This window comes from Chelmon rostratus, chromosome 21 (assembly GCF_017976325.1).
Source record: "Chelmon rostratus isolate fCheRos1 chromosome 21, fCheRos1.pri, whole genome shotgun sequence".
NCBI classification, from domain to species: Eukaryota; Metazoa; Chordata; class Actinopteri; order Chaetodontiformes; family Chaetodontidae; genus Chelmon; species Chelmon rostratus.
Window position 1 is genome coordinate 21,971,083 of NC_055678.1, and position 71,549 is coordinate 22,042,631.

The window sequence follows — 71,549 nt, forward strand, 5'->3', positions numbered from 1 at the left end:
GTTGGTCCTAGAAATATAAGAAAAATGTAAGATTCATTCAAGCGTCACCCTGTTTGGATGCTGTAGCAGTGTAGTGTTAGTGAGCACTAACCAATGTGTTTGACAAATGTAAGCAAACTGAGCAAGCTTCCATGCTAACATTAGCCATTAGCTTAAACCCTGACAGCATCCAGGAACAGCTTCTACACCGTGAGGACATTTTACACGGTGGCTGTACGCGTCGCATACTGAGCTGGACTGTTGTTGTATTTACGTAGCCTGTAACCATACTAACTAATATAGAGAGGTAGTAAATGATGTGCTCTTTGGTCTCGGAAGTGTCACTTGGTTAGCATTGTTGGTAGTAAGCTAGTTGGCTGATCATGCTAACAATTACAGCTTATTTTAGAGCAGATAAACACTGTTTAACACACCATTTGTCGCATTTTTTTTTTTCTTGTGTTTTTGGCTTTAGAAAAGCTAAAAGAAAACCCTCCAGACGCTTTATTATCTCTGTTAGAGCTCCATATAATGGCTTCAACATGTGGGGGAACACAAACTGATGGACAGGTTTGTTGTGCTGGTGTTAGATTTGCTAATCTCTGATTGGACAATTGCTGTTCAGGGGAGGGGTTTAGCAGCTGGTCAAGACCTGAGGTTTTATAGATTCCCAAACTGATTATTCCAGGATCTACCACAATATTTTCTTACCCACTGAAGGAGACTAATCAAGGACACAGGAAGTTGAAGCAGTGGACCGGGAGGATAGAAGGCAAAGGGCCAGACAGGAAGGCCAGGTACACACACACACACACACACACACTGAGTATTTGGCTGAGAGGAGTGTGTCTCCAGGGTCTGCGGGCCGGAGGTAAAGAGAGAGCTTGTTTTCTTCTCTTCCATCCTAACTTCCAACACAGCAGTGCTCCCTGCAGGTTGCAGCAACACCTCCGTGTGAAGGCAAAGCCCATAAAAAACACACACCAGCCTCACAGAGGCCTTGAAGGCACTGAATACCAAACAAAGCAGGAAGTCGAGCGCACTTTTGGTTTTTTTCCCCCTGAACCATAACTGCCTCAGAGCCAGGCGTTATGAAGGGCATCCGTTGTGGGTCGCTGCGCTGCCTCTGACCAGTCTCTGCGGTGTGTAGTGTTGACAGCGTGCAGCGCTGTAGGACGAGGGTGGGGGTGATGGCATCCAGGGTTCAAATGAGTGGATACATTAGTGACTCTGTGTCTCTCTCCAGTCAGCCTGAGGACCTGCGCTGATCAGTAGATCTATCGCGATCTATCCTCGACAGCATCCCCGTGAGGACATACAGCACCGCACGTGATGTGATGCTGCTGTCTGTGATAGAGTTGCCCCCCGGTGTGTGTTACGTAACTTACAGCCAAAAATCTGCCAGAGGATTAGACTCAATAGAATGATATTCACAGTTTAATGTGGCTGAAAAGAGGCTCATGTTTGCTAATCACAGGGACTTGGCCAGATGTAATATTTTGAGCTTCGTGGTCATGCGGTGCATCATCATTACACTTGGTCACAGTCACACTGTGATTGACAGCGCAGGGCAAAGCATGACAATAGCACTTTGTACAGCTGGCAGGTTGAGTGCAGCTCTTGTGCTTTCAAGCGTGTGCACCCCAGCATGGACGACGGTTTGAGTGCAGAGCGGAGCAAGAGAGTAAGGGTGGCGTGTGGGAGAGGCTAAACTGGTGTGTGTATGTGTGTTTAAAGGGTGAAAACTTTGGGCTAGGGTTAGAATAAGTTTAAGGTTAGGTTAAGGGGCAAGGATGCATTATGTCAATAGAGTGCCCCCACAAGGGTAGCGATAGAAACGTGTGTGTGTGTGTCTGCAGACCCCATTGAGCCCAGTGTGTTTGGGAGGACAGGGTGACTCATCTCACCCTCTGGCCCTGCTTCTCAAAATACATCTCTGTCTCTTTTCCCTTTCTCACCTTTTTTTCCTGTCTGTTCGTCTCATCTCATCAGGGCACTTCACGTTTTGTTAACGCAGAACCAACGTCAACTTTTCACCTCACAGCGCTCAGGATGGATCTCCACTTTCTGAAGGAAGAAAGACGAGGGCTGAGGATGACGGAGAGCGAGGGAGACGGGCAGACGGGCTGACAGACGAGCAGCAGCGAGGGCAAAGAATGGAGCGAGTGCTCAGGCTCATCCATCCTGACAGTGTTCATGGCACCAGACAGGGGATCCACAAGACAGAGGGAGGACAGGCTGCACTCGCTGTCCGGCGTCGGCTCTTCTGTGAAGGCAGCAGGGGAGGCGTAGGAGGCCCCTTAGCAGTCCATCCCCAAATAGTGGCCCCTGAAAAAGGATGACTAGTTTTCACAGACTTTGGTGTGTTGGTAATTTAACCAATCTGAAGTGAGGAGTGGTATTGAAATCCTCTCTGTCTCCAGCGAACAGTAGTGTGACAGTTATTCACTCTTTCCTGTCTATCAAAATAACTTGCAAATCGACAGCATGCTCATTATGGCATTATACAGGATAATTCATTCAGTTCTAACACATTTACTGTATTAAAACACCATCAGGTATTGTAGGCACCCATCAGACAGGTCTCACCTGTTTTACTCATGGCAGATTTTCCAGATATGTGGCAAACATTTCCAAAATCACATACGAGATAATCAACGTTTTGTTCGGTGCAATTAACTATGTTCCACTGTTCTGCATTACATCATACAAAGCTGCTCTGCACACACAATGACTTTTTGTCATAAATAATAAATTTGATAACACATTGTTGAAGTTTGCTTTTATTTAATGTCTCAGGCTGATTGTTTTACAACATCACAGTGAAAATAAATCTCTAAATTGATTGAAATTGAGTAGAAACATAAATAAATTATAGCATTTTTTTAATCCAATACTGAACTAATCTTTTATTACTTCACATAGTGCACATATGATCACAACTGTAGATCTTTTTTATAAACACTACGTTCTGTTATCATCTTTGATAATGTAATTGCTTAGACCTCATTTTCCATAATGAAAGGCTGAAAATGGTGCATCTTCACTCTGTGCACTCCTATGGCCTTGACATAGCATGATCCTATTGAAGTGCTTCCTATTAATTCACATAGAAAATATCCATACTCTGATCTATGTTACAATCATACATTAAAGCACTAAACATCTGAAATTTTGCCCTCCCTGCCAGAGTTAAATCAGAGAGTTCTGAGTTGCCATGTTGTGTAAAAATCCCTTTTGCTGCTAAGAATCTTCCTCTAGCGTTCCCTTCCTTTGTCTTTTTATGTAGCTCTTTAATTAAATTCAGGAAGATTTCTCAGAAGTTGCAGCTAACAGTAAGTTGGCTAAGTTTAGCAGACTGGAAACTGAGAGACAGCTAGCCTGGCTCTGAGTAGGGTACAAAAAAAATCAATCCTGTCAAGCTAAGCTAACCAGGTGCTGGAAGTAGCTTCATATTTAAAAGGCAGACATGAAAATGTTATCAAAAAGGGCATATTTTCCTTTAACAAATCTGGTTTAACATGGCATATATGACCATGAAGATATCCTACACCAAAAGAGGGCTGCTGGCTGGTAAAATAGAAACAAGTATGTATGATCCGTGTCTCTGCAACGTGCAGCGTGTGTTTGTGTGTGCGTGTGTTTAGTTATGTGTCATATGATGTGTGTTGCCCTGACACAGCAGGTCAAAGCATCAGGGTGACTGGAAATGGAGAGCAGGCCATATGCACTCAGACAGAACTTTTTATGTTGGAGGTTAATGAAGACAAAACAAAGATGCGTGCTGGAGCTGGAGTTTTATCAGCCTTGATAGCTTCACATACACTGTCAGCTCAGCTCTAAGTGATCTGAGAGTTTCCCCCTCACGCATTCACAGAGAGAGAGAGAAACCCTTTGATGACAGAGATGATTGTCAAGGGAAGGGGGTCCTCACATCATATTAGGACAAAAAACAGAAGGGAAGACATGGGCTGACAAAGAGGAACAAGAGCAGAGAGTGAGAGGAGCGGTGAGGGGACAGAAATAGACGATGTGTGTGAATCGGAGGGACTCCAGCTGTGTGTTCATCCTGCACCAGGGAGGACTGTGCCGGGCCAGCTGAGATGACAGCGCAGACGAGGCCTGTGACACGCGACGCAGACAGCGGGCTGTGTAAACACAGCTCAAAGGTGTGTGTTGTTTCTCCCTGAGGGTGTGTGTGCATTCGTGAGTTTGCAGTGATTCATGCTGAATAGATGCACCACAGCAAATCTGCCTCTGGGAGGGGGTGAATGTCCTGTGAGCAGCGATTTCTACCTTTCTGCCTTGTCATGGTAAAAATGTGGCATTTGGCAAAGTCAGCATCCACCTTATTTCGGCCATGTGACCTGTTAAATATACAAGATCAAACATACAAACACACACACACGCCTCATTTTACAGCATGTTCTTTCCAGGACTTTACCTCAGAGGAACACGGTGTTACTGTAAACAGACATTTGGTATTAGTGGTATTAGTAGGTCAGTTAAGCGGGAGCATCCTGGGCAGCAGTTTCCTCAGCAAGACCAAGAAGTCGTGTTTGTGGTGGGACCTGGATAACCCCCACCCCCACCCCTACAACCCTGGAGTCACCATCTGGCTATCTTACATAACGGCACAGCAGACTGTAAAGTGGTACAGTTAGGTTATGCAAACTGGCAGAATAGATTTTTCTCATGCTAGCCGGGCTGGTACTAATGTTTCTGCCCTTTATTCAGACTACACACAATGGTATGGAGTGTTAAAAAGGATGCAAGTTGTTAGCTATATGAAAAGAAAATCCAGACAGCATGACCTTGATGTTCTCAGCAGGAGCTACAGCCCTGAATTTTCTAACGTGAGCCGCTGAGTCCCAAATGTTTGGATGCTTTTATTCTGGAGGGTTTAGTGAATAGCACAGTTAAGAACCTGTTTACTGCAAAATAATCTTAAAGTGAGACTGTGCAACTTTTTAGAAGTGAAATAACTTCTTCCTCTTTCAAGTGAAGCGTTGAGTAGCTAAGCTATAAAGCCCACCTTTGCTCATTTCAGCCCACAAAGGTTCTGCAGCTACAGTCTTGGTCAGGCATGACCGGCAGCTTATGGCTAGCGTTAGCTAAATATAGTTATGTAACCGATATTATAACCTTTCTATACTTGTGCTACTGCTACGTTTCAGTGGTTTATCATGAGAGGAGAACAAGAAGTAAACAAAGCGTTGTTTTTGGAATCTTTTTATTGGTTTTTATTTTGGAGCAGTGGGTGTGTAACAATCTTATTTTTGCTCCCACTGTAGGTAGCCGCAATTTGCCGTTATATGTGTATAGTTGGTTGTCTTGTTGTCTGATGTTTGTATTTGGCTATATATATATATATATATATATATATATATATATATATATATATATATATATATATATATATATATTTAGGACACTAAAAGAAAACACCCACCCCAGCCACAGCCTGTTCACCCTGCTGTCGTAAGCCAAGCATTACAGAAGTATCTGCTGCTGCACCACCAGACGACTGCACGTAGCCCACTGTACTGTACATGCTTTCTGGGTGTATATGGTATATGCGTACAGATATGTATACATACATAAATAATTATATATATGTTTATTCTAATTTAAATATCTCTATGTTCCATATACATGTACCATGGCAGGACTACAACCCTCATTTCATTGTGAACCTTGATACTTTGATTTCCCAATATGTCAAACTATTCCTTTAGATTATTTCGTGAAATTAATGCTTTTTACATTCAAGAATAGTCTTTCATGCTCAGTGGTTTGCAGTTGCTTGTCTTGGGGTTTTATGATGATCTCTGACAGCAGTTAAAGGATATGTAATCGTAAGGGTAAAAAATATATATTCTCTGACCTTTGAGTACCCCAGGCATACAGTAGTGTTCCATGTATCCATTACTTAACCTTCTACTCCACTATCATGACTGTGATCCATCACAGCCAGGTTTTCTCCTAAGAGCTCGGGAAGAGATTAAAGCCTCTCTATCTGTCTCTCATCCTGCTAAGCACCAGTTCAGGCTCATTCAACGGGCCTCAAACCCGCCTTGAATAGAACAGTGGTGGACCAATCACAGGCAGGGGAGGGGTGCTTCTGTCCTTCCAGTAAAGTCACTGAGAAAACGATATCACAGGGTAGTTCAAGCACGCCACCTAGTGTTAAATGATGCAGTTATATTACAACATCAGGTGGTATTGTGGGGGTGATACTGACTGTACCTGCCCAAGAGACTGAAATTCATGAAATTCAACATGAGATGACATCTGCCAATCAAAAGCAAAATACATTTTGTAGTTATAGTGTGCTGCAATTTCCCTTAATTAATCAATGCAGTACACTATCTATATAGAGCTGAGACAAGTACGGCTTTATGTAGAAGGCACCGTAAACGAAGGGACAGAGAACTTTTAGCAGCAATTCTTTTTTTGTATGGTACGTGTTGAAAATGAATGTATAAAATGTGTAAAATGTTACACTCAACCCCTTTCAAGCATCAAGTAAGATCCTGCACCCTAAATGCCTCCAGATTGGATGTGTGATCCTCTTGTATTTTAATAGACATACAATACTGTGGGTTAGTTTTTCATTTTATTTACAGACATTTAAAGAGAAAACGGTGAAAATACTGCTTATTATGCCATGCCATGGGTTGAAGTTATTTTATTAGCTTTACTAGAACTGCATTGCTTTTAAAAGCACCTACATTGACTGGAATCTGCTGTGCAGGTACTTGTATGGTTAAGAAAACAGCTGGTCAGATATAAAGCAGTAAGGGCAGCGCATGTCAGAATTAGACACAGTTTGACTGGAGCAACATGAGGAGAAATTTGGTGAAAACTGTTTCAGTCCATCAGATTGATTGTAACTCTGGTTAAGCCTGAAGTGAAACTGAACCTGACCAACAGCAGGCTGGTCTGCAGGGATAAGTATCCTACGTTAGACTGCAGTTTAGTGATGTAAGCCTGATTTAACTGGTAATGTTGCTTTCTGAAACATGTCTTTGGTGGGTCAGATTGTTTACTGGTGAGTTTACTGAGGCGCTGCAAGGTTGGAGTCAAAGACGCCAAAAAAAGCTTCAGCTCTTAAGTGCACCCCAAAATCTTAGACGAGCTGTGGATCATTTCTGATGAGGAAAAATTACAGGCAGACAAAACTCGCCCACAAAAGTTGCTTTAATTGACTGTTAAAAATAAGTAAGGCTAGAGATGCTGTAGAAGTACAAGATGGTGTGTGTACTGCCACCCGGGAAGAAAGCAAGTCCCTGCCAAGTTAATGACACGCGTATGCAGATGAGAGGGGTGATGCAGACCTGTGGAGGAGGGCGAGACTCTCCATCACGCTGTGGTGGGACGAAGCTGCCCAGTTGTTGACTTCAGTTTGACTTTTTCCTGCATTAGAGCTGAACTGCATCAGGGTCTGTGGACAGGCTGCAGGGTTTCTACTTAAAAAAAACAAAACAAAAAAAAAAAACAGCCCCCCCAACTCCTTCCCCCTCACAGACATAGTGCATAGCTGAGTAAGGTTAACCCCTACAGAACAAATTCATATCATTTCAACAGCAACAACTGTTGTCAAAACATTAAACCCAAGCCATTGTCATGTTTCATACACATGTAGTCATATATATATATATATATATATTCATATTCAATGTACAAAGATACATTCTGAATTGCAAAGGCTCAATCATTGTAAATAAATACTGCAATGGCTAACACACACACACACACACACACACACACACACACACACACACACACACACACACACACACACACACACACACACACACACACACACACACACACACACACACACACACACACACACACACCTTCTGATACTGTTCAATACAAAGAGGAGGAAAAAAAAAAAAAAAAAAAAAACATACCAGAGCAGTGTGCTGGTGCACAGAGGGCAGACATACACTCAAATGAACATCTTCTACACTGTACTGCAAGAGTTCAGTGTCAAAGACACTAAATAAAAAAAAAAAAAAAAAGTTGAGAAAAATAGATTTAAACATTTTCTAAAATAATCAGTTTTCCATCAGGTGGGGATGTCACTGACAACTTCAAATAAACATCATCATCATCTTGTACAAAGGGGGCAGAACAGTGCACCAAAACCAAAAATGTCAGTGTTAGAATTTTGACCTCTACATGTCAAGATAAGGATTAAATGGGGGTGGGGGGTTAGATAATCCTCAGCGTGGCCGCTTGTTATATCCTCTCACAGAACAGGTCCAGCACATTCTCCTCTCTCACACCCTGAAAATATTTCAATTTCCTAATATGAAAGTCAAAAAATATATCTTATCTATACACCAGGATTTCTGTTACAAAAACTTGCATGTTATCTACATGGAGGCAGACGCAAGTATGCTGCTCAAAGGTGCCCTGTTAGATGAGACACTAGTACTGTTTCAGCATGTGGTCAACCATCCATCTTTAATTCTTTGTCCTTTGGTAACAAACAACATTCTTTCGAGCAAAAATAAGTACTTTGTCACACTTGAAAAGCCTACAAGTCAGTCCTTTCAACCCTTGATACCTAAGGCATATTTTTAAGTGTCAACAAGCTGGAGCTGGTGGGCAGACTGAGCAGAGGGCTGACAGACACCTCGTGGAGTATTGGATTAAATACAGGTCTGTCAAACTTTCAGCATAGCAATCAAAACTAACGTGAGGAAGGTGGGATTTACAGTATGTAGCAGCTGCTGCTGCCACTTTTCATTTCATAATTGCAGGTTTTATGAATGGAATTTGGCCAGTGGGTAAGTTAAGCTTCAGTTTGTGCTGATTATGTATTATCATTATGTTCAAATTACAGAGCTAAACATCAGATTTTCTGAAAAATAATGACCCAGCCATCTTTTATCGGGACGAACAGTCTCTATCCAAAGCTAGCAACTCTGCGATGCTAGCACAGTATAATGTTTACCATGTTCATGATCTTAGTTTAGCATGTTAGCGTGCTAACGCTACCACTGAGTACAGCTGAGGCAGATGTCCCTGTGTTCGGTCATAAGACAGTGACATGAGTGAAAGTGTAAGAAAAGATCAAATTTAGACCTGATGATGGCACTAGATGATCAACAAGTTATAAATTCATTCTGAGGGGGACATGAATGCCTTAACAAATTTTCATCAATTAGCTGTTGAGACAACCGCACCAAATGTGGTGCGCACGTCGACAGACACCTCCATCCATACAGCCATGCTGCTAGCATGGCTAAAAACCCAGGAGCTAATATAACAACACTTAGCGCTGCTCCGAAGGTATTGCCAAAATCGGAAACAGGTTACAATCTTTTATAATATGTAGTAGATGGAATATTTTTCATTCAGGTGGTCAGAAGGGTCTTTGAGGATTATGGGAATACATTGAGAACAGCGCAACTGTGTTATCAAACAAATCCGTTTTTTCCAAAATATTGGTATTTATTTTTCAGAAAAATAAGATTTGTGCCTGTAGCTGCTCTGTGACTGGAAAATCAGACACGCATGAGAAGCATCACAGGGCTTCCATCATTACATCTTGATGATAAGATAAATACGGGGCCATTCTCTGCTCAAACAAATACTAAGCAGATGAATCTGATGTATTGCATTCGAGTTAAACACATCCTGATCTAAGGACAACTAGCGATTAGTTAAATTCATCTTGCATACAATCAAAAGCTGAGTTCTCAAAGGATGAAAAACATGACATAGGATATCAGGAATCATATGACTGGCTCCCACACGCCTGTCCCAAGCTTACATTATTGAAGGGCAACAGGGGAGCTCACAGGTGATTATTTTGTCTTTCAACCAACAGATTTAGCATCAAGGGTAGTCCAGCATGGGCACACAATAACTGAACTGAGTGAAAGAAACCTGGAAACGTCAGGGGGAAAATTCATTGTATTTGCTGTGCAAATATAATAAAAAAAGTTCAAAGTTCTGTATTCAATAAGAGCTTTAGCTCAAATAATATTAAAAGAGAGAGGCATTATAACAGATTGAAATTCAAATCTGGAAAATAAAAAAAACTTTAAAAATAGAACAAATAAGAGAAAATGACTAATAATAAAACGACATGCAGTTTGTGTGAATCTGTTTTCACTGCTCCAGTCCACTTTACCACTGAGTCAGATCTCAGAGCAGTTGTTGCTTGTTTCTGTTTGATCAGGTTTGAGGAAGAAAAAAGTGCTGATTAAACTCATGCCTGTGGAGGGGAGTCGTCCACCTGAACTCCTCCTCCATGGCAACAGAGTTGAGAGAAAAGGCAAATCAGGCCTCAGGCATGCTGAGGTCAGAGTTCAGTCCTCGCTGCTCAGGACCTGCCAGACGATGAGGTGGCTGCGCTCGGCTTTAGCCAGGAAGGGTTGCAGTTTCATGGGAGGGTCTTCGCCTTCCTCCGTGTCGCCATCCTCATCACCTGTACACAGAGACATCGCACTTGTCTGTAGACCTGCCGCAGGGATTACAATGATGTTTTTATCTGTTACGTGTAGCAAACTCACCCATCCTAAAGTCGATGTAGCCTTCTCCTCCGCTCATCACCAGCATGGACTTGGTTCCTTCCTGAGCTGTGGCATCTGTTGCCTTGTCACCTGCTGCTTCTCCTCCACAGGACGCAGATGGAGCTGTGTGACCTGAGAGCACAGAGCCACAAACTGTAAATAACACCAAACTAGTACAGATTGTGTTTTTCTGGTCCAGACCCTCTTCAGCACACTCTGTTTAAATGAGATCTCAACTCTCTGGCTCACCACTTTTTAATCTACATCCCATAATATGAGGAGCAAACAGGTTTTTTACAGTTTATACGCATAAAGTATAGATGGTCTGCTGATAGTGTCATTTGCTATTGCACAAAATTAATTTTGCATATGTATGGCAGCAGCAACTAAAAGGACAATGTTTTATAACTTAACCCAACTTTTTTAATTAAAAACTAATATCCCCCAAAGGAGAGATTTGATATGTCCAAAATATGTGATAAAATCCAAAGTGTTTGATAGCAGAGTTCAGACATAACAGAAATAAAACGCTCAAACACAGGAGCATGCAGCCTGGGCTGTTACCTGGGACAGCTGTGAAGAACTTGACAGCATCTCTGTGGCCATGGAAACAGAGCTGAGCGTGAGCCATGGAGCAGTACGGAACAAATGTCCCGGCCGTCACTTTGTCACTGCTGTCATCACCGTAGACACGGACTGCACTTCCTGGCTGGTTACCTGCTGCCTTGGTTACCTTGTTGGCTGCTGATGGAACGGCTGCAGTGACAGAGAGACAGGAATGTAGGAGCAAATCCAAACTCTCCACACTCCAATCCACCGCATTTAGAATGCACTTTGTTTCATTCCTCAGATTATGTGTAACTCATGTGGTACTCTTGTTGAATTCATCCGCTATAATAGCAGAATCAAATATTCAGTCTTAATATTGGGCATTAGTGGCTTGTAGTGAGTGGATGGATGTACATGGAGATGCATGGCTGAAAAAATGTAACTCACTCTCTGTCAGAGGGATGGAGATGATGACTCCATTTCCAGTGCCGATCCACAGACGATTACTTGACACCATGAGAGCTGTGATCCTAACAAATGAGAAGCCGAGTTTCCCCGTACCTGAGAAAAGGGTATAAAAACCAAATCTAAGTCAGGAACAAAAGTCTGTCAGCTCCTGACAAGTTTCTTCCCTGTTTGGATACTGAGGATGGATCCTTGCAGAAATCTTGTTGGAAAAAAGAGTGAACTAACCCAGCATCTTGCTGACGTAGGGCTCGATGTCGACATCCTGAAGGTGCTGGAAGGTGTGAGCGTGGAACAGCCTGAGGGTGGAGTCCAGTCTAATGGACACCCAGATACCGTCGCCATCCCAGGCCAGCTGACGTACCTGGCTATCCTTACGAGGGTGGGCGTCGAACGACTTCTGCAAAGGAGAGGAGAACATGGACATATGGACAAGTGTAAGAGGAGTGCAGGAAAGACATCTCGTGGCTCAAGAGCAAAACTACTATCACACAACAAAATCCTTTTCTGCCTCAAACAAAACGACCTTTTCTGACTGAGCCGGAGTTCAGCAACCTGACGTACTGAATGAGAGTATTCTCTGTCTAACTCTGACTGCCAATCGCAGGCGTCGCTGAATGTCGAGTGTCGCATGTAGATGCGCAATGCCAGCTGTGAAGCTGGAAGAGAGATGGAACATAGCTTGTGAGTTGTATTAGCCTGAAAAGCTAGCAGTCAAACTGAATCCCCAGTGATCCGGGGGAGGACACTGAAATTCAGTAGTGCCAGGCAGCTTCAGTTGGGTCCGGTTTGAAAGGTGTGGGTACAGGTCAGGTTGAGGTCTTGGTTTCCTGCCTGTGCAGAATTCTAAACTGAATCATTTGCATTAAAGGAAATGAGTGTGGGCGAAGTCTTATTATACCTCTATCTTCATGGCTTTGGGCTGCACCACAAAGATCTTGTTCCTGTAGCCACACCAGACCTTATCGTGCACTACAGTCATACAGCGGATGGAGTGATGTGGTCTCCCCAAGTCTAACAGATGGTAGTTGGTCAGGTCCCACTGTCCATCTGACACAAACACAGGAAGTCAGGAGTTATACAGTCGTATTTACAGAGAAAGCCCCCATCAGGCAGATATGGCTTGTTCATGTGAAAAAGTGTGCCTCCCCTCACCTACTCCTCTGTGGAAAATGGCTAAAGTGCCATCAGAAAGACCCACCAGTACACGGCCTTTCACATGCCTGTGGGAGAGAAACAAATGTTTTCTACAACCATCCGTTACTTTTTCAAAAAATGTAGCAACATGAGAGTGAAAACGCAGGCTGGCAATGAATGAATGGCCCAACGTACATCCGTCTTTTATCTTTACGTATGGTACTCACACTATGCCGAGCACAGAGTCCTTCAGCTTTATAGAATGGAGACACTTCTTCCACTGAGCCACAGAGGAGTGGACGTACACACTAGGATCAGAAACACGGTCATCAGATTTCTTGAATTCTGACCATACACGTGCAGAAGTGTGCTGGGCAATGAGGAACAAACATTTACAGCTCACCATCCGTTCTGTGCCCCCAGCCACATGGTGGGCAGAACGCTGCTCATTTTCTGAGCCTCTTCTCTCATCAGGTCCTGCTCCTCTGCGCTGGGGTTTGAACTCACTCCATCCTTCAACAGGTCACTCTCCCTGCTCATCAGACACAGCAAGCGTTATTACAGTCGCTGCATTTGTACAATTCTACCAACCACCAAACTCAGTGAACGATTCCTTGCCTGATGTCACAATGCACAGTCAATAAACAAGCAAACAAAAAAGGAAGTCAGTTCTAGCTGTAAGCCTGAAACACTGTTCCAACCCATTTTGTAGAGAGCAAGTGATAACTAATGGCAAAACACACACAGCCAACCAGCGATGCAGCGAGGGAGCTTGGCTGGAGGGATAATGCAGTGCAATAATAATTTACCATCACACAAATATGTACATAGGTTTCATGACCAAACAGTAAATGGCTTTACAGCGACTGGATGTTGTTGCTCAGTGGGTTTGTTTATGGCTGTCCTGCTAAAATTGGCAGTTTTATTGGAGGGACTGGATTGTAATGACGCTGTGTTGGGTAATGGGCCTCCTGATGTTACCTCTGAGAGTAGTTGGCTAGAGCCTCTGCTGTCTGCTGAGCCCCCAGCGGGTCGGTGAACACGTGTTCGGTGTAGGCTCCCCTCAGGCTCTCTCTTTGGTCAGCAGGCCCTGCACTGGCCTCTGTCGCCTCTGTGGCTTCCTCTGCTGGTCTGGATTCTGTACAGAGGACCGTCTCTTAACAAACTGGGCTCATATGTGCAACTTCAACGTGAAGGTAATATTTATAGTGTCATTTTAGCTTTGGAATATATAGTATACTGACGCAGTGATTACAGATTTTGCCGGCCCCTCATTAAAATGCAGATTGTCCTGCATGTCTCTTTCTTTTTATGTTGCTAATGTGACAATTATCACATCATCCCACTTTTCCTTTCATTTGAATACATTATTACATGTGGCTGAATGCATTTTGGCTTCAACAAAACACAATCTGGGGAAATTTTTATCAAGCACCTCAGAGGAAATCGGTCTCTTTTGTTTTTTGGCTCCACTTTTAGGCAAAGATGTAGAAGCATTGTTGCTACATTCTTCACTTAGGACTCATTCACCTCCCACGATTCAGCATAATATCAAGGTAAAAATTCTTCTGTATGGCATTCTCACAAATTGTGGGTTTAATATTTAATAATTTATAAATGAATTTGTTCATGATGCCATGATATTGATGGTGGAAATGTCTTATTTAGGAGACATGTTATTTCTTTATGAGCCGTGTATTCCTAAAAGTCAGATAGCTTAGTCACCTATGATATTTGCCTGTAGCACACACATGCAGCCTACACATACAAAAAGGTGTGCTATTTACTGCATTTTGATTTTGGGATTGTTTAATATTTCAACCTGCAACTGTCAGAAAACTACAACAGCACTGAGCATTCTAAAGTAGCAAGACATTCTGACCTCAAAGCATGCAGCAGTGTTTTTCAGCCTGACCCTGCAGAGCGAGTCTGAGATGCTTGATAAATTCCCTGATCACCAAGAATGCATGCTAATGTCAGGTGGAGAAGGGATCAAACAGTAAAGATCTCTGACCGGTTTCTCCGTCTGTTGCCGGACTGACTGCTGTCTGAGGGACAGCTGCTGCTCCCTCAGCTTCACAGCCGACAACAGTGATGCCTCCCAGCACGCCGTCTTCACCAGCCGAGCTGCTGTTGGTTGATTGTGAGCCGCCATCTCCGGCTGGCCCTGTCTCAGAGTTTGGAGCTACTTCCTCACCAGCTGGGTAGTCCGTCTCTCTTGCACCTAAATAAAAACATGCATATGTAAACACAAAGCGGAACACATGCCATTCCTTGTAATTGATGCAATCCCTCTATGAATGCCAAACGAGTTCTTACATACAGATGTCAGTGATAAAATCCTCTCTTTCTCAATGTGGACATGTGTTGATCTGCTGACCTGGTACGCTGGCGATGCAGAGGACGTGGGCGTTGCACACAAAGAAGCTCTCCAGGATGTTTCCAGGCTGGTTGGCATCAATGACGACAGCTTTAGTGGTGGACTCGGTGCTGGTACAGATCCAAACCAGCGACGACAGCTCTTCCTGCTGCCGCAACTCCTTCTGCTGCTCCTGCAATAACAGACAAAAGCAGAGACTGAGCATGAAACATTGTGTGTGTGTGTGAGTGTGTGTAAGAGAGAGAGAATATGTGCTTTGTAGCTAAAGGTAACATGACATTTTTATCACCATGTGTTCTTGTGGGATAGGACATGTGGTGATAAAACAAGTGGAATCTGTGTGTGTGTGTATGTGTGCGCGTGTGTGTGTGTACCTTGAGTTCTTGATCCAGTTTATCCAGGCTGCTCTGAGATCCTATTTTCTTTTTCGGGCTCTCTGGTCCAGGCACGTCACTGTAGAACACACTGGCTCCTACGATCGAGCCGCCATCTCTGGTTTTCCCTCCAGAGAGGTTCACACCAGCAGCACACCACAGCTGAAGACACAGTTACAGCAGTCACATGCAACAAGATATGTATGAGATATCATCAGTGCATTCCTATCAGGATGATTGTTTCCATTCTCAGAGCATCCAATCGTGGTTACTCGACTGACAATCGGATCGCTGACTGGGTGACTTAAGAAAAACATAATATCTTATATTTGGTTTTACCCAGGTGCCAAAGGTAAGCCTGAGGATATTCCACATGCAATCTGCAAGCTATTATAAGACATTTATAAAAGAACATGAACATTTTATTTCAAATATTTCAACATTAAAGTAATCTATTAAACAGCAATGTCTCCTCTATTCAAACAATGGCTCCTGTTTAAAAGTCAATGTATCAGTGCTTGGTACAATATTACAGCAATATGTTCTGTTTAACATTTAATATCCAAATCATGCCCATAATGTTAGCTACTCTTATGGAGCAACAAGCAAAGCTTTGGTGAGCGGGCATATGGAGAACAGACACGTGGGGTGTCAAAGCCATGAAAAAGAGACTGCAAACTGGTTTGTTATTAAGGATTTAAAATTCACTCACTCACTTCAGGGAAGAGATTCTACAGATTTATTCTTATAACATCTTAGTCTAATAGTAAGCTAGTTAAAATCACCTTTTTATAATGTAAGGAAAAAAAACAGTCATTGATTATCCCATTAATCACACATTCACAGCTAAGAAAATGAACCACAATGCCATTCACTGCAGGTATTAGAATGGTTTGCTGGTGCATCTGGCTAATACTGCATCAGCAGCTTCAGGCAAACATGCATTAGCCTTCCCATTCTGGTTAAAAACATGTGTATTTAATGTTGAGGATGAAAGCTAACATATACATTATGTATGCCATTGTACAGTTATTGTACACCAAGAAGCTGGAGCAAATACCTTCATAGAAGCATCTTTCTCATCCAGTGGTCTGAGGAAGACAGGAACAGGCAGATTCTTCATTTTACTCTCTGCCTGACCACCATTGGCCTGAAAAATGAAGAAACAGGACCATTGCATTACAGCTTTTTTCTGTTAGAATTTTCATCACAATAGTTGCACCATCATCTGAAGAGTAACAGATCAGTCATCCCCTTACTTTGTACTTCTTAGGCAGGCTCCAGCCGTAAGCCTGCACTCTGCCGTCCTCCTTCTGGACGTGGGCTTTGACCTGCTGGTACTGAGCCCTCTTCTGTTCTCGTCTGGACACCACGCTATTGGCTGCCACTCTGAAAGACATAACAGCTCTCTGACACAGATGTCTAATCTTGGGCAATTACGTTTTCTACAAAAATAAATGAAACTTTTTTGAGCGGGCACTTTCACGCCTGTAGTTCATCATTCGGTCCACAAAGAATGACACACTGTTATCTTTAAGTTCTAGTCCAGTTTGTGTTCACACTAACTTATCACAAGGGAACCAAAATGTGCTACCATTAACCTATGCAGACTGAAAGGTCTCCACTGTCACTCATTGGACAGTTTTGATGATCTGCATCACCATCGTCAGCGCTACAACCAAAAAAAGTTGAGACGCTGTGTAAAACATGACATTAAATACAGAATGCAATCATTCACAAACAAACTGCGTTTACCAAAAACGCTTTTACAAACTGTTTCAGATCCATGTAGTAACATCCTTTACACAATCATGTGTTCACAAAGTGGTGAACCTCGCTCCATCCTTGCTTGTGAATGACTGACCAATCAACCTGTTTACCTGTGGAACAATCCAAACAGGTGTTTTTGGAGCATTCCACAACTTTCCCATCTGTCCCAACTTGTTTGAAATGTATTGTTGGCATCAAATTCAGAATAAGCATTTTACAAATCAATGACGTTGACGTTCAAATTGTTTAACAGAGCGCCCCAGCTTTGTTGGGACCGGGGTTGTACATGGACGCACCTGTGGGAATCAAATTGCAGTGACAGTCAGTCATGCTGCACTTTTAGTGCTTCCAGTGTGTTTATTTGTGTTGTCCAGTGTCAAAGAGACCACAGGAAATGAGTGATTATGACCGAAACTGGGCCTCATATATCATACACACAAACATATAGAAATGGGATAAGACATAAGCATTTTCTACCAAAATACTATGGAGACATTACAGTGTGGTCACTATGCTTCACTTGCAATATACTCCATAGGGCACAAGCTCAGCACAGCTCTGGTTTAACTCCTTTTCTTATCTATCAGGCTAAATGCTTACACTCACATGCTGATGAGATGATTTGCAAAAACATGGACTGGGCTATACATCACTTACAGCCTACAACACACATCTGCTGCACAAACAAATCTCACCAGAGTCCACTTTGAAGCAGGTTTCAAATTCTAATGAAGCTCATGACGTTGTTTTTAAGGCATAGATAGTAGATGAATGGCCTGTTGTTCCATTTATCAAGTGTTCTTGATCTTAGCTTTTGAGTCAGGTATGAAATGGGTGTGCCTCAGCATCACATGTTTTCAGTGAGCGACTTACTCCTCATTGAGGAAATCAAAGGCTTTGCTCTTGTCACTGGGTAGCTGCTGCAGGGTGCTGCTCTTCTTCTTGACGGACGGCTGAATCTGAGAGGTGGGTGCGTTGTACTTGACGTTCACTGGGGCCTCCACCGCCGGTTTCTTGGCTGCCCCGCCCGACGAGCTGAACAAACGGCTGAAACTGGAGGTGTAAGGGCGGGGAAGTGGAAAGGAAAGAGAAAAACAAAGCACACAGACAAACGTATAGAGGGGTGGGTACAAGCAGTAGCTCCAGCGGCAAAGGTAGGGCTCAACATTTAAGGGTAAAAAGGTTCCTTTCCCATGCCAACACACCATGCCGGCTTTCATACAGGTAGCAATCACACATTGAGGTGCATGTTCCTGTTAACTTGTCAAGACCCCACTGGCCTGTATCCCTAACAGCAAAGCATCAGAGAAGCTATCCTCCCACAACACTGGAGTGCAGGAGCGCGGGAGTGCAGGGTTAATATTGTGCACCGACTAGGACGTTAGTCAACAACACAGAACACAACAGGCCTGACAGCAACACTTTTCATTTACCCCTCACTCTACAGTACGCTGTATTCATCACGTTTCTCCTGACAGCTTACATACTGTATGGCAATACATATTTAGCATGTTTCTAATGAACATTTTTATAGCAGATACCCTGAGTCTGCATCTATCAATAAGTATATTTGCTTTGACCAAGACATTCCACCCATATTCCTGTCTTCCCTCCCACCTCCATAGCAACCCTCCCAACACACCTCCTGCACACAGACATCACAACATCAGGCAGAATACAGAGGGACACACAAAAACAGGGCAGGAGAGATGGTGGATTTATCAGTTTTTGCTTCTCTTCTACACACATCTGCCCCAGTCCTGTGGCCAAAAACCTGCCCCACAGAATGTCCTCCCTCAGTCCAAACCAAACTCATTCCTTATGACACTCAACAAAGGAGAGCCAGACAGGGATCAGTTAGAGTCAGTCTTTCAGATTTAGTTCCTACGTGAGCAAACAAGTGCTTCCTCCCAACCCAAGTTCTCTCAGAAGCTTCTGTCACGTTTGATGTTTAACTTTTAATAAAGAATTAAAGACAACTGTGCCAGCGAAGCAGCTCAGATCTGAGATCAGAGCCACTGCATGCTGGATGGCTCTCCTCTGTTCAGTTTGTTGTCAAAACGAAGCCAAGTCAATAGACACCATTACCACATCAACAATTTACCTACATCCTGGGGAAAACAACCATACAACATGGAATACAAAAGAAAAGCAAAATGAAACACAGAAACATCACAGTCATCACACAGTTTATCTAAGAGCTGAAGTGAAAAGAAAAGAGGAGCTTACAACTGCCAGAGGCTGGATTTCTTCTTCTCTGGTAGAGCTGGGTTCTCTTTTGAAGCCCTGAGAGAAACAATTCACTTTGGATTAAAATGAATGCTTGAAATGGGATTTTACAGTCAGTTCCTCCATCTCTACTTGAAACATCAAACCTCCAAACCACCAGTTTTCTCTGTATGGTATCGCTTTGTACTTTCCCTTTGTGGATGCTTTGTGTGTGTGTGTGCGTGCGTGTGCGTGTTTGTCAAAGATCAATGCGAGGAAGCCGGGAACTGGATTCAATTGCAGCAGCACTTCGTGATCGAATCATTGTCATGTACAGACAGTAATTAGGCAAATGAAGCAGAAGAAAGGGAAAACTGAGATAAACTCAGCAGTAGCTAATGAAAGCTGTTCTGTGAGCTGGAAAGAAATCTTGGCTGTCTAGTTAATATGCTCTCTGCATGCTGGTGTCTGTACTACTGACACTTGGCCACAGACCATTTTGTGGAAGAAGAAATACCATGACGAGGGGTTGTGTACTTGTCTTTTTGCTGTTTATAGAACACTTTCTACATAAACCATCTGTGAGATCTCCTCACATCAACTCAATAGTTGTTAAACAAATATTAAATGTGACTTACCGGCACTGTCTCATCACATGGACAATTTACAGCTGCTATATAACACATAATTGAGTAATGTACAGTATACCAATGATATATTAACAGTATTGTGAGCTGAACTAATGTTTTTTCTTTAGGAAACTAAGCACATTGACTTCTCTCCGACCTGAACTGACCTCAACAACAAGCTGAGGTCAGTTCAGACAAAACAAGCTTGTTTTATCTGATTCTGCTCATTTGTGATTATGGATGGTGCGATCCAGTCTGTTATTGGACCGCAAACCTGCTGCCTCCTGTCTTACCGGATCATCTCTGTCCATCTGACAGCCTCCTGCAGCTCCATCAGCCTCTCCTTATACTGGTTCCTCTCCATCAGGACTCTGGCCATCTCCACCCTGGTGAAGCGCTTCCTCTGTGCTGTAGGCACATCACTCTGCAGGCACAACACCACCGTTACACCACTGAACCACTATTGAATACATGTGCAGATTATACATGACACATGCTCATATTAGCCTTTTAAGAAAACGATGGTGATGAAGCTTTTTACAGGGAACAATAAATGCTTTATTGTTATGGAAATGGTCATATTTAGAGATACTTAGAAAAGGGTCAGCATTAGGTAGCATTCCTCTCTTTCATACAGGTGTATCACTCAGACATAAATAACAAGGACTCACATCATCCTCATTGTCATTCTTGACCTTCTGTTTGGCCTCCTCAAGCTCTGCTCGAATCCTGCAAGCAAGTACACAAAGTCTTTAGCCACCATCTTTCTAAGGTCTACACTCAAATGCAATATGTAGACTGGTGGGCTGTCCAAAACAACTCACTTCTTGAGTTCTTCTTCTAATTCTTTGTTCTTCTCCTCCAGTTTGGTCTTAGCCTGAGTGACAGCATCCAGCTCACCTCGCAGGCCCTCCTTCTCACAAGACAGTTCATCCATGCGCGCTATCAGGTCATTTTTCACCACATTCAAAGCATTTCTGAAAACAAACACACATGCAGATAAACATACTTTGCAATGTAATATCTACACTAAACACAAGGTGGCAGTACTGTTCTGTTTCTCAATAATGCAATCCAGAGGGATATTTCTGTTTTCATGTATTCATCAATTAGCTCATTTTAGCTCATTAACAGTAAACAGGTGTATACAGTATAAAGAAGAAAAAGGTGGATAATGCTATAATGCTAGTATCTGGCATTCAAGCCAGAATAGCCCACTGATGTAACAAAGTCTGCAATGCTGATATAGCTGCTTTAGGATTCAAGCCCCTTTTCATTTAGTGTTTATGTCATTATTTCTGGCAAAGGCTTTAAAACAGAAAACAACTCTTCACTAGTTATAATGAGGACTAACTTGGTCTCCAGCAGCTGGGTGTTCTCATGGATGAGATGTTCGACTTCCCGACCCATACCTGAAAACGATCACCCATAATGTGAAAACAACATGAATGTTTCATCGTTCCATTTGCTCCAAACAATAGTTCTCCATCCTACACACTGACATACTGTTCTCATAGTCTTACCGAGAAAGTTGTAGTCTGAGAGTCATGCAAGAGATGGTGGAACAGGTTAATGAGACTCTGTAAATTAAATGGTCTCATTTTTGAACATCTCTAGTCTATAGTAGTACTACTCCTTCACAACACAAAGGCACCACTCTCATCTATTTTCTACAGCCATAAGAAAGTCACAGAGGGAACTGAAACTGAACACAGGACCAGGGAAACAAATGTTGAGAATAAGGAGCTGATGAAGACATTTTGGGGGAAATTTATTGATACACACCAGAAAACTCATCTGTAAGGATGATAAAGCCCCGCAGCCAAAGAAAAAACAATCCAGAGAATACGACAGGGGAAAAGAATTGTTTGTAAAAGAGATTCTAGTGTCACATCACGAGTAAGTGAGGCTTCTTACCCAGCAGGTCGGCTCCTTCGTCCACGTCTCCTATCAGGTCGTTTCCTGCAGACGACAGCTCCTCGAACAGAGAGTCAGTGTTACGGTCAAATGCTAGATTCTCTATGCCACCTTTAGTTGGTGTGCTGGATGGACAGATAAGGTAGAAGGAGGAAATGTGAAACGAGAGAGAGGGAGAAAATGATGATCATCATGATGAAGGAATGAGACTGCAATATGATCATTAATGGCTTTTAATTTCTACACATTCATACTAGTGAATTTGAATGCATGACATATGGTGGGCAGTCAATCTCAATGTAAATCTCATGGCAAGACCCAAACCGACCATGAACTGATCCTACTAACAAGAAGGGCCTGACAGACAGTAACTCTTTCCTCTGAGTCATAGAGTTCTAGTTTTCCAAAAATGATTAGAAGCACATTAAGGTGCCTCATGTCACACTTTGTGACATATTGCTTTATTATATGAACACATACACCATAGTTTATTTTTCTATACACGTACTTAGCCAACACTTAGCCTAATCTGGAGCTGTTCTGGAGCTTACAATCGTAGGAATTCATGTGAAAAACAAGAGCTAGAGAGAGAAATGGAACCCTGCCTATTTTCTTGTGTCTGTGTAGCTGGCCTATGTGTGTGAAGCAGTTGTGAACATCAGATTATTGGGTGGGTGCAGCCCCACCGCTCCCTCCAAATTCAATGTCGAGAAAAATGTTTTGAAGTAGGGGGATTCCAAAATAATTCAACCACCTCGCAAGCAGTTCTGACGAAGTGTACAGGTTTCCTAAAGGCAGAAACTGCTTCATATGACCTGTTGTTAATAACCTTGACAGTAAAGTTCAATTTACTTTCATACCTCCTCAAACCGGGCATATCACTGAATGAAGTGGCTCTAAATGTTACCTCGTATGTATGTGAAACACACTTAAGCCTTAACCTTGTTGGTTTTTACCTTTTTATGGGATTTGTTGAGAAAAGCCAACATACTGTGTGTGTGTGTGTGTGTGTGTGTGTGTGTGTGCAATGATAATAACGTATCTAATCACCAGTCCTCTACCTTGTTCCTCTGCAGGCATCAAGGTCCATGTCCAGCTCAGGAGTGGATTCAATGATGGCCTGCACCTCTGACTTCTCCAGATTGTCTGCTGCATCTAGAACAACAAGCAGAGACACAAAACAACAGAGTGAGCAATCCAGCACACCCAACAGCAGTGTATTATTATAGGTTATAGTCTAAGTCACCAGTCCTGTGTAAACATCATAGACAAGGTGTTTTAACTGTAGTATTGACCATCGTCTTTGAGGGATGGAGAGTCCTGACCATCATGTCCAAGCTGACCCTGCTGTCCTTCTTGCACTGCTTCAATGTTCTTACTGCTCTCTGGTTTCCCACTGTTCCTGTCCAGGTTCTTGTTGAGCCCATCTGAAACTTCCGGTTCCTGCAGGGGCGTGTCCACAGACTCCATGGCAACATCAGAAGCAGCAGTAGAGAGGGGTGTGGCAGAGGCAGACCCACTGGACATAGGACTCATTCCAGTGGACCCTCCATCATGAGGAGATAGTGGTGTGGAGGACTGTGAGTTAGCAGATGTAGATGCAGGGGTGCTTGATTTAGAGGTACCACCCTGAGAGGACATGGCGGTGTTGGATTTGGATCCACTTCTGGAGACACTTCCCTGGTTGGGTGGAGTACCGTACTTGGAGCCTCCATGGTTCGCACTGGACAATTCATCCTTAACATGGAGGAGGAGGAGAGGAGAAAGAAGAGAGTTAGGGGATAACACGGCGAATCATGATCTTCATGAAGTCGACATAGCATGTTTATCTGTTCAACATTACGAACCTTCCACATTTTTAGTTGTTAAAGCAGCACATTTGTGTATATATAAACCAATCACAATAACACAAAAGTGTGATCAAGCCAAAATTATCAAAATGGCATCATTCCATTCTCAAAGTCAACTAAAGAAACAACTCTGAAGAAGTGGGGGTCAAAATTGATCACAGAATCTTAACTCAAAGTCCACTTACTAGTTTGTTCCAGAGCTGTAAAGCATGACTGAAGTTCCATACTTAGGTCACATGATGACAAGTGAGCAAATTCAGCTGTGAGCTCAGGTGTTAGTGGGCTGACTTTGAGTTGTGATTCTTCAAACTCTGAAGACTCTCTCAGAAAATACCATTAGCATATGAATCTACATTCCATTTGTTTAAATAAAATGAAGCCAAAAATAACAGATGTCAGCACCAACTGTGTCAAAGTGTGCACTTTGCCATGCAGCTACAACTCAACACAAACACTAACCAAACCACAACACACACCCACAACAGTGCACCTTTCATAAAATCATCCCTTCTAGCAAACCTACAACCACAACTGTGTTTAACAAACAGCCTTAAGAAATGCATGTAAACCCTGAAAGTGTAAAGAGGCTGTGAGCTGCTAAATCGTCTCAAATAGACCTCTTTCACAGCACACATTTTGATTTGTTATAGCATGAGAAGCACAGAATAAACACATCAACAGTCCCAGTAAGAAATGAGCTCTGAACTGAATGCAGTTATCAATTACATGTGCTTTTCCTGCTGTGAGCAGTCAAATATCTGCTCTGAAAATGGTCTAACAACTTGTTCTGTAGCTTTAAAAACAATCAATTTTCAGGCCAGCTGAAGAAGTTAGTTAGCATCATGCAGTTTCAATCAGATATGAGGTATTGCCAGTATGTTAGCATAGTATTTAATCACACTACAGCAAAGTCTGCAACACAACTACTAAAGTGGATAAGTTTGGTTTGCAGTGGTTAGTTTCTCCATGAGTGACAGACAGGTCTACCTGCGCCTGATCAGCTTCCTGATTGGGAAAAATCTCCTGCGAATTATTAATTATTAAAGACCTTGATCATTAATACTTCCTAGCATTTGTTATTTGAAATTATTTCAAGCAAAAAAGAAACTTAACTAAAGCAATATGTACACCAGTATACAGGCATAAAGGTTCCAAGAAAGAGCGGGAAAAGGGTTTTCCATCAGAACTGATGAGAAAATAAAACAAAGCTGTGTGGGAGTGACCGTGTAGTGAGCAGTATTCATGGCTTTTGATAGTACACAGGGTGACCTGGTTGGCAAAGGTTTGCAGTGTAGATGAATGAAAATGAAGTGGATTTACAGTACCAATCAAACACTCTCAGGTTTCATCAGCTCTCAGCAGCCCTTCGTAGCATGCATCATTTCTAACCCGGTATTGTTCTGATCCGTTAATACCAGTGGCTTCAGCCCTAAAAATAGCACAGTGCCCGATGGAAAAGAATCAATCAGGACAACAACAAAGCATCCCTACGGATTGCTAGGTCACCTTGAAATCAGACCGGGGGGGAAGGGAAGACTTCAGAGCTTCCATGGACATCAAATGGGAGAGAGTTAAACTTTCTCCACACTGTTGTTTTCTCTTCAATTCCCACCTCTGTGTCTCTCTCTGCACTGATGGGAGTATTGTCTTTCACATCTCTTGTCTACATGCTGGCATCACTGTATTGTTGCTATAGCAGCATTGGGCAACTAATAGGGGGAAAGCTTCCCTCTGCTGCTTTTCTGCTGATAATGGCTCTTCCCTGAACTTCAAAAAAAAAGCACAGGCACACATGCACTCACCTTCACATGGTGAGATGGCATGGAAGGGAACATTAACTGTAAATCTTTAGGAAATGTCAAGTCAGAGGACAAAACACAAAGGCACTGCTGTGTATCTGCACTGGGGGTGTCTGGAAGACTTTTGTGTGTGTGTGTGTGTGTGTGTGTGTGTGTGTGTGTGTGTGTGTGTGTGTGTGGAAGCTGAGTGAGAAAGATCTACTGTGACACCGTTGTTGTACTCAGGTCTCAGGGTGAGGTGCGTGAAAGGAGCTGAAGAATTATCAACCACCTTGGCTTCGCCAGTCACAAAGCACAAGTCCTTATAATGAGTGATTATCAAGATTAACAAAACGCAAACCACTTCCCAATTCTCAACAATTTCCTTCTGACCCTGTACTAGTGAAATAACAGCAAATGAATACTTATTAGGCGGTCATTAATATTCATGATGGGGCTTTGCTTGCAGCATGGTTTCCAACAGCAACAATGTGAAGACACTGTGTCCTTTCCACCCAGCCTTGAGGTTTTCAGGCAGGCCCCCGAATGGTACCACTTCCTCTGCTTGCTGGGCTCCAAGCCACCCAGCTACACACACACACACACACACACACACACACACACACACACACACACACACACACACACACACACACACACATATACACAGACTGCTAAAAATTCTGGACACACTGAACAATCGTTTCTCTTGGAATAGAAATGTACTCTCTTTGGTGTTTGCTGGCATTGAGTGTTTGCATTTTGTTTCCACTACCGCTTTTAGGGGCACTGGGGATGATGTCATCAGTCTGATTCGTGGGAAGCTCTACAAGCCAACTTCAGACTGTAACTTTACACTTTACAACTAGTGCTCTAGTGACACAAAGAAGCCTTTCTTTTACATTCAGAGCAGGACTCTCTTGTGTGAGTGTGTGTAATGGTGTGTCATACCTTGAGGCTGGTGTTGGACCGTGGGTGGCTGAGGTTGTTGAATCTCCATGGCTCAGAAGGGGTGTCCACAGGTTCTCTCTGGAGGTCAGCGGTCATACCATCGGTCCCAGGAAGTTGGAATATGCCCATGGAGATGGGACGCTCCTTTCTGAATACAGATATAAATGGAAGGAAGGATGATTCAAAAGGAAAAAGGGCAATTCTGAAACAAAGGAATCAATAAGTGTTTGAGATCGGCCTGTTTGTCAAGTCCCTGTTATGTAATTGGAGCAGCTGTGAGGCTGTACTCAGGCACATCAGTGCTTTCAGCTAAATGCTAACGTCTCCAGGCAAACACGCTTTTGGTAGCAAAGGAATTCTTTAGGCAAGGAAAGCAGTTCATACAACAGCATGGTACAAGAGAGCATGTGATTTACACTGGGCAATAGAACATGGGATAAATGTTGCACTACATGAAGCAGTTTGGACACGTTTCATTAGTCTGAATGTTTTGACCCTCTGTCTCCATGTGGTGAGGAGGTTCCTGCAGAGAAAGTGGCATAGGCTATAGCATGAAGTGATGAATTAAGTTTTGTGTAACAGCTACTGTACCACAGTAAACCTGAAGTCACTTGAAATTAAATGGGCAGGTTGTTAATCTGTTTCAGCCTGCATTTTAATTAGTTCATTTTTCAGTGCAGTGGATGAGATGAGCATTACGTAATCCGTTAGACAAACAAACTGTGTGACAAGTCTGAGTAAAGACTTTACAGAGGTGTTGTAGCAAAGACCCCCTTGAGGCAGTTTGGCAGTGAAGTTGTGGGAAGAGAAACAAAGCTGCCTCATAAAGTCCATTATCTCCCAACTATTAGCTCAGGCAAAAACACAAATTAATTTGTATGTGTCTCTATGACGATGTACTCTGCTGTATGTTACTTGAAAGTGGTCAGCTGAGGGACACATCAAGAAGAACAAATACCTGTTATCATTTCTAGCCATCATGATAACACTCATGAACCAGCTCACACTTGCATGGAGGTGTTCATACTCAAACTTCCATTTCACCTGAGCTCTGACTCGTGAAAGACCAATATTATTGACTAACACATAGGAACACATTGAAATAAATACACTGCACCCTCCACAGCATCAGACCAAGCACACACCAGCAGCTGCTCTCACTCCAGTGACTTGGTATGAAAAAAATATGACAGTGTGAGCGCAACAATGGCTGCCATGGTGAAAAGAGCAGCCGGCACGCAGCAATGAAAAGCAGCAGCCCAAAAACAATGGACACACCACCATATTGAGAGGAGGAGGTCACATGCAGGCCACTGATAGTGACCGATGCTGCCTTTTGTTGTTCGAACTGAGGGGTGAGGAAAAATCACATGCTCGCTATCAGTCCTCAGCTACTCTTTCATCCTAACTACATGATGATAATAATCAGAAAAAGCTAAAAACTCTGTTAAATGGATAAATCTAAGGTGGTGAAATCTTCCAGGTATGACTCGTCGTTTTTCCCATCTCTCTCTTGACCTACTTTTAGTGTGCAGTCTCATACTGTCTGTCTATAACACACCCACATGGCAGCAACACTGCAACTGCATGGCTACAAACCAGCAGCAGCTACAAAGACACAGATTACAGCATGTTAAGATACATTTAGATAACATACAGAAACATACATGTTATACCTGCTGGGTCTGGGTAAGGAGGGTAAGGAAGGCAGGGCAGGTAAACCGCCAGTAGAGACAGAGTAGTGAACCAGCAGCAGCACTGATAGAGACACCAGTACAGCAGAGTTGATGACCACCGCTCCCCCTACAAAGCCAAAAACAAACAGCAGCATACACCCGGGGCTCATGGCCCCCCCAGATCATGGCCCAGTGCCTCAACTGAGACCAGGAGGGTTGGGGGGCAAAAATAATGACAGCAGATGAGGTGGGGGTCACTGAACCACCAAATTCCCCTCGGCAGACCTCTGGTTGGACATCGACCACTGCGGGTGCATGTACCGCTGAGGTCAAAGATGCTGTATCCGTGTAGCCAGGCTTTGCATACTGCAGTTCAATCGAGGCAGACGGAGAGTGGGAGCAGGTCAGGCAGAACAATCTGCCAGCAGCAGTAACAACAACAGTAATCCTGGTGGCTTCAGCAGCAGTGGCTGATTAAAGCAGAGCAGCAGCACACACAGCAGAGCAGTGGATCATCCACAGAGAGCAGGGAGAGGCTGGCAGCAGCAGCTCCTCTTCCTCCCCCCGGTGTCTTCCTCTGGCAGGCGACTCTTTTCCTTACTCCTTCACTCTTCCTATCCTCTGCCGAGATGCGACGCGGCTGCCTCTGGGCAGTCTAGAACACTCTGACGCTCTCCCTTTCTCACTCTGATAGCGCCCACCACCCCTCCCTCTCTGTCTCTCCCCATCTCCCTCTCTCTTTTGGATGCTGAGGCAGCTCGTTCCATATGCCTCTTCTCAGGCTGCAGCTTATTGGCTGCAAAACAGAGAGACTGATCAAAAAGTGTTTGTGTGTGTGTGGTGGGAGGGAGGTTGGAAGTGTCTGCATTAACTGGAGGGATAGTAAGGGGCTAGGAAATACAGGGGGCTGCCTGAATGCACAGATATAGTCTACAGTACATTAAAATACACCGTACAGTGAAATTCTACCAAACACTATTCACACTGTTTCATGTTCACTTTTTTGACAACCAGATTCTCAAGTCATGCTAACAGCTCTGTAAGGCTGTACTTGAGCTAAATGCTACAGTTAGCATGCTAACATGTCCACAATGTCATTGTTAACATGGTGATGTTTAGCAGGTATCATGTATCACCACGTTCACCTTCTTTGCTTAGCATTTTAACATGCTAACATTTGATGATTAACACTTCAGACAAGTAAGTACAGCTGAGGCTGGAATGTCATTAGGTTTTCAGGTATTTGGTCAGAAATCAAGGTATTAGGCAAGTTAAAAGTCTAATCTGAAGATGCCCGCAGAAGAAAAGTCTAACAATGTCCAAACATCGTACAAATTATTCCGTGGGGAATGTGGATATCAGTACCATTTCATGAAAATCCATCCAAACACTTAGCTCTGTGCCAAAATATCAATCTCATGGTGGCGCAAGATGAAAAGTCAGGGGTCACCCAAGTCAATAAGATAACTCTGGGGATCAGAAATGTCTGTACAAAACTGCATACCAATGCATTCAATATATGTCCAGATATTTCGGTCTGGACCAAAGTGGTTTACTAACCAAATGACCAACATCCAACATTTCCATCATGAAGACATATATTACCCCCCGAAAAGGCTTATCTGTTTATTGGAAAGAACTAATCAGAGGAAGGATACAAGGGCATGCCCAAGATACTAAAAACCCCTCAGAATATCACACAGCTGTAAGCTTGTCTAGAGCAGGCCCCTCTCCAAAACTCAGGGTGAGAAGGGCACTAGTGAGGGAGGCCGTGGAGAAGCCTGTAGACAGTGGAGGGTCACCCTGTGCAAACACAATTGCTGCATTGGTGTTTACCAGAGAGGCAAGGAAAAAGCCACAGATGAAAAAAACATGACATCTGGGTTAGTGTTTACCATAAGGTACGTAAGTGGAAGAAGGTTTAATGGCATGATGAGAACATGGCGCCTCTGGACCACTGTACTAAAAACCTTAAACCCTTTATTTGTCATAAGCCAAAGACTGCATCCTAGCAGAAACAAACCCTCCCCACCAGGAAGTGTGGTGGGGCTGCTTCTATGCAGCCTTGGAATGCTTGGATCAGTCAAAATACTGGAAAATCTTAAAGGAAAACCAAGTCAAACGGAATGAACAGCGACGCTTGGTGACACATAGGGCTGTTTCTCCGTCCCAATATCTCTGCTTCAACTATATGTTGAATATAAAACAAATATCAACCTCACCTCCTGTCTCCCTGCAGCATAATCTACTCTGCAAGTGAGCAATCAACCACAAAGCTCATCATCCCATCAAGTAGATTAATCTGGAAACAAACTACAGGCCTGACCTACACATTCCACAGCATCCTCTATCTGCCTCAAGCAACCCCAGCTTAATTCCTTCCAGCTGTTGGTAATGATGGTCTCGCTTCCACACTTGGTCTTCTCATTACATTGTCAACATCCTCTCCTAAACATTCATCTTCACTTACAAATACCCAATATTTCTCTCTTTATTTTGCACAGTTCTCATTTTTCAGTTTCTTTTCCTTTTCCTGCATTAATTCTCAGCTCGATTCGTCTGCTGAGACAGGTTCTCTGACACATTTCTGCCTCTTGCCTGTGGGGAAGATGTGTGTGTGGCAGTAGAATTTGCAGTGGTTAAACTGCTCCGGAACAGGGTTGTGGACCTGGAGCATCACTCACATACAATAAACCTTGTCTAGTCTTGAAATCCAGTTTATATTAAGCAACCAGTTCTACTAATATCAGGCTGAGATATTTGCACTTGAAAAAGATTTCCATTTCTTTTCTAAATTTACCTGCAGTGGAGCACCTTAAAACAAGGCAGAATATCTCTGTATCAAGGACAAAAAACACATGAAGAAAATCCTAAATCACCTTCCAACTATCCACTGGCTGATTTCAGTGAGAAAAAAGAGACAGTCCCCAATACTGATTCCATTACACTTTTATAAACTGATCTACGGCCCCGTGAAATCTGTTTGAATTTTTCAGATTTGTTTTATGTTTTCCCAGATTGTGTATTTTCTGCTTCATTTTTTCTTTGAATTACAATTTAAACATATTTTGTCATCAAAGTGTCTAATCATGTGGTGGATGAATACAATTTCAACAATTCAACATTTACTGAATATCAATAAATCTGATGTATGCAGCAGGATCTTTTATCAAATTAATCTTCTGCAGGACAGCCTCTTATGCAGCTGTAGATGGAGGATGGATAGGAGTAACGATAAGATATTCAAACAGAGCAAAGGTTAAGACCAGAGCTTCTGCTTTGTTGGAATGAATATTCCATTTGAAGTCTGAATGTTTATAGGACTGACTAACGTTATATGTTTGAATGAACTCAGTAAGGAAAAACTGCAGTGGCTCTTGTTGGGTTGTCTCACCGCGTTCTGGCTGTTGTGCTTGTGCCTGTGTCTGAGGGCTCTGGTGCAGCCACTGCATGCTGGTGTTTTGTCCGCTCCAGGTGCTCCATGTAGCTGTGGATCATCTGGAAGGTTTATAACACACAGGGAGCCATGGAATGAGCAAAAATCCTACTTTCTTGCTGAGGTACACTTGTGTTCTATGCATTAGACTCTCAAGAGAGCCTGTACTTCTAAAGTGATTGAAAAATATATGACTATGTTTCTCCCAGACTGCAGCAAATTTGTAACTACTCACCACACCTCCTACTATGGTCTCTCATATAGAAGTATTTTGTGTCCAGACACAGCTGTGAGGTACTCACAGTGTGTTCATGACAGCTTTTATTCTACTTTTATCTTCTCTATTCAACATTATTCAGATGGGCGGTTGGCTGCTGAAGCCTGAGAGGCTTGTTTGGACACTGGACATCTGTTAGTGATGTATATTGAATAATAGACCAAGGTGGACCAAAGACTGAGCAGAAACAGATTTCATGATTAGACACGTCATGTTTCGATTCCCCTTCAACCAGCCCACTCTATTCACTTTCACAGTACCTTTGTTTTTCTGTCACAGACAGGTCAGATGTTTTATTGTCTCTCTCTTTTGTCTCTTTACTATCATCACTTATTATTTTTCTATTTCTAGTGGGGTAGCAACAAATGACTCATTATCAATGAATTTATACATTCACCGTTTCCTCTTTGTATGTTCAATTTCATTCACCTCTAACATGCCCCATGCTTGGTTCATCTGTTAACTCCCAGGACAAGCTGTTTTCATAACCCTGATTTGCCTCTTTATAAATCTGTCTTGGACTTTATGTTTGTCTTTTGCTTCTTTGCTCACCTGTACTGCACAGTATATTCATATACTGTATGTATGAGTGTATATTTCTGAATCAATAATGAGAATCAATTTGTAAATTATGAAAATCCCCATAAAATAAATCCATACACACCATTGGTTATTGTGTTGTGAAAGAAGTAAAAAAATATGCATTACTGTGTAAGCACATGCACAGCTGAACAACCTGCTGATGAATTTATACGTATATCTTAATCCCAGCCTGGCATACCTCAGTGTGTCTCTGATGAAGGGCATTATACTCCTTCTTGAGCTCTGCTTCTCGCTCCTCAAATCTGCTGACTGGATGAAAAAGAGAGAAACTAATTAAAGCACACTGGACAGAACAAGCCGAAAGACTGCAGCAAAACAACAAGATGATTTGTCTCAAAACACCAGTTGTTCTATACAAATCAACTAATGTCATTTCAAAAATTGTTTGACATAACATGCATGAAACTGTTCCATGGACAAATGATTTACCCAGTGGGAAATCAAGAATGAAAGTGCGGGTAGCGTGGTTCCTGTAATAACATGTCAGAGCCAGAAGAGGGCTGCCGTGCACCAGCAAACCCCTCCTGGACTGCACCAAGGAGAGCGCTTTGACAGGAGTATTACACCTCTCTGAGTCACAGAATCACAGCTATGAAATCAAACACTTTGAGCCAACATTAAACGGCATCAATAGCAGATGTGATTTTAACAACAATAATAATTGAAACATCTAAATCTATGCAAAGACATGGCAGCTCATTGGGTCTCTGCTTACAGGGGTCTAAAAAGTCTGATACTGCCACATTTTAATGTAACTTCAGGGTGAAGAATGACACTGTCTCCATTAAAACCTTACATTTTAGTCGTGAAACATTTGCATGTTATTACTACTTTTTTCATGTTTACCGTCTAACCAGAAGAAAAAAACAGGTTAGAAACAATTCACACACCTATCTACAGAGCAACCATCAGTCTCAGTCATCCAGGCAGCATCAATGGTAGTCCATTTTTTAGCGGTGGCTCTAAGCTTTGTAGTGTGTAGTTAAAACAGCACAGCGGTCTTGATGTGTGTTTTTTTTGGATGCCAGCAGGAAAAATTCCATCTTACAAAAGGTGGACAGTGGAAATCAAACGTCCCTTGCAAATCCGTACAAGTGTCCGTGCCCTGAGCGAGTCGTTCACAGGATCATTCCTACTTCATTTTCCACGCTTCCGGCTTTGCAGCGCCGGTTTTTAAGTCAGAAACTGCTTTTTCCTCAGGTATTCAAAAAGGCACAAGTAGAGAATTTTGAGAAATTCAACACCTACGCGATCATTTAAGAGCGAGTGTTCAGACCGCAGCTGCAAAGACTGATGTAAACTGTGATTCTGTGTGGTTATGAGAGGGCTGATAAAAGGAACAAGTGGTTAAAGAGTGAAGCAGAAATAACTCAGGTCAGATACAGAGGTGTGAGGGTAAAGGGAAGTGACCCTCAAGTAAAGCCCCACATGAAAGTCCTGATCTTCTCATTGATAGTATAATAAAATAGAATAATATATAAAAAGTAAAAAATAGTTATGATTTAAGCAATAAATTGACAGCCAAAAGGTGACAAGTGTCTTAATTTGTCTGAACAAAAGTCCAAAGAGAGAAGAGAATCAGCAAATCCTCCCATTTAAGACACGTGAGAAACCGCTACATATTTTTAACATTTTGCTTGATAATGACTGGAATTGATTCCCAAACAGCTGCAGATTATTTTTCTGTTGCCCGACTAATCACTTCAGCTCCAGTCCCAAGTTCAAGTCACTTTTCCCAAATCCCCCTGAATTGTGTGTTTCTATATTTCTATATTTTGAGCCATCCATTGGAATAAAATGACAAAGTAATGAAATAAGAACATTCATCAGAGTGTCCTTGGGATTATGGAGTTATACTGTTTGTGTGTGTGTGTGTGTGTTCCACTGACAAGATCAAACAACTTAGTGATCCAAGTCACACTGCTGCCAATTCGGCCGACTAACACACACTAATGAAACTCATGAACAGAAAAAGGGGAAGTGTCACGTCGAAAGAAGTAAAGAGAAATTTGCTGAGAGCTCTCAAATTTTCCCTTCGGCATATGTTACGGTCCGGCGGTGGAACAAACAAGCAGTCACACACGCTGTCAACATGTGCAGTCATGCACACATCATGAGGGTTTCTCCAGATGCCCTGGAAAGACTAGCACAGTCTGAGACTTAAGAAAGATTATATTCAGGTTGTCTAAATTGGCCAAAACTGGCAGTTGATTAAAAACAAACAAACAAACATATAGGCTCGAACCATTCGCATATTTAAACAGATTTTCCTGGTTAGAAAAACACACACACACACACAGACACACACAGACACACACAGACACACACAGACACACACAGACACACACACAGACACACACACAGACACACAGACACACACAGACACACACACAGACACACACAGACACACACACAGACACACACACAGACACACACACAGACACACACACACACACACACACAAACACACACACAAAAACATTAATGGACCACAGAAACTTCTGTGACTCCTGTCTGTCATGCAGTACATTCAGTGCAGTCACTGCAGCGATGCTTTTTTCCCCACAATCGAATATCCTTTACATTTGCAAGCTCTTTCTTACTTCAGAAAAAGACATAATCATGAGTCACTTTTTACATGAACACTAAAAATTAAAGTCAGGGCATTAGCTCTCTAAAATCCTCCTGTGGTCTACGGCTTGGAACATGCTCGGTCTATCCTGTTGCAGCTCATTTAGCAGACTTGGCAGGCAAACACTCATAGTATGTTACTAATGGCGTTTATTCAGTAGGGGCATAGGAGTCCATCTGCCCTCTGGCACATCAGGCTAACGAACAGTCACCAGACCCGCAAACTGTCGATTCTGCTCAGAGGGATTCTGGCTTGAGTGTGTGTGTGAGTGTGTGTGTGTGTGTGCGTGTTAGTTTTTCCAATAATAGAGTCAGTACAAGAAGACCTGTCTGACACCATGAAATGGACTTACTCTGATCTGCATAGTTTTTAGTCTTTAGCTCGAGCTGACGTGTGTGCGACTCCAGCATCACCAGTCGGCACTGAAGATCCTTCTTCTCGCCATCCTGGGAGTCTTCAAAGGCAATGTACCTCTGGAGATAAAGACAAATAAAAGGGGGAAGAAGCAGAGCATTCATAATCAAAGCACTGAAATGAACTCGAGAACTCTTGTGAAACCCCCAGTGAGGGACTGAGGAGAGGATTTGTTTATGGTGGAAACAGGAGACAGAAAAGTCACAGTTCCCCTCAGCCAGAGACATCTGCTCAGACTGGAATGACCTCGCAGTCCTCCCCAACTATGATATCAAACCATTTGAGTGTGCTTGAAAATAAGTTGGGGCTGAAATGGAAATGTTGTGGACTAAATCCATTTGCTCTTTTTTTTTTTTTGTGTGTGTGTGTGTGTGTGTGTGTGTGTGTGTGTGTGTGTGTGTGATAAAGATCTGCTCATGCTAACAGTGTTGATACCAGTGGAAAATAGAGCACACAGTATCTGTCTCCTGTCCATTGTCAAAGTCACCTAACCTTTCTGCACAACAGGTGCACAGCGCCAGCTTCCTCACAAAGAAAACAAGTTACACACACACACATGCACGCACGCACATGCACGCGACCTTAGATTAAGAACTGTTTTCACATCACATGGGATTGGGGGTGCACTTCAAACACTGTCATGTGCAATAAATATTTATGATGAGAATAAATCAGTGGTCAGGGTCAGAGGATGGACATTCAGGGCTTCGACTCAGGTTCCCAACCTGTCTCCTGCCACTAACCCACCATGCTAGCCCAATCTAATCCATTTAATGCTGGGCTAACCACTGCTGCCTGATGGCAATTTACACTTTGTGAGCAGAGTAGATTAGATGAAACCTTAAGGGGCTCTGGAAGTGGGTCTCTGAAGGGACAAATCCAGTGATAAAGTGAGGATCAACTAGAGCAAAGTAAATGCTGATAGTAATATAACCTGAATACATCAATAAAGGACACTACATATATATGAAAAAATAAGATGGTGTGTGAAGTAGAACATATTGAGGCTAAATGAATAAAATGAAGAAATGTAAGCAAGCTAACATGCTCACAATGAAGGGAACATTTGCTAATTGGAGCTAAAGCTCAACGGTTTTGTAGGTATTTGGTCAAAAACCAAAGTGACAAATTGAAATTCTGACCTGACGATGGCACTAGATGAAAAGTCAGGGATCACCAACTTTACCCCAAATGGTCCACAATTCATCATGAGGGGAACATTCGTTTCATGATTGGGAGCCCATCTATTGATACCCCAGGTGGTAAGCTGAGTCAGGTGTCTGAAGACAGGCAAAGAGCTTACCACGGCTGCAAACATGCAGTCTTGTGATGTGCGTGCTCACTGTGGACGAGAGGCCCTGTGGTCAGGCCCCGGGCAGGGGGTGGATGTCATCTGCATGGACATGAGGATCACCTGAGCGCCTTGTTACAAGCAGCCTCTTCTTTGCATGTACGTCACATTGAGACTGGAGGTGTCCAACAAAGGTATTTCTTCAAGATGCTTTTCTGAACTCTCTCTAAAAACAAGGCCTGTGTTTATTCTTTTTCAAACACAATTCAGTCATTGATGGGCTGAGAAGTTTTCCTCTGCCTTTAGGCTCTTAAAACTATTTTCATGTAGAGGGCTTCACTTTCCATTAATCCTTTTTGAATCTTCTCTTTATTAAATGGCATCTAACAAATGTAAAGATGAACAGATTTTTCCATGTAAATCTACTAAGAGCATTAACAAAGCACTGGGCTAGACTACAGACGGGTGGGGGGTGTCATCTAATCTGCAACTGTACATAAGTACAACACGATGACAGGCCTTCGATTCTGATCAGTTAACCTGCTGACAGGAAAGCAATTTTAATGCATGATTCTCTTCAGATTCACATCAATTAACACCACTAACCACTAGCAAATTTCATGGATGACACACATCGACACCCCCTCCTACTGTATCAACACATTCTTTAAACAACTCCTAATATCTTCCTGTCACCCTGCTGCGCATCATATGACCCAGGAAGGAGGCTTGTGCATATGACAACGCTCCAGAGAATGAGTGTGGCAGCAGTTCAGCGCGCACTCTTCCCCCTACGCTTCCCATATAATGCTCCCTTTGTCCCTGAATGCCAACACACACACACACACAACATATACGCAAACACAAGTGGCTCCAGCACAAGTGCGAGCACACCCACACAGACAGGGCTCTGCTGTCTTGGCACTCAATTGACAGAGACTGAAATTAACTCCTTTTAACATTTTTTGGCTGTGGGTTGCTACTGGGACATTTGGGAAAATGGGTGTGTGAGGCCTTGGTCATCCGACCCAATAAACTGACTGAAAAACCACTTCAGTGAGCCTAGTGGGATTACTTCATTATAATGACATGGCTGATGATGTGGATATTACAAACCATGCAACCATTTTTGGCAAGAAAGAAATTGAGCCTACTAGAATCAAGTGACTTACAATAAGTGATTGACCAAAGACTGTCCATTTTATCATGACATACACAGCTGCTGATAAACACAATGGCCGCAACAATGGCTAAATAAAAAACAAGACTAAAGAATCTACGGACATGCTGGCAGCTCTGTGAAAACAGTACTCAGGCACAGCGTTGCTTTGTAATAATTGCTAACATGCCCACAATGACAATGCTAACATGCTGATGTTTAGCTGGTATAATGTTTACCATGTTCCCGTCTTAGTTTAGCATGTTAGAATGCAAGCATTAGTTCATTAGCACCGAACACAAAGTACAGCTGAGGCTGATTGGAATGGTACTGGTTTTGCAACACATTACTGGACAAACCTGACCTGATGATGGGGGTACATGACAAGATTAAGGATCACTAAAGACACAGTTCATCCTGAAGGGGATATGAATGTCAGTATCATATTTCATGGCAACCCCCCCTACAGATTTTGACACATTTCACTTGAAATGTCAACATTTTGGCACAAGATGACAAGTCAGTGATGACCCAAGTGATTAGGATTTATCATCTGAGAAGCACACGTGTCTGTGCCAATACATCCAGCAGATGTTGAGATATAAATGAAAAACCTTTACCTGCTGGTAGCATCAGAGGGGATCACCAAACCCTGAGGGTTCATCCTCAGGACACCATGGGTATCTTGTACCAAAGTTGATCATGGCTGTCTCTCTGATAGTTGTTTACATATTTCACCAAGACCCACAAATTTCTACCTCATGGTGGTGCTAGAAGAAAAGCCAGGGGACCAATAAAGTCTGGGGGATTCATCTACTGGAGACCATGACTGTTTGTACGAAATGTCATGGTAATCCATCCTAAAGTTACTGAGATATTTCTGGAGTGGTGGCCGAACCACCTTTGCCACATCTTTAATCCTTAGGCCACCATGTTGCTCATGTCAAATGAGGCTATGTTACAGAATATTACCATTTACCCATACTTTTGCTCTGTCTTTTAATAGATCTCATGTAAATGATCCATGATGATCAGTCAGCTGTCATTATGTGTAAGCAGACTCTCTTCCAGGTCAGCAGACAACCCTGACTGGACAAAAGAACTGAGGGAAGTGCTGTTTTTCCCCAAGAATTTCCTGCCTTGCCTTTTCCTCTCCTCTGCTGAGGCAAACTACTAAGAGGAGGTATTCCTCTGGGCTTGGAGCAGCGAAAAGCAGCACTTGGCTCCTACATTGGGTTTGTTTGGTAAGATTAATCTGCTTATTTGCTTCTTGAGTGACTTGTCACGCAAATGAGCAGCTTAGTAACTGAGTCTGTGCCATGCAACTCCTTAGCCTCCGTTGAGCAGACAGTTGGGTTGGTGCTGGGAGACACTTTTCATTTAAACAGTCTGAGTGGGTTATCGATTTTGGTATCAACCTCGTCACAGCTGTCTGAATGACTGAGGATAGTAACGAAATGAAGGGGATGTGGAAAAGTGATGCAATGTTGTGTGTATGGGGGTTGGGCCGATGTAAAAATTTTCAAACCGGTGTGATAGTAAGCCAAATATTGGACTAGACCAGAACCATCAAATTTTACCACTCGGTGTTGTACATGACTCACGAGGTGAACATAGTAAGAGCACATGAATAAGAGTGTAGCCGCACCACAATCAGGAACGTGAGTGACGCTATGTGTTATCTGTCCATCTTTGGTTTTCGACTGTTTAATGACTCTCGTTGGGAAGCTTTTATTGGATTACCAATAACATAACTTGTCGTCATCTTGAGTGCCATTATCCTTGCTTCACCTTTCTTTCCTCTGCTCTGTGTGTGTGGACGATCGAAGCTCCGCCCTCAGTGAAACAGACAGCAGAAACTAGCGCAGTCAAGTCTCACGCTGAGCTGAAATGAAAGGAGTGCCTATAAATTAGGTAAAAACAAACTATTTTATGTTAATCGTCGTCATATTGCTTATTCCTAATGCAAAACAAGTTGGATTTAGTGCCGTCAGCAAAGGTTGCTGATGTCGGCTACTTTTTTATTTGCCGGAACATCTCAAAATGACAAATGTCTGTTCAGTCAGTTCGCGTAAAATCAAACCGGTTTAAGCTCATACACAAACCAGAAACCGAGCCAACTCTAGTCTGTGTGTTTGTGTGTCTCTACATGAGGGTGTGCACACACAGAATTCATGGCTTTTTGCTTTGGTATTTGCTATAAAATTGGACTGCAATGGACTCTACAGGTGTGCTTCACCTGTCTTATTCCCTACAAGCAATGATATCCACCTGATTTTCTAATATGTTTCCATTCTGCTACTCTGTCGGACTAACAAAATTACATTGTGCTTAATGATCTTTCATAAGTTATCTTCAGTGAACTCCCAACATCTCGTAGCCCTTTCCAATCTCCGATGCACAATTCCAGTTTCTGTCAGTGGCAAAAGTGACTTCTTCCAGATAAATAGAAAAATCAGGCAGTATGGACAAACAACAGTTGCCTCAGTGTGTGACTGAAGCAGTGCCTACAGAAAGTCAAGCTTCAACAGCACCTGCAAGGAAGCATAAGATACTGCTGTAGATACAGCTGCACTGCTGGATCAACCAATCACCTCAGAAATTCAGTGGAAAAACACCACCGCAACAAGTGTCCCCACTGTAATAATCTGACTTTGCAAGACAGACAAAGACATGAATATGAACTGAGCTCAGGGAAATGCTGGAGCATTTGTTCTGATTTTGCCCAGATACAAAACTGTGGACCAAACTTTCATGACTACTGCAGATCATACCTGACCTCATTTCACATTACATTGTGTGGAGCCACTGAATGTGGAAGGACTTCTTGGTCTTAGTTTTGTTTGATCCGTTTAAATGTTAGATTCACCAACTGCTGTCAAAAATCCAAATTTATAAGCCAGAAGCCAGACTTTTCAGAGCAGATTATGTCAAGATATGCAGTAGAATACCAATAAAACGCTGTTCAAATGTTTCAGTGTTTTTGTGCATCTTCTTTTAAACCACCACACATACTTATGCTATTTGCTTCAATTAAGTATATTTTAAACATTTGACCTTACTTATTTAAATAATCATCAAAATAAAATGCAAACATTCCACTAATCCTTAACATCACATGCCTGGTCCCACATCAAAACACTGATATACTATACAATAAACAACTTTGAAATGATAACCGGCCCCATATCTTTGCCACAAACAACTCTGAATGTGATGGTCGGTATAGTGACCAGCTCTGTTCATAAGCCTCATTCTGCCACAGTCACGGCTTCCTATAGCAAATGTCACATCCTGAATCATTGTTGTGATTGTCCATTCAAATTCCTACACTGACATGCACAGAAGCTGACCTCTGCCAATCCAAAGGAGATCTGTGACATCATCTCGACATATGAATATTACTGATCACACCAACAGGAGAGCTAACTGGTTGCCTGCCTGAGGGACAAGCTAGTTATAAAGGGGATGAGGTATTTTACACACGGCAGCCAGAGAGAACAAGATGAATGTAAGCCCATAACATACCAATGGAAAATCCTGTGTGCACAGGTCCATCTAAAAGCTTTAGCAACATGTTACGACATGACATAAATTATTAACACACTGCTTTGTGACCTGTTGTGCTTGTCATTCAACACTGAACTGTCAAGTCAAATGTCAACACCTCGGAATAAACTGTGGAGTAGCAAACACCATACATGTGCACACATGGTATTCTGATTTTTTAATCCAGACTCACTGAAATAAAGTGATCAATTCATTTTTGGGGGGATGTTATCATCATACGTTTATGTTGCAATAAGACAATCTACAATATTTCAATCCTTTTTCCAGTCTAAGGTTTGTTGGCTACCATGGAGTTTTCTGGGATTAAATGCATAAAGGCTGGAAAAATAATTGGCCAGATTAAGTGCAAAGCCCTGCAGTAGTTCAGGGTTGTTAAGGATATTTCAGTGAGGGGCTGCTTGTGTGTAGAATGCCCAAGAACAAGGACCAGTGAGGATTAATAGAAGGAATACTGAGGATTGAGCTTTAAAAGCACAAAAACACACAGATATGAAATTCACTGAAGAACAGCTTTGTGACAATGTATCTATTGTAGAATCAATACTGAGACACAAAACATTTCTATAAAAAGGATCATAAAAATTAAAGACTAAGTTTTAGTTTTTAATGTCATGGAAACAATTAGTTTACATTTTATGTTGTGTTTTTTTCTTTTAAAGTCTGTCAGTAGTTCTTCAACTTCAAGTCCTGCATGCAGTATTGATCATAGGCTGAAAAGAACAAACCATGTATTCATGGTCCTGCTGCATAAGCATGACATAATACATAATACTGTACATGTAACATTCAAACAGCAGCTTTCCTCATGACTTGTTTCAGATTTAATACCTTAGTAACAGTTCTAACCAAATGACACACATTAGAGCATCAACAAAACAATTTAATATTTAATGTCATTTTCCATGAAACAAGTAGAGGAACTGTAGTCCATGACCACTTGGATGGCTAAAGTTCAGATACGGTGATATCTACAATTGCCAGAATAGGGTAAATGGTTTAATAACCAAATGATTCTGGTCACTGAACTTCTGAACTTTCTTTCATGGTACCTTGCGACATGTCTCGATGTGACGTCTTTTTAAAAACACCATGGTCACTTCTAGATTGGTATACCTGGTTTAAAGGGCAAAAAGGCCAGTTTCTCTCTAACTTCATTTCTGATACGACTGCAGTTCACACTGGCTTAGCTTTATGTTTTGTTTTTTGGTTTTTTTTTTTTTTTTACCATTAGCTTTAATCATGAGTCCCTCAGACATGGCTGTTAGTTTTGGGATTGTTGTGCCTTTTGAGAAAACCTTTACATCATTATAGAGATGTTGTTTCCTCTATTTTCTACAGGCATTGCTATGTATCACAGATGTTTTGCAACCAACCTCCTTGTCACCTGTATCACTGGGAACCTCCCTAACATTGTCACTGTGGGCAACTTCTTGTGATTACTGTAACAGGAGGGACTTAGCCCTTCGGTTGAAAGGGCAACTCATTACTCATGCCTAACAACAGGTAATGCTACTGGGAGGGAAAAGGTGCATGTGTGTGTGTACTGGAGCAAAGCTGAGAGTTATGCTTTGTGCTTATAGGCTGCTAAAGCAAAACACAAATCACTTTGGCTTGTACAGCTTCCATCTCATCTGTGTGCCTGTTGCTACCATGGATTTAACACGGGCAGAGTGTCTGTGATCACTGCAGAGCATCACCAAAACTGCATACACTGCAGCAGAACCAAAGTAGGACAAGCACTCACATCAAACCGATGTAAACACACAATTAAGATTCAACTGAGACCGAGAGTGTTGGTGTGGCAGCATAACAGCTGCAAATGTGTCACTGCCCAAATACAGACTGCATCATAGTGATGAAGTAATGAAGAGCATGGCAATGTGTCATTTAGGCTGGAATCAGATGAGAGGGCAGAGAGGCTGTCATTAGTCATGAGGATAAATGTGATCACTTAGATTCAAATTTGTATTTATTGGAGGTGGCAGAAAGCAGCCACCTGACCAGCAAATCACCGACTGGTTTGCATGTATCTCAGGCTTGACTGAAAATGAATGTTGAGTTACTACATGATAAACACCAGTGCTGCGCATTGACCTTGATTTCGCATCAACTGCAACTGAGTGTCCGGAGAGTCGCTGGCATACATGAACTTGCAGCCAAAGTACAGTGTGTGCCTCAGAAATGATATTTGCGCTCTAGCCAGTTGTCAGACCTGGTCCCGGTAACAGGACGGTGTTTTAACACATTTCAAGAATCCACAAGCCATCAAGCAGTGATTCCTTTAACAAAACCTCCATTTACAGAGAAGGTTCGCTTGTTATTCCCCCAAATCTTCTCCGGCAAAATACCCGTTAGTGGGCCATGGAGAGTATCAACAAACATATTATAAAGTGTATTTCTTCCCCAATAATGTGCTTTGTGGGGTTCTGTCTGTATGCCGAATCAAGAAATGCTTTATATATTTCATAAAAAGCACTAATTCCTGATTACTGAGATATGATGTGTAGATGATAAGCATCACAACGGGGAATTTCCAGATTTTCGAATTGGGTTTCGGAAAGCATTTCATCTTTTCATGGCAAACATGTATTACGATCCTGTAAACCGGATTAAAATTTAGTTTCCCAGTTAATGTTAACCCACCTCCTCTGCATGTTTTCTCAGTGCCTTCTCCCTTTCATACTGGGTAACGAGTTGCTCGTTGTCTTCCTTCAGCAGCTCCAGCTCCACTTCGTGCTCCTGGTTGACAGCGAACACCGAGTCCAAGTTCTCCAGTACGGCGACGACCAGCGGCATCAGCTCCTTCACTACGTCCTCGTCGTATTTTTCGATTAGCCGTTCAAACTCGCGGTATATGGAGCTGGCCAGACCTGAGACCCGCTCGGACATCATGGTCGAGTTGCCAGTGTCGTCCTGATACAGGACTACGTCGTCCAGCTCCATTTTCTTGCCTCCACTTGCACTTATTTCCCAGCTAACGTTAATGAGCTAGCAGCAAGCTTCAGCTGGCCAGGGGCTGTCCGCCTTGCTACTTTCAGCGCAACAAAACCGTGTTACTAAAACATAGCTCGAACCTTGTGTGTTGTACAGAAGAGATACTGTACTTCATAAACAAATTCTGTATTTCTTACTCGTATGGACGGTTGACTTTAAAAAGCCTGCTAGCCCAGTAGCTAGCAGTACTGAAAAGTCTTTACTTGGCTCCTGATTAGTTTTCCTGTCCAACAGATGAGCTCTTGCTGCTGCCTTCAAGTACCGTCGGAAACACGGGGAAGAACACGGTTAAACGGCACAGCAAAGCAGTAAACTGTGCAGAAAGAAATTCAGAGTCTATCTCAGTGGTTACTGGACATACTGAACATCAGCTTCATTATTCTAAACGAGCCAAAGACAAAGGGTGTACACGAAAAAGCGCTTAAAAGCGCTAAAATGTAGAAAAAACGTTGGAAGGCTACAGTATCACAACGTAAAACTACCGGATGAATGCAAATAAAAACTGAAAATGCAGTCTAGCAGCTCATCAGTTCATATTTTCAAGCTAGAAGAATAATTTCATCTCCTCTCTTGCACATATATAGTTGCTAAAATATGACGTTTAGAGGGCGGAGAGCAAACCGTATCAACAGCGGATTAAAAGAAATGGTAATTTCAAATTAGATGTTCATATGAACACGTAACATTGATGTGTGCTTCTAATTATTCTATATTCGACTTTGGTCATTTTGAGTCACTGGCTTACTCCCTTTCATTTTGAAATTGCAGCACAAGCAAATAAACAAAAAAGTAGGCCAGTCGCTGATTTCTTACATAAGTTCACAGCCAGAAGCAGAAATATGTTGTTGAGCCAACTTCGATATTTTACTATCCGCAATTAAATTGACCATGTCCGATGTTAGCGTTGGATCTTACGAGGATCACTTGAAGATGTCATGTGTTGATGACGCGCTTACGTCACATGCTAAACAGGGCTGATGTAGGATAGAGTAAAAACTGAAACTAATCCTTAGTGATCTATCCGTTGGAGACATTTCATAATTAAGTACACCCCTCCCATTGACTCATATGGCTATAGTCAAGAGATTAATCCAACTTTTTTTTAGTGGTATAAAAATTCTTCTAATTCTAAATCCTCAAATGCACATGCATGCAGTTCAACAGGTTACTGAGGTGAGGAACTGTTATAATAGTATTCCTCTAGAATTAGAAAAAAATAAAAGCATGAAGAGCGTGCTTCACAAAAGCTTTTATTTGCATCAAGGAGTCCAATGCATTCTATTGAGGATGTGAAGTAGTTATGCAGGCATCAGTTGATTCAAACTTTAATGATACATTACCTGAAAAAAATAATGTCCATGACAAGTAAACAGGTTTCTACAAAATGTATAAGTACAATCTTTCTATCTCTTACGTCTATCATTGTCTGTCAAACGTCATGCACAACTCAAACTGCATTGCAGAAAATGCAGGCCAAAACTTTCTGTAAACACACTGCAGTCATCAGTCTTTTTCTGTAAAGCAATTCTGTTGACTTGTTTTCCTGTAATGCATAGGCACTGTTCACCCTGATGTCAAGACATCAAACACAAGACAGACTAACCACAGTTACTACACAATGTAATGCTTCCGTGCACATTTTGAGGTAAAACTTAGCCCCATATCCTCGCATCCAGGATCAGACTGCTCTTCAGTCCTCCTCACAGACAAGGAAGACAACGTTGGACACTTTGAGTGACCAGGGGGCAGCCTCTACCAGCCACACAGCACTCACACAAACATAAAATGTAGAACACTGACAACACAGTAAATCTGCAGCACTGTCAAATATTGTATACAACGCACATTCAAAGATCATGGCATAAAGTTGCTCATGGAGTAACTCAGAGTTGAAATATAACAAATTATATGAATTAAATAATTAAAAGTGCAATTTAACAAAGTACTTGTGCTCCAACAAGTTCACAAATCAGGTTCATTCATGGAGATCACAACAGGTCATCTCTATAGTTTCATGTGTTTCATTACCATTATAATCCATCTTTCAAATGCAGAGTCTTGGAGCAAATAGTGTACATAAGGAGTCAGTCTCTATGATAAGTTTCAAATTGTATTATGCTGGCTGTTGTTTAAAGACGAAGGGCAGAGGGAGAAGGGCTTGTCACTGGTGAGACTGTTGAGTGCTCGGAGCATGGCGTCAGGCATGTGATCTGCAAGCATCCTGGGACTGATCAAAATACTCCTGAACGCCATTTCATTGGACCAGTCTGCACGATACCGGACCTGGGAAAAACAGGATCTGAGGAAAAAGACAGACACAAGAAATTTGGTGCACAATTTTCATTTGAACATCTGGTACTGATGAGCACTTAGTTGCTATATATCTAACCATCATAATTTCACACTCAACTGGCCAGGCTGATACATTGGCCGATGTTAGCTCATTGCAGATATATCAGTGCTGGCCATATGTCAGCCCATAAACAATGAGACATTAAGGTACAGAAAGAAAGACATGTTTTAAAGCAGTGTGGCCATTCTGTCCATTGCCCACAAAACAGTAATGTGAAGTTTATGCTACAGCTGTAAAATGTTCTTTTTAACAGCTGCAAATGTTTTTTTGCAAATGTTAAAAAAAGAAGTTTAAGGGAACCTAATCAAAAATTATTATCAATGTTATGGATTGTAAGAAAATTAATATCGGTTGATTCATCATGGATTTTTTTTAAACTCTCATGTTAATATTACTAGAATATCCGATATTGCTATCGGCCTCAAAATTCCTGTATGGTTGGGGCTGTGGAAGCTTTCCCTACGTCCTGCTTCTCACTACCACTAGAGGGCACACATCAACTCTTTTTCCTACGCTGCAGCTCATATTTACTGTAAATTTATTGTACCATACCATACCATACCATCTTCTTCCACTTATCCGGGGCCGGGTCGCGGGGGCAGCAGCCGAAGCAGGGATGCCCAGACTTCCCCCTCCCCAGAAACTTCCTCCAGCTCTAAATGTATGGTCATGACATGAATTGATAAATGAACTGTGAACAGACCTCCGTGACGGCCCATCCTCTGTGATATGCAGAATGCGTCCGGGCAGGAAGAGAGGTAAGTGCGCCGCCGTGTGGGCAGGAGAGTCATCTGACGCCAGGCTCTGATAGGACGATGAGTGGCGAATCATCAGTGACTCCTCCCCCAACAGCGGCTGGCTAAGCTCCTCCTCCCTCCTGTTGTCCATCTCAGTGGGGAAGTCATCTGGGTCTCCTCCAAACAGCTCGTACCAACATCCCTGCAGCAGGATGCGGTACTGGGACAGAAAAACATCTAAAATTACTGTGTGTGACTTCACATACAGATGAAAGATGGTGTCAAGGTGAAAAACTCTACTAAAGTCAGTGCTTTGAATGGTTTTTACCTTGGGCTTATTGCAGTTGGAAACTATCTTAAGTATCCTTCTCTTCAGATCCTCCATGTTAGGGATGCTCAATCTGTACAAAAAGAATGACAGCAGATTAAAAGAGGCGATACTGCAAAGGAAGAAGACTTTAGAATTTAAAAAGAACAGAGGAAAAGGGAGTGTGTGACTTCCACTTCGTGCCTGTAATAACAGGGCAGAGCCAAATATAGAGTCTCCATCACGCAGCAGCCTATAATAGTCTGTGCACCACAGCACATTCATATTGGCCTCTTGAAGAGTCTGCGCTGCTGCTAACACAGAAGCATATCTACCTTCAGTGATCTATAGTGAACAATGTCAATAAACCAAAGTGCTACAAGGAACAAACCACTGTCAACATATAATATTCACTGATTAAAAGGCATAGCTTTGATAAAACAACAGTCTACAATGGCTGTTGTAGTATATAAGTATATAGAGTACAGAAGCTTTTGCCTTACCTGGGAACTAGATCTTTTCCCAGCACAACCGACACCACAAAGTCTTTGGAGTAATCAGCCAAAGCTTTACTGTTCATGACAACACAGAGAACAGAAAACCCTGTTACAATGGAAGCTGTGTCAAATGATTAACAGTGCAGATGTATGTGGACATTTCATATCTTAAGTTAGACCAGTGAAATCACACACACGTGATAAGGGTCAAATGATAATATATTTTGAGATTATTTGTAAATATATATGTCTTCAACTAATACATGCCATAACTTTGAATGCAACAACTAAAACACGACATGTTGTTAGCACATCTTCATTATGCATCTTGATGATACTGTAAGCCTGTGAACACCTGTATTCCTTAAAAATAAGTCTCTTTTTTCAGCAGTATTTTGTATTTAAAGTAACACTTCTACTTCAAAGCCAGGGAACCAGACCAGGTCTGTCCACTGTCAGCTGTTTGCACTTGCTTACCTCAGGAGTCCCCCTGGTGGAGAGAATGAGTAGCACTGCAGGGTGGGGAAGGAATTGCGCAATAGGATAGCAAGAAGTGACGCTGTACCAGCACCCAGACTGTGACCAGTGATGACCAGTTTATACTCCTGCAAACACAGGAACACATGGAAACACACTCATGGATGAACTATTCCTAATTATTCATGATGTATCACCTTTACAAAGTTTGCATTATTTATTGACTAATGATCAAGAAATATATCTCATGCCACAAAACAAAGTCTGGCTCACACTGTAATATAAAGAGAATCGCATTACTTATAGTTTATCTTTCTTGAAAATTAACACTTTAAAATTGCAACTTTGAAACCTCGCTGGACATGGCTATGTATGTGTTTGTTCAGGCTTATGGAAGAATACTGTGTAGAAAGCAGAGCTGTTGTTTTGTTTTGTTTTAGTCAGAGGACAAATGCAAATCAGCATCCTGCTTTTCCTGCCTAAATTGCACACCCCCCCCCCCCCCCCCCCCCATCTAAAACAGATTTGCCAGTTAGGATGGAACTGAAATAAAATACAGCGATGTCTGCCACGGCTTTCTTACCGGTGCAATGGAGAAAGCCTGGTTCAGGATGCCATCATTGACCAGCTTCTTGTAGATGTAACCCGCCGCCTGGCAAATGCCCTGCGGTCAGAGACACAGATGTGTTGATCTCTCAGAAAACACACCATGAAATCTCGGACCTGAGACTGGTATAAACATCTAGAGAGACAGGTGGAGAGCACTTCGTTTAAATGGACACTGACCTTGTGAGCGTAGCAGGCTCCAGACACTCCCTCTATAGGCAGGTTCTCACATTCAGCAGACAGGTCTGTCAGGACATCCTGCAGGACAGACACTGCGTGAGAAACAATAAACTGGGAAACTGATTACCCGCCTATTAGATGTCAAATCAAAGGCAGAAAGCGAAGGCTAGAGAATAATTTTTTTGAGGTATTGAATGAAATCTTGTGTTTTAGACCTGTAAACAAACATAAAAACCACCACAATTGACAAGAATAAACCTCTTTCACCGTGTTTGTTTGCAAGTGCAGGCATGCACTGATCCACCTAAACACACACCCTCACTAACTCCTCACTCTCACTTCCTACTTGCGTCTTCTTTTTCGATATGAGAGCTAATTTGAATTCTTTTGAGGAGTGGTTCACGACATCAGACTGTGACCTTTATATATCATGCTGTTTCAACACTCTTCTATCAGTTACCAGGTTTTCTATACAAACAGGGAAGTGATTCAGATCATTAAGAGGAACTAGAACAGTAAGAATTACAAGTGCACAGCAGCTGCACAGAAAGAGAGAAAAACAAATCAGTGTCTGATTCACTGTACGTAGATGTTAGACGTACAGGTAATATATTTTTGACAAATGTGTGAATTAAAAAAACAAATCAACACTTACACCTACAGATAAACAAAGAAAGTAAAAGCAAACACTTAAAAGGAAGAATCACACCAACTGTCTAACAGCACAGAACACATCATAATAAAAAGAAGACACGATAAAAACACACACACACACACACACACACATTACCATTGAAAAGTCTGGAATCTGCCACAAAAGCTTGACTTGGTACAGCCTATGGTCTACAGTACTATGTTAAAATAGCCATTATTGAAGGAAAGAAGAAAAATATCGACAGGAAATTCCAGAATTTGAACAGTAGTGTGTATGTAAGTACATAAGCGTAAGCACACAAATAAAAACAGTTATGTCTTCACAAGAGAAGTCCTGACTCACCCTCAGTGACAGTGTTCCTCTGACAGCCACCAGAATAGCCTCTCTCTTATGATCCAGAGCCACGAAAAAGGGGATCTCATAGATCTGCAACAAACAATACAGACGAGCAGTTTGAATCACTAAGACTGTTGGACAGGTGCTGCCCTCTAAGGAATAAAACGGAGGAAACTATGAACACAGAAGAGTGTTCCGGACAGGGACAACAAGTGAAATGTCTACCTGGTTGTGGAAGCTGACGTAGATGAAGTCTCTGTACTGCAAACCAGTGCTGTGCAGGATGGATGAAAAATGACAGCCCAGGTGGTCTCCTCCAACGATGTCATACTCGGCCGCACGGCTCCTACAGCTGATACAAACATTCTGATTTGGATGTGAACTATATTAACGATTTATCCGTCTGATAGGTCCCACTGACTGGGATAAGTCAGCAGTGCATCTTACCAGTCTCCACTGAGCTTGCAGGGCGCAGTAAGGAGGTTGGAGTAAACGTACATCGGCCAGCCATAAGCTGCTGCAGCAAACTTCATGCAGTGAGCTGCTTTCTCCAACTCTGTCTCTAAATCTTCTCCCTGCAAATGGTAAAAGAAGAAATAGTGAGACAATAGGGTTCTATTTTAAACACTTGACTTACGACTGTTCTACTAGCTGGTTCACCAATATTTGTGCGTACTCCGAGGTCAACTGCGCCAACATATAGGTGCCTACATGCACTTACAATAGGAGAAGAAGGGCTGTGATCGACTATGACCTCTGGGTCTCTGCTTTGCTCCATCTTATCCAGCTCCTGGTGCAGCAGAGCCAAACCAGCTGCTATGTCGCTGGGGACCAGGTCTGTGTCCTGCAAAACACACACACACACACACACACACACACACACACACACACACACACACACACACACACACACACACACACACACACACCATCTCACAATGGCTTTTTGGGCATTGATAGTTCTTGTATATTTCACACAACACAGTTTGTTTTAGTCTTTCTTGGTGTTTCTTCTATAAACATCACAAACCTACTAACTACCAGATGTAAGGGAGCAGACAGATAAAGGCAGAGAATGTGTCCCTTACAGAGAAGAATCCGCTGAAGAGCTGTGCAATGCTGGAGAATGCTGCTCGGTGGCTTTCATCCTGCGGCAAACAACAGCACAGGAGCCGCAGCCTGCTCTCCCACACCTTGACGGCCAGGGAGCGAGCTGTGGAGAGGAACTGGGTGCCCTCGTTGCTCTCCAGGTCTCGTACTCCCAGTGGCTCCATGGCAGCAGGCTGAGGACGGGGATTGCCCAGTGGGTCAAACACAAACACCACGCCTAACCCAGTGAAGAGCAGGATGATCCAGCTGTTGTGACACAAAAAAGAGAGATACTGGACCAAATCACCTCTATAACAAATTATAAAACGACAAAACTGCGACCAATAGCCCTCAACAACCTACCTGGCAATCACTGCTGCAATGACAGCTCCCACTGTGGCAGGATCACAGCCTTGGCTGTCATCAGAAACCCAGACAGCTCCCAGACAGGCCCACACCAGCTCAGGGATGTACAGGAGAGCTCGCAGGTACACCAGCGCAGGGATAGAACGGCGTGGGCCAGGGTTTGTAATAGTCCCTGAAAAACAACCAAATTTCTGCCCGTGATTTGCACCTACGAAAGGTGCATGTTTAATAAACTGCGATACACATTGCACTTTGTCCACCTTCACCTGCACCTTCTGTGTACTTAACATTTAAGTACACACATGCTTAACTAAATTGTGAACTAAATTTGCACTCAGTATATACATTTTAGTATATTTCAGCTGCTGTTGGTTTATTCTATTGTTTATTGTTTTAGTATATTTTATTGTCTTAGTATATTTTAATTTCTGGTATATTTATATTGCATTAACACATTAGTTTATTTTATTCTAGTATCTTTCTTTTATTGTCTTATCTTTCTTATTATCTTTCTCTAACATGGGGGTTGCAATGCAAATTTCATTGGCATGTTATGTTCAATGACAATAAAGAAATCTTGAATCTACAGTGGGAAATTCTGATGTTACACAGAACTTCAGTGTTTCATCAGAACATTCTTACGCAAGGCGCTGATTCATTTTAAGTTGCTAGACAATGCTAACCAAGGGATTCTTCATGAAAATGACAAAAGTGACACTGCACGATATATATTATATAGTCACCATGTCTGTCTTCATTCTGATACTGAGATAAAAGTGATAATGTTACATGACACATGTCAGCCTACAATGGATGTACTATACTGCCTTATGGCAGAGGTGTCTCCTTCCTTTCTTCAAATAGTTGTGCGTTCAGACAGTTCAGCCTTTTACATGTTTATAGGTGTTTCCAACATGGGGGATGGCATGTGTGTATATGTTGTTGTGTGTGCACTAAAAAGAGTCTGACTTAAATTCAAATTGTGTTGTGTAGGGAAGCAACTCTCTTGCAAATGTCCTGAACTGCATATTGCAGAATAAGCTATATTTCAACACTACTGCTGCTGGCCAAAGTGATGTGAAAGCCACCCACCCCTACAAAGGGCTGTTTGTGTAACGCTCAATGAATTTTAAGGTAGGTGACCTGACATGCCACAACTTTTTTACCTTGAGCACTGACGTAGACAATAGCACACAGTGACAGGATGATGAGCGCCAGCACAACCAGCAGTCCAACCAGATAGCTGTGAAGAACTCCTCTGCCATTACAATCAAAATTCCCCTTGTGGTAAGTGAACAGGATCATGGTACCAATCCACCTAAGGAGAAAATAGCAGCAGAGAATGACAAGAGCAGAATCGATGGCCGTTATCATCCCTGTGTAGTTGGACGTCAGGTGGCCTAAGTGCTCAGTGAATCATGGACATTCATGAAGGCAAATTACATACCAAAGTACTCGGACGAACAGTTCAAAGCAGCCGGGGAAAACAAGGTCGTCACTGGCGATCCCCCACCGCCGACCAAACACCACGATTCCAGGCATTTTGCAGATCAACAAATCCTAATACCTCACACGGATGGTTATTAACCTTCTCACCACTATGAAGTGGATGGTCTTCTATTCAACCATGGACACTTCGAGTCATGCATGACTAAACTGACAAAACAGCAGCTACAGTGGGTGGCAACGAGCTTTACCCATTGCTGTCACATTCTACTTCCCTGCGTTGCTTAACTAGCCCAAATGATCTCTGTCCGTGTAAGACAAGATATACGATGACGTTAAGATGAGTATTCAAGCAGATGTGTGTGTATATCCGTTAGCGTTACCTAATTTAACGTTGGGTGGGAACGCCAAGATGTAATTTTTAGTCACAGACAGTATTGCGGTTTTCGACCAGTCAACGCGTAGCATACCAATATTAGACAATGCTAATGTGGCTAACGACAGCCAGCAGAATCTGTAGCGTTAGCTACCTAGCTATCTAAAAATACTCTAAAACTATTCCGAAAAAATTAGAACTAATCCCGCATGACACGAGTGTTGTTAAGATACTAACACACAAACATCGCACTTTATAACGAACGTTAGCTACTTGTTAATCTCAGAAGTTTAGGGAACGTATAGTTTAGCTAAATGCAGAAAGCTGGTTAGTTTTGTTATGCTCAATAACAAGCAGTGTCCGTCCGCTGATGGTACCGTATTGCAACAGAGACTATCGCACTGGAGTTCCCATGCTGTTGTGCCTTTTATATTTTAGGAACATAATAATAGCGCCCTTTATATACCTAATACCTTTTTATTTTACATATGGCTTTCATATACTAATCTTTGCTCCGAACATGCTGAATTAAATGGTCCGCTTCGTATCTTTGATAGAATATTTTTTAATTTTCTTCATAGGCAAGCATGTGGTTCCATGGTGTAATGGTTAGCACTCTGGACTCTGAATCCAGCGATCCGAGTTCAAATCTCGGTGGAACCTGTCTTTTGTTTTTCCTGCGGCTGTTATTGCTCAGTATTTCATAATGTGAAATATTCCACATTGTGTGAATACAGTTTGCAACAGCAGCATGCAATGTTGACCATTCCAGTGCCCACACAAAAAATGTAAATGTCGTTTAGCAGCAGCAGCTATGTCACGTGAAAAATTAGCTAGTTTACCAGCCAGAACTACGTCACGCCAACATGGCGGCACACATAGCCCGACAGACGTATTTACTTTGTTGTAAAGCAGGAGTAAACGGGATTCCACTACATTTAAAATTAAGGAGTGTTGCAATAACAGATGTTAGCAACAGTTGGCCCCTGAGTGTTGGTTACAGGGCGCGAGGGGCGGACACCATACAGGTGAGTTTAACACCAACAACACCGCAGCGTGTCATCCCAGGATGTGCTGCCTTCAGAGACGAGCAGCACTAAAACTCCAGAGGTCATTGTGGCAGTGTGGTGAGATGTGTGAAGAAGAGATGAGATAAGATTAGACTTTATTCATCTCACAATGGAGAAATTTACTGTTACGAGAGATGGTGACCGACATGAGCACAAATCAGTGAATTCATAAAACTGTAAATGTACTGCATCGTAGTCTGATGATCTCTTTAACCGTGTGGTGGATTTACATCCTACATTTATTTGTACTTTTTCAGGAAGCCCAGGTGCACATTCCAGTTGGTAAATATACAAATATATGTTCTCTTATTCAGAATAACAAAGTCTTTTCATTCTCTTTTTGTGTGTTTTTAACGACATATTTCTTCTCCTCCTGCCTCTTAGACCGTCTGAGAGTATCTTACAGCAGAAGCAGTGGTCCTGGTGGTCAGCACGTCAACAAAGGTTCCCAAAGTTAATCTTTATTATTTAGCGATCCTGACAGCTTGTGCAAGGCCTTGAATTTTTGAATTATAATTCTTTGTGTAACGACATCTCAATCCACAGCCAGCACAAAAGCAGAGGTCCGATTCCATGTGCAAACAGCAGACTGGATCCCAGAAGACGTTCGACAGAAAATATTTGAAAAGGTTTGTTTTCAAATGCTGTGAAATCAGGGTAAAAGCATGAAATGTTGATTACAATTGAATGCTTCTGCACACAGCTGTATTACAGTAGTTCCCAAATCAGCTATGTACTGCATATTTCCATTGCAGTTCCTCTTCTGTTATTTTCTCCGAAGAGTTAGAGTTTGAATGACCTCTGGCTTTGCTGATTTTTCTTCTTCATTTTGAAACTGTCTTAAAATCAACTGTACTAATTTTCAACTTTGTGGCACAGAACAAAAACCGCATCAATAAGGCCGGAGAGCTGCTGGTCACCTCAGAGCTGAGCAGGAGTCAGCAGAGAAACCTGTCTGATTGTATCCAGAAGATTTCCGCCATCATAGCCGAGGCCAGCGAGAAGCCCCATGAACCGACGGCAGAAGATGCAGCGCTCAGGGCGGAGAGGTATTACCCAGCGGGGGCACAAATTGTGTTTCTGCCCACATTCATTCTAAACGTGTCTTTGATGTGAAATATGTCGTGCAGGTTGGCGAAGAGGAACAAAGAGCGACTCGACCAGAAGAAGATCCATTCAGCTATCAAGAGGAGCAGACGAGTGGATTTAGACTGACTGTTTCACTTCTACCTCCCATGATTGGATTATCAATAATTGCATATCATTGTATGTCCAGTGTTTAGTATTTTGTCATGAATTTCCTGACAAATAACATAAAGTTTCACGTGTTATGAGATTAGTTGATCCTCTGCATTGCTCTGCTGCTTGTGCAACCACAAGGTGTCAGTATTGTACAAGGAAATTCATACTCACACTTTCGAACATTGTTCACGTCAGCATGTTTAAAATTTATGTGGTTTCCATAATCATCTACAATTCAGGAATGTTGCCCAATTATTAAGTCATCAATTAATTGTTTTATTTACATTTTACAATTAAATCTTCTATAATAGTTGTGAAGCTGACATTTTACATGTTAACAGCAGTCCATCAGTTATCTAGTGTTCTTGGGTTAAACAATTAAAGGTTGTAATTTTATCAATGTGGTTGACATTGATAAAATTAAAGTGTGCAGTTTAGACCTGCATGTGCTCCATAAGACATGTAATGTTACCCAGGCTGGGTTTTTTGAACACCCTGAGACTTGTTGGGATTGGATTCTCTCCCTGACGAGGGGGATGGCGAGCCACCCATGTTGAGCCCTGGATCGAAGAGTCCCTTTGTTTCTTCATCTGCCTGCTCTCAGTATGGTTGGACTTTGGGGAAGGATTCCAATGGACATTCAAATGAGACTCTCTTTTTTTTTGGTGGAAAGATTCGATTTTATTTCGGGTGCAACCCATTTCAGAGACATTCAAACATTAATGCTGGCCACAATGCAAAAACATCTGTGTCTGTGTTAACACAGTTGTTTCACTTTAAACTTACATTTTTGCCTTGGTTATTCATTGTGGCGTCCAATTCAAATTCATTACCCCTCTATACGAGTCTAGGGTAAACTGGGCCAACACGTACTTGCCCCCCTGGTGGGTTACAGCAAGAAAAAGAAACAAACAATGCCGAAGAAAATATGAACTTAAAAGATAAACATTTATTCAAGTGTTGTAGTGGTAGTTGTACGAATTGTCAGAGTCCAGGGGGACTCAGACTCCTGGTCTGACAGCACTGTTAGTTCACTTGGAGAGAAGTCTGCTGAAGACACACTGAGGGACCTCATGTCATATTTACACTGTCATTTTTGTCATGTCAAGTATTTCCAGGGTCCACGATCATCAAGCACTTGACTCTCTGCAGGTAATTGTGCTGAAGGGGGGGGGGGGGGGCGACCTGTGCACCAGTGTTTGCAGGCACTGCTTTATTTTTGCTTGATAAATATGGTTCCTGATCTGTGAAGGTAAATCAAAGTCAAAACACCTGAATTCGGCTCAATTTAATTTGTAGTCGCTAAGATATTAAAAACCTGAATTCATTTTTTGAATACAGGAAGTTGGAGGGGGCTTTGGTTGCCATTCTACGCCCTCAGAGTTCGCTGTGTTCCACCCGTTAGTATCCGATGTAGACTTTCTAACACTGACACGAGTGTAGAGCAGTGGTCCCTCACCCTTTTATCACCGCGGACCGGTCAACGCTTGACAGCTTTACCGGGAGCTGATTATTATATTGTAAATATAATTATAAACGCAAATCAACTGTGTACTCGTATTATTATTATTATTTATTAGCAGCTTCCTCGTAACAATGAGCCAACAACAGAACATGAGAATAACATTAAAGTCTCTGGTAACATCCTCTCTGCCCCCCAAATAAATTATTTAAAAAATAAATAAATAAATGTCAAGAACCAGCAATTCCACATTTCTTTCTCTATTATCTAAATATACCTACCCAACTTTATTTTTTTTATTATAAATGCAGTGGTGAAGCACTTTTGAGGCTCCATCGCCTCATCAGAGAGCCGGTCGCCGCATATGATGCAGAGCGGGATCGGTGTGTGGGAATCGTTTTTCAAAATAAAAGATTTTTCAAAATAAAAGATTCAGACTCAGATAATAAATAAAACGAAAACAAATATTTCTTGTGCGGCCCGGCAACAATTGATCCACGGACCGGTACCGGTACAGAGCAATGTTAACATTGATTTGAAGAATGTCAGGTGACATTTTTATGGATAGATTTATGTATTTATTTATTTGTTTGTTTTTATTTAAATTTTAGGTGACACTGATTGGCTAGAACTGAACCCAGTGATGTCATCGATCTTGCTTTGATCTTATGCTTTGATCTTAGTAGCTTTGAAGTTCATTATGAGTCTGCCTATATAGAACCTTTCAGTGCATATTCCTTCAACCTGACTTCAACAAGAACAAGTGCAAACAAACTATCTTTGGCGTTTGGATAACAGTTAGTTATATTAATATAGATAGATATACATTAAAACAGTAATATTTCCTTCATCTTGGCAATGAACAAAGCATCCAGTCAAATGTCTTCTTCTTGTTCTACCACAGAAGACCTCCAGATACAGGAGGGGACCATGCTTGGAGACCACTACTGTGTGGAGTCTCTCCTCGGGGAGGGCGGCTTTGGTTTTGTAACGAAATGCCGCCACATTGAAACGAACAAGGCAGTAGCCATCAAGGTCAACAAGAACCACCCTGCCATGTTTTTACAAGCAAGGCAGGAAATTGCCATTCTGAAGAAGCTGCAGGGTCTGGATCCAGACACTTGCAACATTGTGAAATGGAATGGCTTTTTCTTTGACAGGGAAAATATTTGCCTAAGTTTTGAGCTATTGGATGAAAGTCTTGATTCTTACATGCAAAGCAGAGGTTTGTGGCGTATCCCATTGACAGGGTTGCGTGCTATAATTCATCAGATGGCCACAGCCCTTTCCCACCTCAGTTCCCTGGGAATTGTACACGCAGATCTCAAACCAGAAAATATTATGGTTGTGAACTCTGAGCAGGAGCCATTGAAAGTCAAGCTGATTGACTTTGGCCTGGCTTGTCCTGTGACTGATGAGAATCCAGGTGGTACCCCCTGGTACAGGGCACCAGAACTGATGCTGGACTCTCCTTATACTGAGGCCATAGATATGTGGTCTCTGGGCTTGACAGTTGTTGAACTGGCCACAGGGTACCCCCTCTACCCCGGGGACACGCAATATGATACAATGAGCTTTATCTTAGAAACTCAGGGACAGCCACCAGACCATGTGCTCGACCGTGGTCTGGACACTGATTATTTTTTCCAAAGACAAGACGACAACCAGCAACGTTGGAGACTGAAGACACCGGAGGAGTTTGAATGTGACACAGGGATCCGCCCTAATGACACAAGGGATATCAAGATCAAGTCGCTCGATTACCTCGGGGGCCTGATAGTGTCATTTGGAGACGAGAGCGGTCAACGCACGTTGGTGGATCTCATTAAAAGGATGCTGCAACTGGACCCTGACCAGCGCATCAAACCCCTGGAGGTTCTGCAGCATCCCTTCTTAACTCACACCATTCACGATTCTGACTCCTGCATCGACATGCCACACGGAGAAACAAGTGAAGTCAGTGAGGTGTTATCCAGGAACCAGACAGCAGGACCAGAGAACACGAACCACAGGGTCAACATCACAACCCCCTCCCTGCCCCCTGGATCAGAAGACAACACTGAGAACAGCAGCTGGTTTTGGCGCACTGTAAAATGGATCAGAGACACTGCCCTCTACTACTTCCCCCTATAGAGATGAGCAGCAACGCAGCAACTCTCCCCGCTAATCTGGGATGTTGCCCGTCTCTGCACCAGTCTTTTCATTCCCAACCCTACATGTTCCCTTCTTTGACATAATATTAGAAAAGAAAATGAATACAGATGGAGCAGCACAGTGGTGCAGTGGTTAGCACTGTCACCTCACAATCTTTCCAGGTTGTGGTGAGTTTTTCCTCACCTGTCTGCGTGGGTTTCCTCCGGGTGCTCCGGTTTCCTCCCACAGTCACAAAAAACATGCAATGTTGGGTTAATTGGTTGTCTCTAAATTCACCAGGTGTGGAAATGGAAGCGTGAATGATTATAAAATTTACAATTGAATGAAAAATGTAAATGATTAAATTTGTTAGCCTGTCCCACCACAGGCCCCAAAATTGAAAAACGAAAATAAAAAACCTGATAAATAAAAAAAAACTCTATATCCTCTGTCCTCAAAGATGATGTCTTTTTAATCTACATGCCACTCATTTCATACTGCTTAAAGAGCCTTATGCTCTGAAGTCACATGGGAAAAACTTAAAACAGTATATTGATGTCAAAGCTGGAGCAACTACTTCAGCAAGTATATTTTAACATTGAGTAAATTTCCATTTAGCTGGTGCCTCGTGCTGTGGTGATATTTTATTCCTTCACTTCTTACAGAATTCAATGGTTAGAAACTCCACAGTGTTTTCAGTTCAGTTAGCTGTTATCCAGATACAGCTGTCAGTGTGAGCCATGTGCAAAGCTTGTCAAAGTTTTGGTGACACATGTTACAGTGTTTCCCATATATATAACATGAATGCAGCAAAATGGCCAATAAGTGGAAATTCAAATACACTGAAATGGACAGCAGTTGACTTGCGGTCATTGGCTCTGTTATGTAAACCCATTTCAACCTCTGCTTGACCTGAACTTCACCAAGCAGCTAAATGGAATTCAGCCATCATTCATCACATTATTTAGATGTGTTCTTCTTCTACTGTCACATGTGAAAATGTCCTCTGTGAAAACTGCCCGTGACTTCCTCCCACCTCTGACTACTTGTGTGTTCACAGGAGGTGATACAAGGACGTCCTAATGCAAACAACAATGTTGCTGGAATAAATTTTACAGTGGTAATTAGATTATCTTTTTTGTTAATCTGCCTTTATTCATTTATCAACTATTATCACTCATTTGTTTATTTTTAGGTATCTCTTATGTATATGTGTAAATATATGTATCTCCTCATTTGTTTCTGTGATAATATTCTTGCCAAACATGCTAACGTAGCAAGTTTAGCCTAGTCCACAGTCCTGCACACCACCAAGCAGGTAGTTTTGGTCGCATCCATCGCTCAAGAAACCCTTAACACCAACAATTAGGTCAGTTTTCTGCAGGACACAGCGAGTATATCCTATTTGTCCTATGGCAGGAATTAAAAATCGGTTGTACCGGTGTAGCGTGGCTAACATTGCTAAGATATGCTAATGTGGCTCCGGGGGCTAGTAGCTAGTAGTTTACCCTTCGGTCTCATGTTCTTTCTCGCTCAGTTTGACTGTTGTACATGGAAACCGGGGATATTACCGGTGGGCTTACATAGACGCGAAACGTCCAGTTTAGCTCACCGCTCGGTTAGTCACCATATTATTAGCTTATTGTTAACCGTTACCACTTCCAGCTCCCTGACCTTGGTCAGAGAGCACAGGTGGAATTAATCCATCTCTATGACCGAAGTTGAAGTGTTCACTTTGGGGTTAACCACTTCTTCATGTACTTTTTTAATTTTGAAGATGAAGATTTTAATCTTCATTTTCACATGAAGTTTATCAGCCAGGTCCTGCCAAGCAGTGGTATGATGATGATGTAGGAAGAACTCCGCTGATACAAGCTTCAGTTGAAGAGACCTTTATTAACAAGCAGTATCAGATCAAATGCCGGCCATCTGAGAGAGCTTCAGGGTCAGATCAGAAGACTCTGCCCTTAACATCCAGACAACACAATATATAGCATGGCATTTTGTCTAACTCCAACCATACCTTTCCCATCTTAAAGACCAGATCATGCTCTGGGCATTGTCCCACTGAGGAATGTTCTCTGTTGTGACAATCTATGTCTACATCTTTAGGAAATAGTCCTAATAGTCCCCTCTATAAACTTAACCACCTCTGGTTTATCTTTTCCTGATCTAACCCTACGTGGCCTCACATACCACAACTAAAAGTGGTCTCCATTCCAGACATCAGTTTACCCCTGACCATGCTTGATCTGACCATATACCTCACACATTTATTTCCAGAACATGAAAAAAAAATGTTGTTTTTTAGATTGTGTCCAAATACTCAAACAGACCTGTTTTTTTGTTTTTCTAAATATTATTTTTGCTCTTAATACATATATTATAGTGGTTGCCAATGCTTTAATTTCTTAAAATCCATCGTGTTTTAAAAAGTCCTATTTCATGATTTGCTCTTTTCAGTGTGTCAGATTATGTGAACCTGACACAAAATTAGTGAATAAATTATGCACTTAATTATGGATAATGTTGCATATTGTACATTGTGAAATACTGATTTCCTCTCATGCTATGAATAGTTATTTTTGTCTGTGTCACTCTGTGACCTAATATTAAAGATATACTTCATACATGGGCACCTTCTGCGTGGAGACTTGAAACATCATCCAGCAGAAATAATAGAACTCTCCCCTTCCTTTCTCTCTTCTCCTCTCTAGTGCTAATCACACTGCTGCTTCCTGCTCCACCACTTCTCCTCTGACCCCCCAAACTGTCGCGTAAGTTAACTGCTTTTAATTTTGTTACACTGTGTTTAACCAACCAAAACTTTAACCAAAACTGAGTAAAACTTTATAACTCATGAACTTTTTTATTGTCTTACAGCTGGTGCCAGTACTGTCTGTTTGGTTTTAACACATGGAGACATAAAAAAAAATAGTAAGCAGTAATAGTTGTATTAAAACCCAGAGAGCAGTAATGGCGGTCCTCTCTTCAGCTCTTCTTCGGTTGCTGCTCCTCCTCTCCGGTGTCCTCTGCGATGCTTCAGTGGAGGAATCCGTTCCCACCTACGAGCGCCAGGACCCGTCCACCGGGGAGACCCTCATTTGTGTCAAATGTCCACCCGGCACGCACATGGCCGCGCACTGCACAGCCACCACGGCCACCAGGTGCGCGCCGTGCAAAGGCGAACTCTCCACCGAGCCGTGGAACTACCTGCCCAGGTGTCTGTACTGCAACAACTTCTGCTATGAGAACCAGGAGGTGGAGAAGGAGTGTACGGCGGTCAGCAACAGGGTCTGCCGCTGCAAAGAGGGCTTCTGCTGCGCCGATAACTTCTGTATCAGACACACTGAGTGCGGCCCGGTGATTCACACGAAAAGGTATTTATCAGAGAAAAGATTGTTTCTTCACATGTCATACATTTTCTTGATTTACTGTGTATAAAATTCAGGGAGCGATAACATCAGTTTTTATTTCACTTTACAAGAGTTACTGCTGAGCTTGTTAACTCCATGTACTTTTCATTGTGTTTGAACTTAAAACAGAGAGAAGTCACTTCAGTTATATTTAAATGTTACTTTATTTACTGTGGAAACATTTCAGGTAGCTATTTATCCAAGTTTTTATTCAACTTTATAAGAGATGCTTCTGACTCTAGGAACTCCATGCACTTCTGGAGCTATTCGTTTTCTATTTGTTTGGTTAAATAAACATGCTTTAGGCATTTAAACCAAGTTCAGTGTTTGTATTATTCAACATTTTTACACCAATTTACAGTTAACATCACCTTTTAGTGACTATTTCTGCTTTATTTGTGGGCCTTTGCAGAAATGCTGCTTCCTCACAGGTCTCGGTTTATGACTGAGGGTGATGGGCTTCTGCTATCAGACCCTCAGCACGATGAAACTCTCTGGCTTCTTTTAAATCTCATCTTAAAACTTTCATTCTTTTTGAATGCTGACCTCCATCCAGTTGCAATGAGAGTAACTCATTCAAGTCATTTGGTTGCGACCTAAGCAGTGTGCATGTGTTTCAGCTGAAAGACTGTGATCTCTGCTCTAAAACGTCCATGCAGCTAATCACACAGATGCTGTCATTAACCTGTCATTAACATTTGCCTGCTTCGACTCCACTACATCTGACAGCTTTAGTTACTGGTTACTTTTCAGACTAGTTTTTCATACCCTCCCTGTCCAGCTATTGTTCCTTTATGGCTTGAGAAACTTCTTGTTTTTCTCCAGCCAAATAAACTGTTCAAAAACCTTCCTGGATTTGCAGGAAACGACATTGTCACAAAGCTGGAAACAGGACTGTTTTTCAGAGCTCATGAAAAGAAGACTTTTTAGAGTCAACACTCATGTTGATCTTATAGAATATGACGCATTGCTGTAGATTCAACTACCAAACAGTGTATAAAGGAGTTGAAATTAGCACAACTTTAAACATCTACAGCAGGCATGTCCAAACTCTTCCATAAAGGGCCGTGTGGCTGCAGGTTTTCGTTCCAACCAAGGAGGAGCACACCAGGCTGGAATCAATTAATCAGATGATCTCAGTCTTCAGCTGATAACTAAGGGATCCCTTGATGTTGATTGGTTGGCCTGGTGTGCTCCTCCTTGGTTGGAACGAAAACCTGCAGCCACACGGCCCTTTATGGAATAGTTTGGACATGCCTGATCTACAGGGACAGGGACCATTTTTTCTGCAATCAACCAGCAGGCGGCGCTTGAGTCCACTACATTTTATTATTGGGCCTCATGCACCCTGTACTCGCCATAAAGGTTTGTTTCTTAAAGTGTTGCACTATTTGTCAGTGCAGTCTGTCACAGAGTGGTGAACCCCTCCCCATCTTTACTTCAGAAAGACTCAACAAAATTTCTCAGTTTCAACATTTCAAATCTTAACTTCACAAACTGCTCTGAAAAGTGAATCACTGTTAAATGTTTAATCATTGGCTTGTACTGAGCTGTTTGTTAATACAGGAGGATTGGACCAATGTTCGGGGAGTGCGTTTGCAGAAGACTTCCTGCATCCCCGAAGAACTTGACTTGATGTTTTCTCGTGTTGCATTTGAGTGTGTGAACATTTTTGGTCATGTGAAGTGTTTCCAAGGCCCACATTCATCAAGCACTTGACTCTGTTATTGTTCACATCTACATGACTGTTAGGCTAGACTGTTACACTGCTCTTCATGCTATTTTAATTCAATGTTACACTGTTCTTGTTGCTATTTTAATGCAGTGTCTGAAGTTATGTTCATTAGTAAAGCCTGTCATTAAAGATTTTGTTATTGTGTACAGATTCTTCTAAATAGGTAACGGAACACCGAGATGTAACCGAGAGAATCCGGTCATTTTTTCAAAATTAAAGCTCGTTTGACTCAGATAATAAATAAAACGGAAATAATTAATATATATTTCAGTTGTTCCAGATGTTTGGAGGTTGATTTACCTTCACTCTGAGGGCAGCATGGTGGCTCAGGGGTTCACACTGGTGTTCTCTCCATGTCTGCGTGGGTTTACTCCGGGTGCTCCGGTTTGCTCCCACAGCCCACACCTGCCAGGTAAACCGCTGTGTTTGGTTTGAATTTGAGTTTGTCTTACATAACAATAAAGATGTTGGATTTGAGCTCTTCTGCTCTTTATTCAATAATAACAGCACTTATCATCATCAAAAGCACATACTGGCCATGTGATGAATCCAACAACTGCATGTATAAAATAAGTGTTACTACCTGATGAAGCTCTACCTGAAATTGAACTTTAAAATCATTTGAAACCTTTTAAAAGTCCGTTGTTTGTGTGTGTGTGTGTGTGTGCGTGCGTGTGTGTGTGCCCGTGTGCGTGTGTGTGTGTGTCAGTTTGAATGTGGAACATGGAACATGTGGAACCTTTTGCTTCCTGTCTATTATTAGAAGACACACACTTTGCACATTTTGGTTTTTCTGCTACAAGTACAATAACTGTATGTCAGGCTTTCACCACCACCTGATTTCATTCCCTCAGGCACACTTTTGGGGTATAATGTGGTGTTTCATTTCTCGTAATTCCACCTTCTTCAATTGTAATTGGAGTGTTTTTCATCCTTCAGCTTCATATAGATGTTTATAAAGTATATAGTAGCTTAGTTTTTTAGACAAGGTCTTTGAAATGACTTCTGTCTGCGTCTGATCTTGTACTTCTGCTGCTGTGACATGATCCCTGCATGGGATCAATAAAGTTAATCTATTCATGAAATTGTAATTTTATTTATTTATTTATATATTTCAAAAGTCATTATATTTCAAAAAGTGGTCACTTTTAGTGACCACTTTTTGTTCTTTTGGGAAGTCACCGCATGTCGAGTGGGTCTTCTTCCCAGTGTGTTTATCATAGGTGGTGTGCTGGGAGAATCCGCCATGTCGGGATGCTCCGTGTTGACCCGGCTCCACTCCTCTCCTCCTCTGGAGGCTTTGAGTTCATCCAAAGAGGCTTTCAGCCTCTCCGATTCCTCTCTCTGAAGGCGGAGGCTCTGTTCCAGAGAGGCGATGTGCAGCTCTCTCTTTTTCAAGTCCTCCTCTGCTGTTTTGCGCTCGTGTGTCCAGGAATTGATGGACGCATCGAATCTGTCCAGCAGAGCAACCAGACTGTCTTGTAGAGAGTCGATCTCTTTGTTGGCTTCCTGGAGGTTGGCCTTCAACTTCCTGTTCTCTCCTTCGGTGATGGAGAGCTTCTCTCCACAGGACTTCTTGAAGATCTCTCTGTCTGAGATCTCCTTCCTGCAGCTCTCTTCTGTCTCTGAGAGCTTCTTCCTGAAGCTCTCCTCCCTCTCTGAGATCTCCTTCTTGAAGATCTCCTCCCTCTCTGAGAGCTCCTTCCTGAAGCTCTCCTCCCTCTCTGAGAGCTTCTTCCTGAAGCTCTCCTCCCTCTCTGAGAGCTCTCTCTGGTGGCTTTGTTCTCTCTTTTCCAGCTGCTCTTGCAGCTTTCCCTCGACAGCCACACAGGTCGCTTGGCTCTGTTTTAGAGCTGACACTGTTTCGTTCAGCAGGGCCAAGGTGTCGATGTGAGCGTTTGTGCGAGCTCGTCTTTTTTTAATTTCCCTGCTGACCTGCTTGTCTTTCTCCTCCAGGAGCTTTTTCAGCTGGCTGACCTCTGCCTGCCACCTCTCTTCCACGCCGCTCAATGCTCTGGAGGCTTTGAGTTCATCCAAAGAGGCTTTCAGCCTCTCCGATTCCTCTCTCTGAAGGCGGAGGCTCTGTTCCAGAGAGGCGATGTGCAGCTCTCTCTTTTTCAAGTCCTCCTCTGCTGTTTTGCGCTCGTGCGTCCAGGAATTGATAGACGCATCGAATCTGTCCAGCAGAGCAACCAGATTGTCTTGTAGAGAGTCGATCTCTTTGTTGGCTTCCTGGAGGTCGGCCTTCAACTTCCTGTTCTCTCCTTCGGTGATGGAGAGCTTCTCTACCAAGGTCTGTCTCTCTTTATGAGGCGCCCACTGCTGCGGGACCTTCGCCTTTGATGTGGTCCTCATGCTCTCCTCCATTACTCGGGGTTCCTCCTCCACCTGTCTCCTTGAGTCCTCCATGGCTCTGTTGAAGCCCTGTGCAGAATGAGCAAAGAAATGCATTAGTTGTGCGTTCAGGACACTGAGTGGAAATACAGCAAGTCACATTTACATACAAGGAAAAACAATATTTTGTACAATCTGGTTGAAATTCATAAACATTTTCTTTAACGTTTGAAGATCCAATCATCACTGAAGCGCATCTCATGCAAGAGAGCCAGTTCAAACTAATGGAACAGTCAGAGTCGTCATATTGACATTTACTGTGTGCTGATTGATTCAAGACGTCAGCTCACGCATTGAGTCACATGGAAAAAAAACATCCTTTGTGGCGTCATTTGCTGAGCACGAGGAACTCGATGAAATCATTCACGACACAAAGTGCTCGTGCTCATTAGTCTGTGTTGTTTAATACCGAGCGAATTACAAGCTGCTACATCCAGATACTAACGTCCAATACTAACGTTAGTGAGCCGCATGTGTTAGAGCCATGATTAATAATTTAATTTGAAAGCAATATAATAATTCATATATTTAGCATTTTGTCATTTTTAGTTTGTTTATTTCATGGAAGAATGTTTACTGTAAGTAAGGGACTTTAATTTGATTGCGTGCGTAAAGGCTGACGCACTTTGTGGAAACAGCTAGAGGGATTTGGACCAGCACGGAGATATATAGTTTTTTGACCGTGCTTGCTGTGTAACACCTGGAAATTGTTTTTGAAGATTTGTTTTGTTAACCTTTTTTATTAGATAAAGGTTTTTTTATTATTAAGAACCCAGCTTGCTCGCGTCCATTCTTTCAATAGTGCGGGACTGAACGACACCGATATTGATCGGCTGCCGTAACAGCATGTTTGGCTGGCTGCGCCGTAATATCCTCAACACGATCAAACTATTCATGAAGTCAGTCTAACATCTGATCGTGAGCTCAGTTCTACTTGTCTATTATCTGTAAATCTGTCACCATAGAAATCAGCGGTTTCATCACCTTGAAAATAAGCCACAACGTAACGCGTCGTAGGTGCCGCAGTGCTGATGGAACAGCTGTACACCTGCGCACAGGTGTGAACAGAAAGCTACTTTAACCGTGAAACAGGTCATTTCTGGATTGTGCATGACTTCAAATACTGTTTATCTAATACATGAGTTGTTTGCTGTCAGTCATCAGTGACTGTCAGTCATCAAAACAGTCATCTTTCGTGTGAGTGCAGCAGTGAATAAAATGTGTCAGGTGTCTCTGGTTTGAAGTACGTACCTTCCTGCCTCTGATCGCTCTTCTTGCCATCGTGGTCGATGTTGTATAACAGGATCAACGGTAAAATCACTCAACACAAGTGCTGAAACAAATCTGCAAACTGATATTCTCAAAACAAAAACCAACTCAACTCTCTCTCACTCCAACTGGTGAATCCGCGACCAGTGTATTCATGCCGGCTTCTATGACGTAGAAGATCAAGGCACAGAAGTGGCTGATGACATCATGGATGTGTGCCCATATATGGTGTGTGCCCATATATGGAATTGAACTCTGCTTTTAAAAAATGCACTTTTGAAAAAACAAACAAACAAACAAAAGACTGAACAATACGTTTAATAGTACAAAAACATAAAAATGAGCAATATATACAAAGAATGGTGAGGAAAAAAACAATATACACAATGAAATGTACTGTTGGCAGTGACAGCGAGTGATACATGTACATGTTCAACTGCTCATTCATGGATGGAAATGGCCAGTCACTGGATGTTTTGCTGTCAGAGGGTCAGTGACACTGTGTGACTGCTAACTGTTCATCAGGGTGACGGCTGGTGGGGAGAGAGCGGTTGTTTTGGCGTTCAGTGATCTGTAGCAACAATCACAGGGGAGAGGCTGGAGCAGGGTGTGTCCAGGATGTGAGGGTCTGCAGTGATACTGTACTATAAACTGGACACACTGGATTACAAATACTTTCATAAACCAAATTACACATTCATCGAACATGCAGGTCAACATTTGACCCTAATTATTAAGGACTTGTACCTGAAAAGGAGGGTATTTGAATGAATCCATCCATGATACTGTTTCTTGGTAGTGTCATAGCACCTGGAAATGCTTTTAATGTGCCTCTGAATGACCCTGTTGGGCTGCTGTTCATTCAGAGTAATGTCACAAATGCATCCTCCACAATCTGTGGTGTTCCTGCTGCTGAACAGCATTTTATTCCATGTTGCACAGAGTGACACACATGAAAAATGGAATCAGATGTTCACAAAGTTTCACACTAGACTTTCTTTCCTTCAAACTTTTCAGTGCAAAGGAGATTTTTGCCCTCAAAGAAATGAGCTTAACCCCCAAAGACTGAATGATTATTATTATGAAGCATGGTATTAATAGTATGATGCCAATGTGTTATTTGTATTTATGACCATATCTGAATCAGGTTTCCAAATTAAACCTCGTACATGATGTACATAACACTGTATCTATATGTTGATTGCCATCATTTCTTACTTAAAGAAAAAAAAAGTGTGATGATCATTGGTGCTAGTCAGTCATGTGTCTACAGCAGTGGAGGAATGTAACACAGGACACTTACTCTGGTACTTCTACAGTCCAGAGTTGAGTTAGTTCTACTTAATTGAAGGATTTCCTAATGGAACTGTGTACCTTTAACTTTACTGCATCTCAGAGGCAAATACAGTTTGCCTGTTTCGACTCCACTACATCTGACAGCTCTAGTTACTGGTTACTTTTCAGACTAGTTTTTCATACCCTCCCTGTCCAGCTATTGTTCCTTTATGGCTTGAGAAACTTCTTGTTTTTCTCCAGCTAAATAAACTGTTCAAAAACCTTCCTGGATTTGCTGGAAGCAACATTGTCACAAAGCTGGAAACAGGACTGTTTTTCAGAGCTCATGAAAAGAAGACTTTTTAGAGTCAACACTCATGTTGATCTTATAGAATATGATGCATTGCTGTAGATTCAACTACCAAACAGTGTATAAAGGAGTTGAAATTAGCACAACTTTAAACATCTACAGCCACAAAATGCGACTTAACCAGTAACAATCTTCCAGGAACATGATAAACCACTGACAGGGACCATTTTTTTCTGCAATCAACCAGCAGGCGGCGCTTGAGTCCACTACATTTTATTATTGGGCCTCATGCACCCTGTCTCGCCATAAAGGTTTGTTTCTTAAAGTGTTGCACTATTTGTCAGTGCAGTCTGTCACAGAGTGGTGAACCCCTCCCCATCTTTACTTCAGAAAGACTCAATAAAATTTCTCAGTTTCAACATTTCAAATCTTAACTTCACAAACTGCTCTGAAAAGTGAATCACTGTTAAATGTTTAATCATTGGCTTGTACTGAGCTGTTTGTTAATACAGGAGGATTGGACCAATGTTCGGGGAGTGCGTTTGCAGAAGACTTCCTGCGTCCCCGAAGAACTTGACTTGATGTTTTCTCGTGTTGCATTTGAGTGTGTGAACAGTGGACACATACCTCTCCAGACAGAGAACATGGTGTACTGCACATCACTCGGAGGTTGATTTACCTTCACTCTCAGGGCAGCATGGTGGCTCGGGGGTTCACACTGGTGTTCTCTCAATGTCAAGACACTGCTTTATTTTTGCTTGATAAATATGGTTCCTGATCTGTGAAGGTAAATCAAAGTCAAAACACCTGAATTCGGCTTTAATTTGTTGTCGCTAAGATATTAGAAAACATATGAATTCATTTTTTTAATACAGGAAGTTGGAGGGGGCTTTGGTTGCCATTCTACACTCTCAGAAATCGCTGTGTTCCACCCGTTAGTGGTTCTATATAAGAGTCAGGTGTTGACTTTCTAACACTGACACGAGTGTAGAGCAGTGGCCCCTGACCCTTTTGGGTCATTCTATGAAACAGGTGCCATTTCCCCTTTGCAATTTTCAAAAATGACCAAACTTTTTTTGTTTAATCCACAACATCACATACAAGTTAATCCTTCAAAAAAATATATTTTCCCACCTCAGGCATAAAATATTTCTTAATATTATCTCTTTTTTCCAGACATGGAAGACATTCTTTTACCACCCTGTCACGGACAATGTGTACACCATTTGAGTAATAAT

At 42.2% G+C, this 71,549-nt stretch overlaps 3 protein-coding genes and 1 non-coding gene across 7 annotated transcripts; 2 read left to right on the plus strand and 2 right to left on the minus strand.

Annotated features, from left to right (window-relative positions):
* Positions 1–7,920: 7,920 nt before the first annotated feature.
* spag9b (sperm associated antigen 9b) lies at positions 7,921–44,819 on the minus strand. Of its 3 annotated transcripts, XM_041962475.1 has the most exons (30): positions 44,230–44,819; positions 35,505–35,625; positions 32,699–32,769; positions 31,599–31,702; positions 26,529–26,676; positions 23,245–23,686; positions 23,011–23,104; positions 21,950–22,074; positions 21,387–21,444; positions 20,857–21,009; positions 20,704–20,761; positions 20,326–20,456; positions 19,425–19,481; positions 19,304–19,306; positions 18,069–18,248; positions 16,685–16,814; positions 16,486–16,575; positions 15,426–15,587; positions 15,052–15,223; positions 14,686–14,895; positions 13,653–13,809; positions 13,075–13,203; positions 12,899–12,979; positions 12,690–12,757; positions 12,436–12,584; positions 11,763–11,934; positions 11,517–11,630; positions 11,085–11,276; positions 10,521–10,652; positions 7,921–10,435 (listed from the first exon to the last, which is right to left on the minus strand). In XM_041962475.1, the coding sequence occupies exons 1-30, from the start codon at positions 44,527–44,529 to the stop codon at positions 10,317–10,319; spliced, it is 4,122 nt and encodes a 1,373-aa protein (XP_041818409.1). In that variant the 5' UTR covers positions 44,530–44,819; the 3' UTR covers positions 7,921–10,316. The 3 variants fall into 3 exon arrangements, with proteins under 3 accessions (XP_041818409.1, XP_041818411.1, XP_041818410.1); XM_041962477.1 differs by lacking the exon at positions 19,304–19,306 and having other exon boundaries at positions 18,069–18,242; XM_041962476.1 differs by lacking the exon at positions 19,304–19,306.
* Positions 44,820–45,820: 1,001 nt separating this feature from the next.
* daglb (diacylglycerol lipase, beta) lies at positions 45,821–54,368 on the minus strand. Of its 2 annotated transcripts, XM_041962566.1 has the most exons (15): positions 53,631–54,368; positions 53,350–53,501; positions 52,181–52,355; positions 51,817–52,084; positions 51,450–51,572; positions 51,176–51,303; positions 50,954–51,080; positions 50,735–50,818; positions 49,738–49,815; positions 49,535–49,615; positions 48,952–49,079; positions 48,481–48,549; positions 47,999–48,071; positions 47,637–47,890; positions 45,821–46,879 (listed from the first exon to the last, which is right to left on the minus strand). In XM_041962566.1, exons 1-15 carry the CDS (start codon positions 53,723–53,725, stop codon positions 46,684–46,686), a joined length of 2,031 nt encoding a protein of 676 aa, XP_041818500.1. In that variant the 5' UTR covers positions 53,726–54,368; the 3' UTR covers positions 45,821–46,683. The 2 variants fall into 2 exon arrangements, with proteins under 2 accessions (XP_041818500.1, XP_041818499.1); XM_041962565.1 differs by having other exon boundaries at positions 46,748–47,890.
* Positions 54,369–54,596: 228 nt separating this feature from the next.
* On the plus strand, positions 54,597–54,668 carry trnaq-cug. Its single transcript has one exon. It is a non-coding gene; the product is annotated as a tRNA-Gln (tRNA).
* Positions 54,669–54,870: 202 nt separating this feature from the next.
* mrpl58 (mitochondrial ribosomal protein L58) lies at positions 54,871–57,439 on the plus strand. Its single transcript, XM_041963136.1, has 6 exons — positions 54,871–55,033; positions 55,333–55,357; positions 55,460–55,519; positions 55,622–55,704; positions 55,955–56,124; positions 56,206–57,439. Exons 1-6 carry the CDS (start codon positions 54,872–54,874, stop codon positions 56,288–56,290), a joined length of 585 nt encoding a protein of 194 aa, XP_041819070.1. The 5' UTR covers position 54,871; the 3' UTR covers positions 56,291–57,439.
* Positions 57,440–71,549: the final 14,110 nt, after the last annotated feature.

What these genes read in the sequence shown, in the direction of transcription:
- mrpl58 (XM_041963136.1), top strand. Translation starts at nt 54,872, where the DNA reads ATGGCGGCACACATAGCCCGACAGACGTATTTACTTTGTTGTAAAGCA. An exon ending in TGGTCAGCACGTCAACAAAG is followed by an intron (nt 55,520 to 55,621) that starts GTTCCCAAAGTT and finishes CTCAATCCACAG; the next exon opens with CCAGCACAAAAGCAGAGGTC. An exon ending in GACAGAAAATATTTGAAAAG is followed by an intron (nt 55,705 to 55,954) that starts GTTTGTTTTCAA and finishes TTTGTGGCACAG; the next exon opens with AACAAAAACCGCATCAATAA.
- spag9b (XM_041962475.1), bottom strand. Translation starts at nt 44,529, where the DNA reads ATGGAGCTGGACGACGTAGTCCTGTATCAGGACGACACTGGCAACTCG. An exon ending in AGAATGACAATGAGGATGAT is followed by an intron (nt 20,457 to 20,703) that starts GTGAGTCCTTGT and finishes TTGTGCCTGCAG; the next exon opens with AGTGATGTGCCTACAGCACA. An exon ending in GGCAACAGACGGAGAAACCG is followed by an intron (nt 13,810 to 14,685) that starts GTCAGAGATCTT and finishes TCCTCTGTACAG; the next exon opens with AATCCAGACCAGCAGAGGAA.
- daglb (XM_041962565.1), bottom strand. Translation starts at nt 53,725, where the DNA reads ATGCCTGGAATCGTGGTGTTTGGTCGGCGGTGGGGGATCGCCAGTGAC. An exon ending in TGTCTACGTCAGTGCTCAAG is followed by an intron (nt 52,356 to 53,349) that starts GTAAAAAAGTTG and finishes GTTGTTTTTCAG; the next exon opens with GGACTATTACAAACCCTGGC. An exon ending in CCAACTGCAATAAGCCCAAG is followed by an intron (nt 47,891 to 47,998) that starts GTAAAAACCATT and finishes TTTCTGTCCCAG; the next exon opens with TACCGCATCCTGCTGCAGGG.